The 72089-nt window shown below is 33.9% G+C and overlaps 3 protein-coding genes across 4 annotated transcripts; 2 read left to right on the plus strand and 1 right to left on the minus strand.

Annotated features, from left to right (window-relative positions):
* The first annotated feature begins 1709 nt into the window (after positions 1-1709).
* LOC136203652 (potassium transporter 7-like) lies at positions 1710-12088 on the plus strand. 2 transcript variants are annotated; one of them, XM_065994855.1, is made up of 10 exons: positions 1710-2133; positions 4749-4977; positions 5062-5310; positions 5477-5527; positions 6642-6902; positions 7744-7796; positions 7977-8097; positions 8264-8518; positions 9927-10449; positions 11230-12088. In XM_065994855.1, exons 1-10 carry the CDS (start codon positions 1840-1842, stop codon positions 11747-11749), a joined length of 2556 nt encoding a protein of 851 aa, XP_065850927.1. In that variant the 5' UTR covers positions 1710-1839; the 3' UTR covers positions 11750-12088. The 2 variants fall into 2 exon arrangements, with proteins under 2 accessions (XP_065850927.1, XP_065850928.1); XM_065994856.1 differs by having other exon boundaries at positions 1998-2133; positions 4686-4977.
* Positions 12089-13854: 1766 nt separating this feature from the next.
* Positions 13855-27949, minus strand: LOC136203654 (copper-transporting ATPase PAA1, chloroplastic). The gene is made up of 17 exons (XM_065994857.1): positions 27456-27949; positions 27306-27359; positions 26669-26822; positions 23507-23581; positions 23071-23348; positions 22267-22500; positions 21926-22024; positions 21685-21834; positions 20671-20817; positions 20063-20113; positions 19737-19909; positions 19127-19259; positions 18254-18351; positions 16797-17037; positions 15571-15774; positions 15157-15237; positions 13855-14392 (listed from the first exon to the last, which is right to left on the minus strand). Exons 1-17 carry the CDS (start codon positions 27867-27869, stop codon positions 14120-14122), a joined length of 2859 nt encoding a protein of 952 aa, XP_065850929.1. The 5' UTR covers positions 27870-27949; the 3' UTR covers positions 13855-14119.
* Positions 27950-33911: 5962 nt separating this feature from the next.
* On the plus strand, positions 33912-57338 carry LOC136204010 (terpene synthase 5-like). The gene is made up of 8 exons (XM_065995212.1): positions 33912-34004; positions 41575-41628; positions 48787-49063; positions 49241-49613; positions 49943-50161; positions 51250-51376; positions 53586-53834; positions 57114-57338. The coding sequence occupies exons 1-8, from the start codon at positions 33912-33914 to the stop codon at positions 57336-57338; spliced, it is 1617 nt and encodes a 538-aa protein (XP_065851284.1).
* The last annotated feature ends 14751 nt before the right edge of the window (positions 57339-72089 follow it).

Below are 72089 nucleotides of genomic sequence, written 5' to 3' on the forward strand. Positions count from 1 at the left end.
AATGTAAATGAGCTGAGCCGCTAATGATGTTTGACTCGATAAAAATTCGAATGTATTCGGCTCGATTTATAAATGAGTCGAACTTGAGCACAACGAAGCTCGGTTTAAAAGTTCACGACCAGACTCGATTATAAAAATTATGAACAAACTCATGAAAAAACTCGATTATAATGTTCATGAACACGCTTGTGAGCAAGCTTGGTTTGATTTCTTTTCAATAATAATATTTTCATGAAAGAGGAAAGCTAAAACAACGTAGTTTTGTGGAAACTTTAGTTTTTTTTTTTTTTTAGATAACAGACAGAACCGAAAAAAAGCAAGAACAAACAGCAATAGAACCGAAAAAAAAATCAAGAAGCCAGAAGTCTCAAACAGGGCATGCCTGCACGATCTTCATAAAGAAGAGGAGATAACAAGACAGGAGCTGTCGGAAGCTTTAGTTTTATACATTTAAAAACTATGTCATTTTGTGTTTCAAAAAAAAAACTATGTCATTTTGTGTTAAAAAAATTTCAAATCAATATAATTAATGAAAATAATTAATGAGTTTCTTGCGAGCAAAGTTCATGAACTGAATTAATGAACTGTTCACGAGCAAAACTCGTGAACGGACCCGTTAATAAGCTTATGAATAGCCCGTGATCAACTCACGAACAAAATATCGAGTTCAATCTCGTCAATTTTCTGACAAACCGAGTTTGAGCAAACCAAAACTCAATTCGGATTGACTCGATTATAGCGTAATGAAGATATTGATAGTTTAATGGAGTTTTTAATATTCAATATTTAAATTTGTTAAGTAAAATTAAAATGTGAAATGTTTGAAGTTATTGATTTTTTTTTAAATTGGAATTGGAAGTTTTTGACTTAATAGAACAATTTGCATACAAGGGATTTGAAACTCAGAAAATTCAAGACAATCGGATGTTATTAAGAGCGTTTTGGGATAAAAAGAGCGGTTTTGATCAATTTTAGAGGTTTGACCACCGAAACCGCTGATTGAAGTGTTTGATGGAGAGATGTTTGAGAGAGAGTTTTGGGATGAAAACGCTAATTTAAGGAGCTTTTTCAATTAGGCGTTTTGCAATATTAAAATTAATGGACTTCAAAAAAAACATACATTGTTTTACATTTTTTCTTTGGAAAAATATTACTATTAAAATAATCGGACCAATCTTACTTCTGAGTGTGTTCATAATGTTACAATCGAGCTTGCTTATGAGTTGTTCATGAACCGATAATCGAGTATGCTCGCAAACTTTCAAGTTGAACTTTGCCGTGCTCAAGCTCGACTCGTTTATAAATCGAGATTCAAGCTTTTATCGAGCCGAATACCGAGCCGCTCGACTCATTTACAATAAAATAAATTTAAAATCAATTTCTTTTTTTTTTTATGAATTTAGCCTTTATTCCTACAATTTTTTTGATAATTACCTTTATTCCTACAAAAAGAATTTAAATATTGTCAAAGAAACTTTTTTTTAATTGTCACTCCAAATGTAATTTGAGATTATTCTATTGCTTAATTAACTAATATTTTTTTTTTTGAAGAAATTAACTAATATTTTTTTTTTGGTGAACATTAACTAATATTTTTACTTAAAAAAAAACTAATATTTTGGTTTAAAAAAATAAAATAAAATAATTAATGAACTAATTACAGTTGTTAAGCTTTGTTTATGTTCATCAAAGCACGTGATATACACAAAGGCGCTGCTTTTTCTGTTACATCCTCTTGAGAGCCAAATCTCTCTTACTTTTCATTTCCAATTCAAAGAAAATTCATCAAACCCTAACGAATTATTCCCCTAATCCAATTCATTTCTGTTTCCCTTCACCATGGCGGAGGAGTATGGTAGTGGTAGTGTTGGTGGAGGATCGGAGACAACCGGCAGATTGGCTTCTATGGACTCTTTGGAGTCCCGGTGGGTCTTTCAAGATGACGATGATTCTGTGATTGACGATGAGGACGATGACGACTACGACGGAAGCGGTCATCTCCACCGTGCTGGTGTTGATTCCGAAGACGAAGACGATAATGCCGAGCAACGTCTGATCCGTACTGGTCCTCGCATTGATTCCTTTGATGTTGAAGCCCTTGAGGTCCCTGGTGCTCATCGTAATGACTATGAGGTGTGTAGCTCGAGCTCTCTTTCTGCATTCCATATGTGTTTTCTGTTTTTTTTTTTTTTTTTTTTTTGAGCTATTGTTATGCTTCCTCGGCATCCTTTCAGTTGACGCGAGTATTGTTGATATTTTAATTTCAATTTGATCGCTGTCTGGATTTTAGAGTTTGATACATACAACTGTTAACTGCTTAGTGAGTATGGCATGAGTTAGTTCGGGTTACCATCGTTATTTAATGAGCTAGAGCCAGGTTTGGGTCCTCAAGTTGGAAATTGTCCTTCTAAGCTATTTAAAATATGACAAAACTTTAATCACTTATCTATTGTGGATTCAATGGACTTTAGATAGCTTTTATAGAGTAAAAGAGCGGTGTAAATGTGCTTAAAAATGAGTTAGTTCGGGTTATCATCGTTATTCTATGTTGCATGGAAACTCTTCTTCACTAGCGTTTCGTGTCCATTTCTTTTCCGTTTCTGTTTCTTTAAACCATTTCCTAGCTAAATTTTCTTAGAGATAAAGTTTCATGGTTTCCGTTTCCATTTCCTTGCAACATAGTCGTTATTTAATGAGCTAGAGCCTGGTTTGGGTCCTTAAGTTGGCAGTTGTCCTTTTAAGGTATTTAAAATATGACAAAGCTTTAATCAGTTATCTATTGGTGGATTCAATGGACTTTAGATAGCTTTTATAGAGTAAAAGAGCCATGTAAATGCGCTTAAAAATGAGTGAGTGCGGGTTATCATAGTTATTTAATGAGCTTGAGCCCGGTTTGGGTCCTCAAGTTGGCAGTTGTCCTTCTAAGCTATTTAAAATATGACAAAGCTTTAATCACTTATCTATTGGTGGATTCAATGGACTTTAGATAGCTTTTATAGAGTAAAAGAGCGGTGTAAATGTGCTTAAAAATGTCCAAATCTGGTTTAATGGTTCAATTTTACGATTACTTCTCTTCTTTTGGGCAACACATTATGGGAAACCATTCTAAATTCCATTAGACCTTATCTTGGTGTATCTAAGTTGGAATCTGAAGTTTTTTTAGCCATTTTCTCGGAGATACTGTTTTCCTTAAAAGTAAAGTCACTTTGGTTATGGATTATTACGCAATGGAGGAGGATTTGGTGTGACACATTCGTGGATTGTATTCTTACGAATTCTTAAGTAAAGCTTTTCATAATTTTAGATGGAAGATAGGCTGCAATACAACTACATCATAATGTAGTTTCCCTTTATTGGATGTTAGGTTATAAGATAGATGGCACCATTGGAGTCTTAGCTGATGATCAAAGTAACTGATGTATTGGAACTCTGTATATGATGATTTTGATGTCTGCAATCAGAATTGGCATTTTGATTATTATGTGGATGTAAAGCCCATACAAAACTTCCTCACTAGTATGGATAGTTGTCAAATCGCGATTCGACTCGTGAATCGAAAGTCTCAATTTATGAATCGTGACTTGTGAATCGAATCGAATCGTAAGATTCGGTTCTAATCTTAATATTACAAAAAATAAAATATTAGTCTAGAAAATGCAATTTTAATTTAAAAAAGTCATGTAAACTAATTACTTAAAATTCAAATTCAAATCTAATGCAATCTTAAATAAAATTTATTTACAAATCATTCATCATCATCAAGGGATGTAAGTGTACTTTGTAAGTCCTTGACATCCACCATGGAAAAGAAAGAAGAAAGTTCGGAAAGAAAAGAAAGAAAGGTGGAAAAGGGTCATATTTGTGTATGTAAATGGAATCTTATATTTAATGGAACTGTACAGATTCCAAAAGACTTGATTGCTGCCATTTTTTTCTTCACATTCGAGAGAATTGTTAGAATTGGATGACTCGGACGATTTGGCCGATTCACCACCGATTCGTCCGATTCACCACCGATTCTGGACATTTCCGATTCTACCTATAGAGTCGACTCGAAATGGAGCCAACTCGACTCGAATCGTACGATTCGAATAGTGAATCATAGGATTCTAACAACTATTGTACATATGAACAAAAAGATGAATACCTAATTGCTTATTGTAACTACAAATTACATGCAGAACGATTCTTTTTTCTGTAACAATTACTTTTCATTCCAATTAATTGAAATAAATACTAGCTGAGTTTTATGGATATTTGATAGAGAAGTCCTATACTTCATTTACTGGAGCTTGTACCTGGTGGGAGCCTGAAAAACACTTGGTTTGCCAATAGTTTAATTAGGATAGTCTTGGAAAAACATGCTCCAGTGACTGGTAGGCTATCATTTAGCTTGCCTATAGTCAATTGTTATATTTTTCTGACCTGATTTTTTCTTTCTTATTATATGTGGGTTTCCCCTTGAACTTTTTCATGTAGTCTTTGGTGGGACATGTGGATTCTTTCTATGACTTATGATATTGTTGTTTAACATGTGTCTTTTGTCTCATACGTACTTTCTTATTATAAGTTTCCATGTTTTTATTGAGTGATATATATTTATTTGATACTTGTTCTAAGATTTCTAAAGGAAGCTTTATTTAATAACATGCATACATGGACTGTAAAACTGGTATTGCATGCAGGTTGCGAATGGAAAATAAGCTGTAATTTCAAGCTGTAATGGTTGTAAATACCTTTCACTGCAGGACTTCACTCTGGGGAGGAGAATTATACTTACTTTCCAGACACTTGGTATTGTCTTTGGTGATGTTGGAACAAGTCCATTGTATACCTTTGATGTAATGTTTACTAAAGCACCCATTAATGGAAAAGAAGATGTCCTTGGTGCATTATCGTTGGTGCTCTATACCCTAATCTTGATTCCCTTAATAAAATATGTCCTTGTTGTTCTTTGGGCCAATGATGATGGTGAAGGTATGCATTATCTTGTAAACCAACAATTTCTCTTACAGATAGTGCTACATTCATACTCTTTATCAATTTCTTTAATTATTGTAGGTGGGACGTTTGCTTTGTACTCACTGATTTGTAGGCATGCTAAGGTCAGTCTTCTCCCAAATCAACTTCCTTCAGATGCTCGTATATCAAGTTTCAGGCTCAAGGTTCCATCTCCCGAACTTGAAAGATCATTAAAAATCAAGGAAAGGCTTGAATCCTCGCCGACTTTGAAAAAGCTTCTTCTGATATTAGTGCTTGCTGGTACAGCAATGGTCATAGCTGTTGGGGCTGTTACTCCAGCAATGTCAGGTTTTTGTGCCTGCTTTTCTAAACCTTTTTTTCCTGCTTCAGATTGATTTAATTAATTGTGATTCAACAAGAGTTCCTTTTGCTCTATAGTTTAGAATATGTTTATATTATTATCTTTTTGTTCTGGATGTTCCTTGATGAGTTGGCTATATTGATCTTGATGCAGTAATGTCCGCTGTCGGTGGTCTAACAGTTGGTGTGTCTGCAATTGAAGAAGGTAGTTCTGTTAGTAGTTAATTAATTGAAACTCATGTGTTTCTTCTGTTATATAATTATATTACTTTCCTGCTTTAATCAGAATTCTTTTCTTAACTTCTGAGTTAGGGATTTCTTTAAAGGTCTGATGTTTGGACATTGTAAACTATCACTGATGGCAGGATCAGATCCCAATTCATGTTTCTTTCATATCACTAAGCATTTGTTTGTTTTTGTGTATGTTCTGTCTTTTCTAAGGGGTTGGGGGGAGCATCTCCTAGTCCTAATTAACTTGAGTTACGGAAACTTTGATAAGATGCATTTTGATTTACTTAAGATTCTAAGTAGAAACGATTTGCAGCTTTCCTCCATGTTGCTCTTCTATCTACCATAGTAACAACTTAACAAGATAAGATGAATAAAACAAAAAGTTGAAAGAAGGGAAGGCCTGATTTAACCAAGAAACACCTGTGACAATGGTAAAAGATGCTATAGATTATGCAATTCTTAAACTACATCTGAATCCTGTTTATGTTACCCTAACTGAACTAGTTATATTCCTGCAGAACATAGGGCCTAGTATTTAGAAGTATCCTGAATTTGTTTTTGCAGTCATTTTCACGTGTTAATGAGTGGAGTACCATGTTCAGCATGAAAGGGAATCTGATCCTGGTATGCTATTTTTAATGGATAATTTTAACATGAATGAACAATTTTTTAGGTATTAATTTCTGTGTATTTTAAGTTTTTGTTCTTGTATTTACTTAGTATTTGGAATGTTTAGTGTTGAAAGAAACTAGACAAATTCTTTTTTTTTTTTTTTTTTTTTGTTGTATGATCCACAAGTACAACGTGCTGCTTAAATACGCCAGATTAGGTGCAACCTCAGTAATTTATTTGTTGTATGTTCGTTTTGTTTATTGGGTGGCCATTTGGATTAGTTGCTGCAAATAGTGCCAGGTATGATTATATATGGCCAATAACTCCATGTGAGAAATCATATTAGCTAAATATTGCATTTCTTCAGTTATTTGTATTTATCGGAAACTGAATATAGCTATTTGAAAGTTTCAATTGCGGTAAGTCAAGTGTATTGTGAAATTAATTAGTGTTACAATCTTTTTCTTTTGGTGCAGAGCAAGTGATGATGATTTCAGTTGCCTTTCTTGTAATTTTGTTCAGTGTACAGAAGTTTGGAACGAGTAAAGTGGGGCTTGGTGTGGGTCCTGCTTTATTCATATGGTTTTGTTCTCTTGCGGGTATAGGCATTTATAACCTTGTTAAATATGACACCAGTGTCTTGAAGGCATTTAATCCTATTCACATCTATTTCTTCTTCAAGCGGAACTCTAGTAAGGCTTGGCATGCACTTGGCGGTTGTCTTCTATGTGTGGCAGGTAATAGACTAATAGGACCAGTACTTTTTTGGGAATACAATTATTATTATTTTTTTTTAGTATGGTGGAAATGGAATGTACTTGTGCAGCTTGCTATTGGAGCTATCTTTCTAATTGATTTTACCAAGCACATATAAACATTAGTCTCTGTTGATAGACCAAATTTTCTGGTGCGGAGAACTGCTATAATTCAAACCTAGTTAACCTTACAACTATATTAAGCATTCTAGAACAGTTAGTCATGATGTTGAATGAGTTTTGGTAGCGTTGGACCAATGGCTGGTGGAGAATAAATGATGTCCATGAAAGGATGAATTGGAACTTGGGGTGGGGTGGTGGGGGTGGTAGTATAAAATCAGAGAATTGAAATTTTGCTTTTGGTATTACCAGTCTAACCAGCCCGATATTTTAATTTAGAGGACACAAATTTCAAATTTATTATAACCATCCATCTACAGTTCAGTTGCATGGTTGTCAACTGTCAGATTTAAGGTGCTAAAGTAATGAAATAAGGGATGTGAAAGGCTTCTGTTCATCTGTTGGTTATTGGGGACTGAACCTGATCTAAATATTGGGTTCCAGGTAGGATGCTGCTTGACATTCCAATGTGTGGTTTTCATAAAGCTTGACTCTCTCACTGTGGAAGCATTGTTTCTGCAATAGTGATAAAAATATTCATCATGATAGAATTGGATATGCAGCATACAATACTAATGTGTTGTGGATAATAGTTTTGCTGCTGATGGTTTTGTTGTTGTTAGATATTAGTATTTTTGTGTCGCACTTTCTGTTTCGGTTGTTGCTGATTTCTCTTTTTTTTTTTTTTTTTTTTTTTTGCAAGGTTCTGAGGCAATGTTTGCAGATCTTTGCTACTTCTCTGTTAGATCAATCCAGGTAAGGAAGCAAGACACCACAATTTTCCTATAATGAATTTGCTACTCTCTCCCTCTTTCTCTCATGTGCTTGTTTCTTATAAAATTTTCATTTAATGTCAGAATCAGATAGCATACTGAGCTTTTATTCTCATTTGTTCATTTCTAGATTTCTGATTTATTTAATAGTGGTCATTTGCAGCTCACATTTGTATTTCTCGTATTACCTTGCCTTTTGTTGGGGTATTTGGGTCAAGCTGCATACTTGATGGACCACCATACAGGAGATTTGGCTGAGCAAGCATTTTTTTCATCAATTCCAAGTAAGATGCGTTCTTTACTGCTTAAAATGATAATTTGTACCAATATTATGCTTGTCATTATTCTATCACGCAGTCTTTTTTTCCAGAGAGAAAATTTCAACATTCATTTTTATGGTTTGAATCATCTTATGTGTTGATTCTGTTGAAATTTGGTCTGTGTCTGCAGGTGGTGCCTTCTGGCCTGTCTTTCTCATTGCTAATGTAGCTGCATTAATTGCCAGTCGTGCGATGACTACAGCCACTTTTTCTTGTATAAAACAATCAACAGCTCTTGGTTGTTTTCCCCGACTTAAAATCATTCATACTTCTCGAAAATTCATGGGTCAGATTTATATTCCTGTTATAAACTGGTTTTTGCTAGTTGTCTGCCTGCTGTTCGTCTGCTCTATCTCAAGCACTACTGAGATGGGAAATGCATATGGTAACTCTTGTTTCCTTGATGTAGTTGAATAATTGAGCTTCCAAATTGATCAATATTGTTTTCTTGTTGAATCTTTATAGAACCCTCTATTTGAGGTATGGTTGGTAGGTTCAAAGTTTGACTAAACAAATGACGAACTTACCTTTTAGAAAGTAGCAAAGACAAAAAATTGAGAAAGAGGAAAACAACTTAATGCTTCTTAAGCCATAGGCCATTTTAATTGATCATCTTGTAGTTGGAACATTTCTCGCATCTGTTTTCTTTTTCCATCCATCAATGGAGCTATGCTTTCAAGATATGTAACCTTCTTCGTGAATTTAGAAGGCCAAGGGAAAGGTCAACCAGGTAGTGTGTAAAGAACATGTCATTCATAGAAGCAAAGATGCTATTTTGCTGTCTAGTATCCAATGAACACTTAAGAGCTACAGTTTAATTTGACTTTGTGTTCATATGCATCCATGAGAACAAATTGAATGAGATGTTAATGGGTAAATTACCTTGTTAACCTCCGTATATATTCCAGGTTTTTCGCCTTAAATAGATTTTTCTTTGCCTTATACTTTGAGAAACGAATTTCACAAACCTAGTGTTAGTTTTACTAAGAGTATTTTTTTTTATCCTTTTGAATTTTAAAATTTTAAATGATATCATAAAGTTCTGTTCTTACTAGTGCCCAAGATTAGCGATTGCTATGATTTGAATCCAATATTTTTGGCAACCAATTGCTTTCTCATTCTTGAGTACAAATCAATGCCCATTTTTCACTGTTGCCCGTTGTCTTAGTTCTGATCGGAAGCATGGTTTCATCCACTAATTTCAGAGTTCTGTGTTGAAGTATATAAGAGACTGAAATTATATTTTCCTCACATTACCCTGGGGTAGTTTTTGTCCTTAATTTGTCAAGTATTCATGACTTTTTTTTTTCAATGAAACCTTAGCTTCATGATGGTCAAGGAGAGTTACGCAACTTTGGAAAACTAGAGTATAAGGTTTAAGAAAAATGATCATATCAATTTCTTGGACTGGTTCATAATTTAACTATGTTACACGATGATACATTTTCTTTTGTATCGAAGTCAACAATGTTTGTTGTAGACCTTTTGCAACAGTTGTGGGCGAGGATGCATTTTGCCCTACTTGGCATTGAACTTATATATGGGAATTGCTTTGGTTTTATATTATTATTTAATTTCTTGGGCTGTATCTGGTTTTCATTGAAGTGATGGTTTTTCTTGTTTCTTATGTGGTAAACAATGTATAAATTAGTAACAATCTGCTCTATCATGTGAATGGAAATGGCTGACTTACTATTCTTAGTTGAGAAATTACGTCTCATGAATTTTTTAGAGCAACTTTACTTGACTATCTTGTAACAATTGACAGTTCTGATTTTGATTTGTTTTCACAGGTATTGCTGAGATTGGGGTGATGATGATGACAACAATTTTAGTAACTCTCGTTATGCTTCTTATATGGCAGATTAACATCATTATCGTCCTGAGTTTTGTGGTTATTTTCCTAGGGATAGAATTGGCTTTTCTATCTTCAGTTTTAGCTGCTGTGGTAGACGGAAGTTGGATTATATTGGTTTTCGCTGCAATAATGTTTTTTATAATGTACATCTGGAACTATGGGAGCAAGCTGAAGTACGAAACTGAAGTTAAGCAAAAGCTTTCAATGGATTTAATGCGGGAATTAGGCCCCAATCTCGGGACAATCAGAGCCCCAGGCATTGGTTTGCTTTATAATGAACTAGCAAAGGGAGTACCAGCAATTTTTGGCCATTTTCTGACCACTCTCCCCGCAATCCACTCAATGATAATATTTGTTTGTATTAAGTATGTTCCAGTTCCGCTTGTACCTCAAAGTGAAAGGTTTCTTTTCCGGCGTGTTTGTCCTAAAGGCTACCACATATTTCGGTGTATTGCCAGGTAACTTGCTTGATCTGTAAATTGGAACTGTTAAGTGCTTAATATGTTTTCCTTGACAGTCATTGCTTTGCTCCATATGAGATTTGGAACCAACATTCCTTGTGTCCAAACATACTTAACACGATTTAACCAATTCTTGAAAGCAAAAACCTGTATTTAGGTGCAAAGCAGATGTGATTCTAGATGTTATGATAATGTCAAACTAAGGGTGACAATTCGGGTTATCGTGTCAAAATCGTGTCATGTTTCCTATATGTTCCATATGATTATATGTGATATAAAATACAAGAAAAATGATACTCCTGTCAATCGTTTTCGTGTCAGTCGGGTTGCCTCTGTAGTACATCGTGTTGTCGTGTCAGAAATTGCCACCTCTATAGTCAAACTGATGATTTCAGAATGACCTTAGCAAATTGACGCTTAAAATATTAGGTTGATTATCATTTATATGTTAGTTATTGATGGTGACATTTAATGTATGGCTTTATTTCACAAGATCGTAGTTGAAAATAGAGGTACTAAATAAACCGAATAGGAGAACTTATGAAAAGAGAGACCTCTCGCTTTCCACTGCTTGGCAACATTTTTATTTCAAGTAGACGTATAAATGAGGACTAGGTGTGGTATTTGTATATATTAATGTTGTTTTGTTAATTTATATAGGCCTAATACGTCCCTAGCCCCCCAAATTTGTCCAGAAAAGTCTAATGACCTCTCCAAGCTTAAAAACGACCAATTAACCGCTTGAAATTGCTTAAAGTGATGTGATTAACGTGACAGGTATGGCTACAAGGATGTTCGGAAAGAGAATCACCAAACATTTGAACAGCTGCTAATTGAGAGCCTCGAGAAGTACATTCGTCGAGAAGCCCAAGAACGGTCATTAGAGAGTGATGGGGATGATGACATAGATACTGAGGATGAGTCGTCCAATACAAGACTTCTAATAGCTCCGAATGGAAGTGTTTACTCACTTGGTGTGCCTCTTCTATCTGATTTCAGAGACACGAGTAATCCCATTTCTGAAGCAAGCACTTCAGGGGAGGTTAAGCCGGAGACATTTGATGCAGAGCAAAGCCTCGAGAGAGAGCTATCCTTTATTCGTAAGGCTAAAGAATCCGGTGTGGTTTATCTTCTCGGTCATGGAGATATCAGAGCAAGGAAAGATTCCTGGTTTATAAAGAAGTTAATTATAAACTACTTCTATGCTTTTTTGAGAAAAAACTGCAGAAGAGGGATTGCAAATTTGAGTGTTCCCCACTCGCATCTCATGCAGGTCGGCATGACATACATGGTTTGACAGGTAAATTTTTCGACCAAAATAAGGCGAGTTAAATCGGTTTTCACACTCGTTTTGATGCATGCAACTGCTGTTAAATTGGAAATTGCATCGATGAGTTCGATACAATTGACACGAGTTGCACCATTTCTTGAAGCCTTGGCATTTGTACGAGCCGACTCGTCTAACAGTTCACACTTGAAAACCAGAAAGTTTTGTAGTAGCGTTTTGATCGTTGGGTTGCCTTTTGATGATATAAACTTTGATTTTTTTTACAGATGCATACTAAATCAACCCTTGTAATTAACATTTGATTTGAATGTGATTCTTGTCGTAAAGAAAACTCATACTTTTTAAATTGTTTTTGATCTTGAAAAGGAAATTTTTAATGTTTTGGTCAAGTTATTTATCATGTGGATTCACTTTGAATGTGTGTCAAAGTGAATGGATTTCAAAACTCTTAGTGCACATCCATTAAATAATATTTAAGTACTAGTAGCATTCTCGGTAAAAATTCGATCTACTCTGTTTATAAACGAATCGAGTTTGAGCATGATGAAACTCGGCTCGGTTCGAAAACTCACGAGTAGATTCAGATAGGCTTGAACAAGCTTACCAATAAACTTATGAATAATTATAATCTTTATGAACAGACTCGATTCAATTTTTATTATAGTATAATTATTATTTTTTAAATGGGGAAAATATAAAACTACAATGATTTTATATGAAATTTTAGTTTTATATGTTTTAAAACTATGTAATATTGCTACTCCCTCCATTTCAAAATAATTGTCACTTTTGATCAAATTTTTCCATTTCATATTATTTGTCAGGTTTAGTTTCCAATGCAACTTTTTCCTATTTTACCCCTATTAATGAGCTTAATATTAATTACACTTTTTGCTATTTTAAGTTTTCAATGTATGGAGAGAGGTTCAATTTAATGAGATACACAAAAAATGATAATTATTAATGAAAAGAGAGAGGGTATTCTAGTCCATGTTGCATAAATTTAATGCAAATCAATCATTTACTTAATGTGTGCTTTGGTCAAATGTGACAATTATTTTGAAATGGAGGGAGTATTATTCTATTAGGTGAGCTTGTTCACAAACACAATGGACGAGCAATAAGTGAATTGTTTGTTTATTTATTCACGAGCTTTGTCTATAAATATAATTAATGAATTGTTAAAGAGTAAATTTTCTTAGCTGAAATGATTGATCGGCTTGAGCTTTGATTGTTATTACGTGAATGTCTTAATTATAATGTTATTGAAAAATGAATCACTTCGTTGGTTATAGTGTAATCCACATTAAATGCAGAAATAGACTTGCAAAAAATTAAGGGTAAAGTTCAAATAAAACTCCTGTGGTTTCACTAATTTTCATATAAAGGACTGTGGTTTACTTTTTGTCAAAACAAGGATTGAGGTTTCAAACTTGGTTTAATGCTATTAAAACCATCTTTAACGACTGGAAAATGAAAATTTTCAAGAATTAAAGTTGTTCAATGTCATATTTTCTATGGAACTGTATTTTCGATTTTTAAAAATCATCTTTTTTGGAACTTTCTCTCTCTAAACATTAACTTTCTCTCTCTTTACCAAACATCACCTAAACAATCTCAAAATAAAAAAGTTGAAGAATTAAAGTTGCTTAAAATATTAGTAATTCTTAAAATATGTCATTTTTGAAGTCGTCCAAGGTGATTTTAATAGTATCAATCGAAAAAATCCTTATTTTGTTAAAGTTAAAAACCTCAATCCTCGTTTTGACAAAAAGTAAACCACAGTCCTTTATCTGAAAATTAGTGAAATCACAGGGGGTTTTATTTGAATTTACCCAAAAATTAATAAACCTTTTCTAATTTTTTTTAAAGACGAGTATTTGTAAACGAAGGGAGTAACTTTAATGTGACATCAATTATGTCAAGTAGGAAATTATTATTGAGAAAATTACATTACCTTTGCTATTGTCACTTTCTTCGGATGAACTATCAAATTAGCCCTTCAATTTGGTTTTAAAATTGCATAGATAATCATTAAATTTGAGAAAAAGACCACTGAACTTTATTAAATCATTGAACTTTTTCCTTCTATTGTAATCATATGACAGCAAAAAAAACTAAAAATTATATTATACTTTATTTATTTAATTTAAGTGCTCGAAACTGTCAAATGATAGCTAAAAAATGTACCCTTTAAAATAGCAGGGGTATTCAATTTCGAAAACCACCTCTACTTTGAAGCGCAAGGAAAGCAACCTTAACAATCTATTCACTGTAACAAAATCTCTAACACAGGTAAGTTAGGCTTTTCTTCTACCTACCTCAGCTGTTGATCCGATCAATCATTTCGGCTAAGGACATTTTTCGTGTCAAATACGTTTATCGTGCTTCTTTCCATTTACCATCATAATATGATCGCTTCAGTTTCTCTGTTGTCGGATCTACTAAATGATCAGAACCTGAAAAGAAGTTGGTGCTCGGAGATGATGCTCCGTAAGTATGGTTCAACTTCGAGGCGAATTTGAGTCTCAGAAGCAATGAATTAGTCATAACTCCAATAGAACTTAAACCCATGAGAGCTCCCGCGATTGATGGGGTCAACATAGTCCCGGTTACTGGCAGTAACATGCCAGCTGCAATTGGAATGCCGATCTGCAGATACATACAAAGCTGGGTTAAGATCAAAATGATAATGTGGAATAAAGCAGCTATGTTGCATGGAAATTGATACGGAAATGGAAACGGACATCAGAAAATCATATTTGTTAAAATATAGGGGTATAGACAAAGCAGCTATGTTGCATGGAATCATATTTGTTATTCAGGTGAACAATATGCCACTTTAAGCAAGTTTCAAGAGTCAACGAGACACTCTGTAAGTTTAAAGGCTCAATAAGTTCTTTTAGCCAAGTTTATGTATTAAGCCTAATAACAACGAAGAATTGATGAGGAAAGAATTGCATCACAAATTCAAGGCTCAGCCGGTAATTTACCTCCTATGAATTATTTTACATAATTTCAGAATTAGTATCTCAGCATTTTAATGAAGCCAAGCATCTCCAACTTTCAAAATATACAGTCTTTTGTCATACGAGGATACAACTTTTGTGCGCAATATACTTCAGGAAACTACATAGGGCAGGGTGCACTAGTTCAAGTTTTACACAACACGTCATCTGTGCATGCACTAAGTTAATAATTTGATGTCACGTAGCCAATAATTTAATGCAGTAAAAAGGATTTACTTAATCAATTATAATGTAATATTTTATTGGTTAAAGTGTAACTTGAAAGTGATATTAAATTATTAGCTTGGTGCAAGGATGACATGGTGCGCCGGACTTATAATAAAATCCAGAGGCTTTTAGTACTAAATACACATAACTTTGTCTGTAATGCAGATGCACAAAACTTACAATGTTGTATGCGAATGCCCACCAGAGGTTTTGCTTCACTGTCTTCATGGTCAGCCTGCTTAGTTCCAATGCATCAAGCAACTAGATACAAGTAATAAAGTAAATCTGTCAAGAAACCGTTTGACCCAAATGTTGAATCTTATAGATAAGACCTAAAAATAACTTTTATTACTATTATTATTATCTCTGACACACTCTGACACCCGAATGTCTCTCGGGCTTGAAGCCTATACAATACAACGATATAGGTGGTATTTACCATGAAGTACAGATTTGTTTGCTTTTTTTTTTTTGGATGTAGGTTAAAATGACACTAATAATTGATATTAAAAGGAAGCGAATGACACAAACGTACCGAAGTTTTCATGAGTTGTATGAAAGCAAGGCTCAAAACTATGAATGTTATTCAAATACCTGTGAAAGCCTATTGCCAGTCAGCACAATGGAGGACACCTCACTAGCAGCTCCAACACCTTCACCCATTGCCACTCCAACATGTGACGATGCCAAGGCAGCAGCATCATTGATTCCGTCACCAACCATGGCTACAATGTTCTGATCCTTCTGAAGTTCAGTAATGAACTTTTTCTTTTCGTCTGGTTTAACTCCAGCTAACACCTATCATTAACAGCACATAAAGAATATAAAATATCAATTGAAAACTATTAAATGTGCAATATGTTCAAATATCAAGCAAGATCAATTTTGAAAGAACAGTTTTGTGGAGCAACTTCTATAGTTTGAATCCTTAACAAACCAACTGGATTTAAGTGTCAATGAACCAATTGACCTAGAAGCTTAAGATAAGGCCCAAGAATAGTTTTTATTATTATTATCTTCGACAGGCTCCCGCACAAGAATGCCTCCTGGGCTTGAAGTGTGCACAGCACATGTCCATTTTGCTATGTGTTGAAATGGGAGTTGTCAGGATTTGGACCCTCGACCACTTGGTCTAAGAGGCTTTGATACCATACAAGCATGGACCTAACTCACCCCAAAAGGAACCTCAAAAGTAGGAGGATTGTCTGACATATGTAAGAAGCCATATAGCTCATCAACTAAGCATGTGGGGTATTTAACATGTCAAACAACCATTTGACCCAAAAGCTTAAGCTGATAGGTAAGGTCCAAAAATATGTTTTTTTAATATCTCTGACACATCCCTACACTACACCCGAATGTTCCCTCGGTTTGAAGCGTGTACAAGTACAACACGTGTCCAGCTTGCCATGTGTTGAAATTCCATGTAATAAATGGGAGTTGCTAGGATTTGAATCCTCTACCACTTGGCCTAAAAGGTTTTGATACCATGTCAAAGAACCATTTCACCCAAAAGTTTAAGCTGATAATAGTTAAGGCCCAAGGATAGCTATAATTATTGCCTCCGACATTAATCATTGCCAATAAATTATGCTTCCCATCTAATTCTTTTTAAAAAAAATATTATGCACTTCTGAAGTTGAAGACACTCATCGTGATCTCACTTTCAAATGCAAGGATAAGTGTCTTATCATACTCTACCAATCATAAAACAAGAAGTTATCTTTTTCATATGATTAATTTCTATCTATTTACTATAAACTTCTAAAGTTGAACAGAGTTCACAACCGCACTTTCTAATGCAAGGATAAGAGTCTTACCTTCTCTTTAGGAATACCAACAATAGATGCAACATACTCCGCAGTACTCCTTTTGTCACCAGACAGCATGTACACATTAATTCCTTGTTTACGCAAAGATTCTACAACATGTCCAGCATCTTCTCTGACCTGATCTTCCAAGTATATAAGGCCAGCAAGGGTGTTGTCTACACCAACATAAACAACTGACTGATCCATAGCATCTTTCAGTTCGTGAAATGGATTTTCATCAACTCCATTCCTGCACCAAGGACCCAACGAAATAAAATATAAGACTTTCTATTTTATTTTACTCCTGCTCCTCATTCAGCTTTGAAGTGTTTACTTCAATAAAATGCTTAACGAATTCACTATGTAGAAGATGTACTATGGTAGAAATACCATGATTTAGGCAAGATAGTTTCACTTAGAAAAATTGTAGTCACACTGATTTTTTGCAATAAACATTTTTAATTAACTTCCTTTTGGTTAAAAGGCAGCTGTATTTATGCATGCTAGCATGAAAGTTCTTACCAAATTATAAATATATATACAGTTGCTCATCTTAGCTGGCTTGTAAGTTCACCAACCACAGTTTCACCTAGAGTAACCAGTGAATGCAATAATTCCTCATCTTTTCTATCCTAAAGATAGATCCAAATTGAGTTTAATCTCAGGGCAGGTTTCATTTAAATGCTTTGTAGGTGCTTCTAATCTGTTTACTTTGCTCCTGTTAAATAACATGGAAGACATTTATTGTCTCTATGTCTATTTGTTACATTAAGAAAATCAACATCCTAGATCCAAATACCAAATAAGAAACTTGATGTGTAAGTCTGTTTTCTGATTGCAGAGTTGGTAGATTTAATGCTTGTTTTAAGCCTGGCATGGCATGCATGAAAACTATATACTGTTTGATTAGTGTCTGACCAAAGGCTGTTAATATTCAGAAAAAAAGCATTCTAACAGTAGCAGATGACTCCTGTGATTGGTGAACTGAAGGATAGGCATTAGAAAACAAACTCAAACTCCATAGCAATGACTTCAACTGTATGTGTCAGATATTAATATGCATTGGGCCTTTAACTATCAACTTAAGCTTTTAGTTCAATTGGTTCCATGACATTCAGGAACTCAATACTTTGACCAAAATGACATAACCAGACATTCACAGAGGGGAACTACAAAACATTTTTTTTTTTAAAATACAAATACTCCGTTACTACTAAACAAAAATTATTCTTCCAGTTGGGAACTGCAAAACAACCCAAGTCAGAGGGGAAATAATACGATAATCAAAGACTTACAAAGCATAAAGTAGAACAATATGATATTATGTTGCTAGGCATTTCAAAAGCAGCACAGGAAATCTTAGGTGTTGCAAGAGCAATCAGGTGTTTGCCAACAAATTTGAATTCCTCCAAGATACAGTTACATGGAACATGCATATGTGTGCATGAAGAGAATATGTAAAATACCTCTGGACCCAATCTAATGTTCCAACAGACACTCTCTTGTTCTCAATTAAGGCTACTGCACCAGACCCTGGTTCCTCCAAGAATGTTCCATCTGCCACCTGAAGTATCAAGATAAAAAAGAAAACGCGGATTCAAGCTGCAAGTAAAAGAACTTCCATCATACCTAACAGTCTTGATCTTTGATCCTCTTTAAACTTATTCAACATCAGTTCGAATCATTCTTTTATTGACAGCAGGCTATAGAATAGCAATTATTTATGGATGATGTCTTAGAACATGGTTTCACAGGCCAAATGTGGAAAACTAGAGTAAATCTTCGACATGTTCATGAATATTACTTATTAACATCTCCAAACGGTCTCATATCCTGCATTTCCCATATAGCCACAGAGATGTAGTTGTTTCATTTCATACCTGTAGCTCTACCGTTCTTTTAATTACATTACTAATATGATACTAATACACTAGCAAATCAAACCCAGGCAAATTTTTGTAGCAACAAGATATCTTATTAACAACATGATTGACATAGGAAGCAGGAAAAATGAGAGACAGACCAGTGCACCACCATTAGCAATAAAATTCTTAATATCTTGTTAAAAAAATAGTGATCTTTTTATTTCCATTTAACATCCAATGACACATGCTTCCATTCAATCTTCTGATTCTTACAAATACCATGGAAGTTGGAGCTGCAAATTTCATGCCTTTAAGTAAAAATCAAAACAACCAAAGCAGGTCTAGTTACTCTCAATAATCAACAATATAATGGAAACTAGAGGCTGATTGAGGGGCCATGAACATCTGGCATTTGAGTAGAAATGAGTATGAAATCGATGGTATGTAAGCAGATTCTTTAAGCTTTTAAAGTACCTCTGGACTTTGCAGATTGACAGCCTGAGCAGCTTTTACTATAGCTTTTCCAACAGGATGAATGGTATTGGATTCCACACCAGCAGCTAAAGTTAGAATATCAGCTTCCGACCATCTCTCATTAGAAGTTAGTCTGCATCAAAGCACATTATTCCCAACTCAGTATACAATATGCAGGCATATTTATCAGAATATGTATCTTCTGAGAATTAGGGTGACTCCAAATGTCTCATCTTTCAGTGTTTCCGAAATAGACACTCATCCAATACACCTACTATGTCTTTATATGTTCTGCAATTGTTTCTACAAGAACTTGGACCATCAACTTAATATTTTAAGATATGTGCAGGTTATAATGGTCATTTCATAAGAAGAAATCCCACTTGCTACAATCATAGGTCCAACATGTGAGTTATTTAAGCCAAAAGAAATGATTATGCCCTCAAACACAATGTCCATAGAATTTTTTTGAACAGACGAACATAACATCAATATAGCATAACACAGGAACACATGTATATTTTTAGTAGAAGTTAAAATTACAAACATATAATTCAAATACAGCAACTGGATATTCTCATAGTAAAAAGAACTTCTGCCAACACTCAACTCTGTATCCGTGGTTTTCACACCTCCAGTAGTGACAATTTTTGTAACAACAGGTCTGCCGATTGTCAGGGTTCCTGTTTTGTCAAACACAATGGTTCTAACCATTGAAAACTTCTCTAGAACATGTCCACCGCGCAAAAGTAATCCTCTTGTTGCACCCAATGATGTTCCAACCTTTTAAGATGAAGTTTTAGAGAAACAATTAAAAACCACAAAAGGAGGGAAGGAAAATGGGCAGAAATGAAGGCTATGATCGACCAAAATCTGTAAATATATACAAAAATGTAATTATCCCTCCTGAAATGGGGTAGCGTGGAGAGTATATACCAGTACAGCAGTAGGTGTAGCTAGTCCCAGAGCACATGGACAAGCAATAACCTGCAACAATATTCATCAGTGTCAAACGGATTAGATAATGACATGACCAACAATGTTCCAATTTCAAGATCTCAACACAATTTGAGCAGTAATGTTATGATGGTTAACTTCCAAAGCAACCATCAGATGACAAATCCCAACTAATGTGCGTGATGTATAATCTTCATACAAAAGGGAATTTAAACCATAACTGTATTACACTAGTGATAGAAACATTTTATGACTATAACTTCCCAACCAACCAACAAATACTAGTTTCATCAAATATCAAAGAAAATGTCAAGGTGAGTAGCAAGGTTCTGTAATCCTCATGATTGAACCTTCTAGTCCACCTGTTTCAATGTCCCCACCAGCAAAAAAAGGAGGCAAATACTAATCTCATTAAAGTTTCTACTTCTACATAAGAATGCAAATTGAGGCCCGAGTAAGTTGAGGCTCAAATATGAGTCTGTCTATAATAACAATGAACAAATATCAACAAAAAGAAAATGAGGAGCTTTCTGCAGAAGCAACATCACAAGATGACTAGAAGAATTAGATATTACTGAGTGCCATACCAAAACGCTGCAAGAGAGCTGCAGAGCCAGTGAAACGGGATTCCCATGGTGAAAAGCAGCGGGGGCAATACCAGTCCCAAACAAATTCCAGAACATAAATGTAGCAGCTGAGAGTGCCATTACTCCATATGTAAAATGCCCAGATACCTGGTAATGCATTAGGAGAACCAAGCAGAGTAAATTCCATGAATACATCACAACTAATAACATGAGTACTTTGCATGTAAAGACTCTTCTCCTTCATTTGCACTTTGGGTACCAAATCAAAGAATTTAAATGGAAAAATAATAGTAAAAAAATAATCAAAAGAAGATGAAAGTGGGAAATATTAAGAAAACAAGCCGATAATCGAATAACACTGCCAAAATGAACACAAATGATCTATACATAAAAACCTAAAATGTCAAAGACATTAATATCTATACAGCCATTAAAAACTTCAAAAACAAAGTGTTTCAGATAATTGTTTTACTGACAGTGACAATCTACATAATTAGATATACCAGTTCAGGTTGGGAAACTATCATTGCCTAAGAGAAAAGCATCCTAATCTCTGGAAAAGGCAAAGAAAACACAGCCCAACCCAATCGGTTCAACTTAAACTAAACTCCCGAATCTGTTTCCCTGTCAAGATCTGTCACAGTTGGAATTGATTCTCTCCCCATTGATCATACAAAGCAAGATGAAGCCAGAAACTTAGGCCTGCTTTTGTCATTTAATCCCTTGTAAGATTTTTATGATAATTTCTTGCTCAAAGGAACTCTCTTTTTAGATAATCTTCAATATTATTAAGTCATTAAATTCTCAGAACCATGTTCTAGAAAAGACGCAACTCCGCACCAATGATCCAAAGTAAAATAATGTCAATTATTGTACCTATGCATCATAGCAACTAGAAGATAGAAATGTGGAAATAATGTTAGCAAAATCCATAAAATGATACAAAAAATCTACCACCCTAGAAACTTTGATAGTGCCAACGGAAAAATAATACCAGAACTATGGAAAAGAGACCTTGTCTGCTAGCCGTTGCACAGGAGCTTCTCTGCTTTGTGCTTCTTCTACCAAACGAACAATGTCTCCGATGGCCGTCTCGCCACCCGGTCTCTGCACTTCAACTGTTAGAGTTCCATTAAGGTTTATGCTTCCAGCTGCTACTTGACTCTAGCACAAGAATAATTCAAGCATGATTAGAAAATTTGCGGAACAGTATGCAGTGGAGTGAAAATTAGTTGTATGTGACTGGAGAAGATACCCCGGGTAGTTTTGTCACTGGCAACGGCTCCCCTGTGAAACTTGATTCATCAATGGTGCTTCGACCGCCTGTAACAATCCCATCTGCTGGGACACGGTCCTAAATCAAGAGAATAATCAATACACATGCCAAGCTTCAACTTGACAAAATTCACCATGGAAGCAATGCATGATAAACTGGGAAGAGGAAAATAATGTAGTATAGTAACAAGTAAAACATTCAGCATTGATGTTAGAATTGAAAGAGAAAATCTAAGAAAAAAGAAGCTTGTTAATCAGATAACTGAATAAATGCAAGATGCACAAAGGCTATATAGGAAGAAACTGAAGTCTTTTACTTACTCCAGGTAGTACGACAATTTGGTCTCCAACAGAGAGACTACTACTAGGAACTTCAACACTGGTGCCTGCATGTGTTGCATCACTATGAACCAAAAGACGAGCTTTTGAAGGTAAAATACTTAGGAGTCCTGTCATGTCACTGGTTGCTTTAATTTTAGCTCTTTGTTCAAGATTCCTTCCCAGCAACACAAAAGCTATTAACATAATTGGCTCCTCAAAGAAGGCCTTCCAACCCTGTTCATACAGCATCCATTCAACAATTGAGAATTAGCTGATTACATAACTTGCAAGCTTAACCTAATAACGCATTTAAAACAACCGTGCCATTTCTAGAAAGTAACATGAAATATTTTTTTAAGAAAAACTGCATAGAAATATTTAACTGGATTGCTTAGAGAAAGAAGCACTAATGAATCAATATCAAAACTTTAATTGCAACAACAATGTATATAGCAAGTCTTCAGTTTAATCACTAAAATTCATGCCACAAAGTAATGGCATATATAGTAACATTACCCAGCAAGTAAAGCTCCTGCATTACAATTTATAAATGCACATAGAATATCATGATAATTTGAACAGATCATATCAGAATCACATGCCAACTTAGAAATAGCATATTGCCAAGAAAAATTGAACTTAAAGATTGTAGTTGTTATTTCTGACAAGACCACAATAAACAAAAATAAATAATCATATGCACACAAAACAAGGCCATAAATCATTTTGTCAATATTTCGTGGATTTATAATTAAAGAATCCAAACAAAACTAGTCATATGAGGAAGAGGCAAATATTACTTACCAGCTTCGGGATTAAGGTAGCTAATGTACTAACAGAAAATGAAGATAACGCCCCAAGACCAACTAATGTGTTCATATTTGGGGCCCCCTTAAAAAGGCTTTTCACACCATCAAGTATAAGTTGACGTCCAGGACCAAGCAATGTAAACAAAGATAAGGAAAGATGGAATCCTGTGGAATGAAAAAAATGGACCCATGGAACTTTAAGAGCAAATATATGTGAAAGATGACCAAAGAGGCAGACAGCACATAGAGCCCATGAGACAACAAGCTCACGACCTGCAAAGAAACATGGAACTTACATCAGGGTAGAAAGGTTAACGATTAGGTAATTTATAACTAAATTATCCTACTTGAATCTAATGAGAAATTGAAAAAGCGTACTACATAAACTGAACTAAACTACTTTAACCTAAAAAGTCTAAGAAGCTATTTACCACTTTCTTTTAAGCGAACATGCTTTTCCTCCATTTTCTTCTCAAAAATGTTGAAAAAGTTTTCACCTCCTGCATCTATACACAAAGCATGGGATCAGATCATCAAGATGCTTGTATATAAAAATGCTATCCAAATTATTGAAACTAAGTTAAAAAAAAACTTTGTAGTCTAGGGTACAGAAAACCAAGATAGAAATAAATTTTATTCATCACTTCACTAAGAACTTGTGCACTTGAGTCATTGCTGTAATATATGAAGTTATCACATCCATCATCTTGAGATGCAAAAGAAAACTAGTTGTAGTTTTAGACTTCAATGCTTCTACCAATTGTGACTCTACACCCACCAAGAATTATGTGACATTTTGCCTCCAATATGGATAACGTTGTTCATAATAAACTCTTTCCTGTTGAATAAAATTTCACATATGACATTATGCGATACACCATACAAAACACTCAGGTAAAAACTATTAAAAGTTCATCAGTGATTTTGTCTCCAACAGCAAATTTCTTCATCATCATTTGCACTACTTCTCTTCTCTCACTAAATATCTACATATCCATCTTTCTTAACTAGGACACCATTAGCTTTCTAGATTTATCCTTGAAGTTGTTTCTTATGGTATCCCTACCCTAGATTTTTCCTATTGGCTCTTGTAACCAACTCCAAGTTACTGCACATACCCAACTATGCTGTCAGAGTACCATTTGATTACGAGAGAGAAAAAAAACTATGAGATTATTAGTATCCTCATTGAGTTAAAAGGTTAATTTGTTTGCAGAAATTAATGATCTAACTATTCTAGAAACCCATATAAAATAAAATGCAGTATCTGGCTAAAACAAGGATCAAACTTGCATGCAAGGTTGGAGCTACCATGCTTAGCCAACAAAAAGTAATATGCAAGCAAATTTCATATTTGGTAATATTTGCAACAGAAAGTATACACAATCATTTGGAATATGTCAATGAACTACTTGAACTAAAAGCGTAAGCTTAAGGCCCAATTCATATTAATATCTGACGCACTCCCGCACGCGAATGCCCGCAGTGCTTGAAGCATATACAATACATGCCCATCTTACCATGTGTTAAAATTAAATCAACAATTGTGGTTGCCAGGATTCGAACAGTTATTTCCATGAAATTCACCATAATTGTAATATAACGTTCATGGAACCCAATATGACTAAACCCTACTCTATCAAACTTGGTGGGACTTCAAAATACTGTTAGAAAAGCAACAGAGCTTTATGTACAAACAATACCCATTTTCTCCAGCTACAAACACTACACATATGAAAACCACTTCAAATAAGTAACAGCCCCACATAGGACACTCCATCCCAGCACACATGGTCAACAAAGCCAAACCTGAAGCTGAAAGCTTTCTTTGAGCAAATTCAGTACCTGCCAAACCATTCTTGAACATTAATACTCTCCAACCGTCCCATTTAGTAAAAGTTTGGAACCAGGACCAAGCTAACTCAATAGTTGATTCACAGGCTAATATCTGAAATGTAGAATTTGTTTATTTATATGAGGGGCATCTTTTTTTTGTTTCTAAAAAGATTTTCTCTTCTATAGCATCCTAGACCGAGCACGTTCCTATTGTTTCCTCACAAATATGCAACAATAGCATCCCAAACAATTCCACAGGGAAAAGGCACCATTTCCATGATTTTAGAACAATAAAGAAAATTATAAAGAACAGTTGGGCCTCGCATTTCGGAAACACCGTTTACGGGAACAGACAAATGAGGAAGAAATTGACTACAACCAAGATATCAATACACTAATGAGACTTTTAAAAGATGTAGCTACATAATTAGAAGATTAACAATTATATTCATTGGAAAGACAATAGGGCCTTCTTGCTTAAGGGAACAACCCTAGAGAGAATAAAGGCTACCCAAAGTTTTCCCTAAATTCCAGGATATGTAAGATTAATTTTTCCCAAAATAATACAAGAGCAATGTAAGTCTCTTACACTTCGTCTAGTTGATGAGACAGATGAACATCCTAAATCTCTTTATAATAACTAAAAAACATGGTAAATTCAAATCATACAACAGAAGATTCTCCAAAACGAATGGACTCCTCAGCCTCAGAAACCTCTCTCCATCCAATTCACCTCAAGTAGTTGCTGATACTCAACAATTACTGCTACACTTGTCATTTGGATCTAATACAAAGAAGGTTGTTGTAAGATATGGCCATGCTAACAAGATCATGAAAACTCAATGAATTAGGAACATACCACAAAGAATTACAGTTGCTCCTTATAAGAATCTTTTGCATTTCTACATGGAAATATCTCCATCAATAGCTTCCTGACCTGCGGCTGCCACTAATTCACCAAGGTTTGAATGAATATGGGAACCCTGAGAGGTAATGTCTACTCTGATTTACATACAGAGATCCTAACAGACAGGTAGTTATTGATGATGAATAAAAAAAATAGTTAAGTAATAAATTCTGTCTATGTTTATGGACAAAATGACATTAGCAGCCCTATGCGCAAGAAATGCCAGCTCATTTCCAGAGAAGTAATATTTCTGAATTCCAACTTCTGAAGTGGATTCTAGATAGATTACACTGTGTTAGACCTTAGTCAATGATTTATAACTTCCTATAAATGACCAAATGAAGCTTCCTACAAATTGAAATTCTGATCAGATATTCAGAATGCATCTGACGGACGAATAAAAAAACTGATGGGAAATAAACAAGCCGTAGACTGTCACTGAACCTTTCAGGGGTCAAGTGAATCATCAAAAACTAAGTGGCAATGACTGAATGACTTTTGTGCACAAAACAATAGTAGGATGCCAATCAGCTCATCTAGACACGTAAAGCATGCCAAAAGTATTTCTGTATCACCAATGTCACTAGGTACCTCACCAACTAAATTAAAAAAATAAATAAATAAATAAAAGATTAAGTGCAAAGAAGCAAGATTGTAAAAGGTACAACTCTTCATGCATTAAAACCATATAAAAAAGAGAATAAGTTCAACAACAATGGCAAACTGGAAATGACAAAGTTATACTACCATGTACTAAAACTTGTTTATGCTTGTCATCTACATAGGAAACATGCATATATTAACAATGGCATAATGATGCTAGCGTTGATAACAAGGGTGAAGTGCTTACCTCGAGGGTTAGACTTGAAACCACAACTAGTCAGTTGCTTTGCAAGCTCCTCTCCCAATTGTTTTTGCCAGTTTGGCACAACCTTTGCTTCAGAGACAGGCCACACTATTGCAGTCTCTGTTGTGAGATTAACACTAGCAGATGAAACTTGTGCCTGCACGTGAGATAATAAACAACAAAATTACATCAAGATTACAGAAACACCTCATAAAATAAAAACACATGACTCACACTATGTTACAAAAAGAATCATAAATCAGAATAAATTCCCAATACTACTTTTTACAAAAGAAAGGACTAATAAAACCTACCAAGCAAGAACTCTGAATGAAAATAAATTCATCACACAACCAAATGCAGCATTTCACCAATAGTTGCATTTTCTAATTTTTAATTAACTAAGCAAAAGACTTCCCAGGGACTATATTTCAGACATATTAGTGGATGACCAAAATGCTTTAAAAGCATTTACTATACTATTATATTAACTAAAAAAAAGTTCAAAATAGATAATTACAAGAGAAACAGAGAACATTTACTTTCTTCTTGCATTTAGCTCCTTGCTCTAAACACATTGTAGAATAGCAAATGAATGAACCAAACAATGACTTGAAATTCATAAAATAATATCACTTACTTGATTTTCCAGTATTCTCTTTACACTAGCTGCACATCCACCGCAAGTCATTCCCTTCCATAGAGCGCGAACTAAATTTAGCACATAGCGCAAGAGAGAACAAAAACAAACAAAAATACACATCAAAGAAGAGGAATATCAAATTCTTACTCCAACATCGAGTATAATAACCTCCGGAGACAGCTCCGATACTCCCTCAGAAGCTCCCGCAGCCAAATTTGACTTACTATCACCGCTTTCCGATCCATCACGACCTCCACCGCCGCCATCCCCACCGAACGGGCCACCAGCGCCAATTCCACCACCACTAGAGGTAGAAAAAGAAGCAGCGGAGTTCGATACGCATTCCAAACGGCGGCGGACAATCGGCAATACTACGGACAAGGCTCTCAAAGAAGAAGCATGAGAAGGAAAAGAGGGATTAGTGCGAGAATAAAAGGAAGTGAGCCGGCGAGTGAATAGGTGGCGAGTTGGAGGATTGCAGGAGGGGAGGTGACGATTGAGAAGTTTGGAAAAGGTGAAGACAGTGAGAGAAGTTGTTGAGAGAGAAAATGCGGAGTCCATTGAAGAAGATGAAGAAGAAAGAAAGAAGAGGGAGAAGGAAATTGAAAGACGGCTTTGTTCTTTCAGTGTTATACGTATGTAAAAAATAAACGTGAACGCTATCCAGTTTTTTCAATTCATCGGCTTACCTTTGTTAACTTGACACGTCAGTACGTGCTGATGTGTCAAGTTCTCATTAGCCAAGTTCATGAGATGACCTGTAAAGTTTATTGGTAAAAATATTGTAAATTAAAGTATTTTTGGATTTTCTATGATCAACTTTAAAAAAAATTCAAGTTTTATGATCAGTTTGTGGGAGAGTAATCAAAATTAGATTTCAATGGAGCACAAAATTGGAAATTCTCACAAAACGCTGGAGCAATCCGACGTTGTAATGAACCTGTAAAATAGAACGTAGGTTAAATGGGATCGAAGTACGATAAATACACACCGATGTCTAAGTCAGTTTATGATTGGATCAGATGTAAAGCATGAACTAGTTGAGAGATAGTAGTTAAAGTACCGGATCTTATGTCAATACATGTTTATTTATAGTGTTGTTTTAGGTTTAAGGTTTGTCACTTCTTCTGGAATCTTTATGGAATTAGGATTCTTTATCTCTCAAGGAGTCTGAATCATGAAAGGAGTCCTTTATCTCATAGGATTCCGAAAGGTTCCTTTATATTAGGAGGTTACATCTCTGCTAGCCGTATTTGGGCTGCCATCATTGGACTTGGCTGTCATATAAGTGGGCTGCTATTGTTGGATTTGGGCTGCTAATTCCACACGTGCTTTTGGGCTTTGAGGAGGGTAGAGCTGATGTCATGTTTGTGTTGTCATTTTGCATGATATCAGATGTCCCCATCTTTTAGCCTTTAGACATTCTTTCAGGATATATTTGACAAAAATAGCTTTGCAGTAGGACCTCTTTGAAGTTTTGATCCTCGTGATTTTAAAATCGTGATTTACCGCCTATCTTAGGCTTTCGTTAAGCTAGTGTGCCTGATTAAGGACAAGCCTAGAATCTCGTGCTTGCGGCTCATTTATGAGAACATCCGTTTAATGATGAGAAACTCTTTATTTGCCTTTTGGGTCTTTTCGTTTTCTCAATCTCTTTTATCTTCATTTTCATGTTCACTACATTTCTTACTTCTTACTTATTTCTTCTCACCATTTCTCTTATTCTTTGGAGTTTCAAGTTCTTGTATGTTTTCTTCTGGTTTTGATTTTAGAAAGTCGATTCTTCTCCAAAGTAAGTTATTTTTCCTTTTATTTTTCATTTCCTCCTTTTCATCATCCAATGGTTCGAGTGGCCTCATCTCTTGGTAAGGGTAAGAACCTCAGACAAGCAAGAAGAGCAAGTCACGAAGCAACAAGAAGGAAGAGGTTGAAGAGCCTAAAAAACTGAGGGTTCCCCATTTGAGGAATTATGAGCAACCATCAACCTCCGATGACCTTACGTTGGCTACATTGGTGTCCAGGTTCCTTGAATTCGCTTATCTAGAAGCTAGGGTTCCCACCTCTGACCAAGTGATAACTGAGGTGCCTGAGGGTTATTTGGGCTTTTATGAGATATTTTTTGAAAACGAGGTTCATCTCCCATTCTCCGATAGTATTCTGAACATCTTGAGGGAGTTGGAGATATGTCCTGTCCAACTATCTCCAAATGCTTGGATACACACCAGCTGCCAAAGGTTTAACATTAAGTCCAAAAGCTCCAACAACTGAAGTCATTGCTTCTGTACACATGAAGCAAGTATTAACCACTTATACAAAAAATGTTAAAAGAAAGAGGTTGCAAAAACTTACTAGAAGGCGATGCATCCTTAGTAGACCTTAAAGAGATACTGTACCTCATATCGGAGGGTGAATAAGGTAGACAATGAGGAAGACAAGCAGACATAACATGAGCTGCTGCCCTAGCTCCTCCTCAGCAAGTCTCACCGCAGCCTCGGCCTCCTCCTCAACACGTCTCTGCGCAGCCAATTAGTGAGCTAGCAATTTGAGCCACACATTACTCATGTTAGAACATGCACACATATGAATCAAAAAATCAAAACAACTAAAAAAGGAAGTGTTCACTTCTAACCTGCAAAAATACGATTATATGTGGGCACTCCCTCTAGATGAACTCTTTTATCCTCATCCACTATAAAAAAGGGCATTTCCTCATCTAAATGGCTAAATAGTTGATCCCTTATGAAAGTAAGACGTAAATTGGTCAGACAATCATAAATGCCTTGCTCATCATCGGTAAGAGGAGCCAAGTGACGAAAGTCGTCATTTTCCATTACGGCCCAATTCCAAGAGTAGGGAAATCCGAGAGGATAGAGTGGATCTCCCGAAATTTCACCACTCTTGTCTTTAGGAAGACAAATCTAAACCAACGAGGTTTAAAATTCTTGTTGTTAGAAGGCTTATCATTCATAAAGGATGGAAGACTGGTTAGAAGCTTGGAAATCCATCAAGAATAATCAGTTTTCCTTCGGTAGGGATTCCAGATGTGCCAAAGGAGAGGCCCCATCAGCACAAACTCCAGATCTTTGCAAACCTTAATTAAGCCTAAAAGGTCGAACTAGCAAGTGTACTAGGTCAGATGTAGTGTTGGTAAGACCAAGTGTCGTATTCCACAAGGATTGAGATGGAAATTATGTGAAAGATTACCTTGAATAGCTGTTCGAATATGCAAAATATATTTGATGTTGTTTTTGTGAGATTTTTATACTAAAAACAGTAAATGAATACATAAATAAAAATAACAAGATTAGCACAAACTCAGAATAGGTAACTGCTTGGACAACCATTCCATTAACATAAGCATACATAAAGTTCATGGTTCGAGTATCTTTCTCTTTTATCACTAAGGTCCGGTGTCCGATTTCCAAAGATTCTAAGTGCAGAGCCTAACCAAGTGTCCTTGTGCTAAGACTATTCCATCATTAAACAATAGAAAGCATTCAAAAATGAAACCCCGATAGGTGGTCGATTTCGTGTTCGTCCTCAACAACCTATACCAAAGAGTATTTCCACAACACTAGAGCACCGTCGTGTCATCTATTGTTGCTATTATAGAGATTTGATCTTAATCTAAGCATTTAAGTAACTCTTTAATAACAATTCAGAGATAAACATACTTCATTAATAAAACAGTGTACTTACAATCACCATTAAAGGCTAGCTAAGCTTGCTAAGATGGTTGTTCCCTCATTTTCATGAGGGAACAACCTCAAACACCATAAAAAAGAGCTCCTTAAGGAGAGGCTGGAGATAGATGATGATAAGATCCTTAAAAAGCAGAAATATGAATCTATTTATACTAAAAAAGTTAATCTAGGTTAAAAGGGTAAAACTGTCAAATGACTGTTTGAACAGTAAAAACAACTAATCCTAGCCATTAGATTACATAGATGTGTTGGGATGGTGAAATATGGTTGACCACATCTGTATATCACTTCTTATCTCTCTCACCCTTTATAGATCCACATGTAAACCCGTTAACCCACTTTTTGACCCGAATCTGGATGAGAACAAGCTGTTCGATCCTTTCGCACAACTGTTCGCTTGAATTTGGATGTTTTGTTATGTGCAGATGTTGGATCCACGTGTAAATCCGTTTACCCACTTTTTGACCCGAATCTGGATGGAAACAGGTTGTTCGATCCTTTTGCACAACTGTTTGCTTGAGTTTGACTGTTTTTTTTTATCAGAATAGCTAATTGCAGCTTGGATTTGGCTACAAACTTGGTCTTTTATGCTCTTCTCCATTAATGGTCTAGCCAATAAATCTTGTCCAATATGCTTATATCAGCAGCCGTCCCCATTTCTTGGTCATGTTCATTTGGGTGAGATTCCAAGTGAATCGCCCTCTGTTGTTATGTTAGATGAGGATGAAATGTTGGGTACCTCTGAAGGGATTTCTTCCGAAGATGGGATCAAAGCTCAAACTGATATGCAAGTCGAGGTAGAAGCTTCTGTTGCGGTTGAATCTGTGAATGCTTCGAAAGAGAAGAAGCACAATTTCACATAAACAATTGAGCTATAGATTGAGGCTGAGAACTATAATCCATAAAAGGACAAGTGTTCCAGTGGCTCTGTGAAAATGCCACACATCCCTCGGCATAAGTGAAGATTTGCATGTTGGGAGATGCTCAACATGTTGAGGAGGCTAAAGTTGGAACCTTATCAATGGTTCCTTTTGATAATGTAGAAGGGAACATTGCAGAGGCTAATCAAGAAGAGAGGATTAATAAATCCTTAAGAAAATCCATCATTACCACAGTGGCTAAAAAAAAAAGATCCTTCGAAGAAGCAGCATTCTCAAGGTGGGGCCCAATCTTCAAAAGCTGGCACCTCGCTAACTACTAGTATACGAAGTGGGGCTAAGCGAAGTGCCCCTTCTGCTTCTTTGCTTTCGTAAAAAAGGACCAGGGTAGCTTCAGGAGGAAGGGATCCTCTACCTCCTACAGCCCCACTTACCCCCGTACTATACTCCTCTCCTTTATATTCCAATGCCTTATTATAGACACTAGAGCCGGAGGGCACAAGATGAAAATTTACGACAAACAGTAAAAAATGATAAACGATTGGAAAACGACTGATTCGAACAAAAAATAAAAAAATCTAAAAGAAACGATCAACGAACCAATAACAGGGTCACGAAAGCAGAACTGACGGTGCAGGCTCGTGCAAATGGCCCTCGAATGAGTGGACTCATCGGGGGTTTTGACTTGTACTAAAAAAAATTGCCTTGACTTTCACTTGTACTAAAGAAAAGGCATTGACTTTCACTTGTACTAAAAAAAATTGCCTTGACTTGTACTCAAAACTTGAGTGGCCTCGGGATTGGCACGCTTATAAATAGGCACAAACCCCGAGGCACTCTGTAGGACCCCCCGAACCCCGAAACACTATCAAAATATTTTGAAAGACACCAAACACATTGAAACTTATCCGAAACTAAGGAAATCAGTCGTATTTTCATCGATTTTGACCGAATACCGATCAAAAGGTATTATTTTGAGGAACTAGCTCGTGTTTACATTATTTTAATTTATTTTATACACTTTTCTATATTTTTATTATTTATTTTTAAATTGTTAAATTTTGATTTAAAACGATAAATATCATTTCTATAACCTCGTTACACGAGTTCGGGGTTGAAACAATATTTTTAGATTAGATCCGAAGTTTTTGAACAAATCTGAAATTTTTAAAGGATCTTTTAGCATGTTTTACATGTTTCTTTCACTAACAATGGTTTAACGACGGATCAAATTCTTAGTTTAATGACGAATTAAACCCGTTATAATACATAATAAATTGAACCAAAACAAAATATAGTTTACTTGAACGAATAATGTTACAGATGTGGAACAAAGCTATCTTAAGGAACATGGTCTTGTTTTAAACGATTCATTCCTTATCTGAACCCGAGATACATTAAAAGGGGTCACACGCAAAATATAATTCGTCTCGTGGATCGATAAAAAATGACGCATTTAAGTAAGTACCTCTTTCGGTCGATATAAAAAGTCACAAAGCATCGAAACATGAAATGGGTCATAATTGTTTGATGATTGGTTTAATTCTTGCAATAAACAATGACATCACGCATTTCATGTTAATGCAATGTGAGCCCGAGCGAAAAATCCTAGGGAAAGGACTCGAACCACATGTGGATAGAGGAATAAGGTTGGAAGAGAGCGATCTAATTGCGTGCTATGTGTGATTTTCTCTAACCAATATGTGGGTGGTGGGACTGGGATGTGTTCTGGGCTGATTCTGTCACCGTGCTAATTGAACCTGATATTCTCCTCTCAAGCTTGTAGAGGGATATATCTTTCTTCGGCACCTGAGGTCGGTATTCCTTTTCCACTGTCTCTTGGTCCTTGGGAGTTTGAATTTTGGAGAAAAAACTCTGCACATTTCTCTGAGATTTTACTGACCTCTCCCGTAAGGTCGACGATCCTCTCTTCTAGCTCTGGCACTTTACTCTTTTTAATGGCATCATTGGTGGCTCGTAGTGCATTCATGACCATCTGCATATACATGTTTATGTTCCGCATGGCCGTTTCAAAGTCCATTGAAGGTGGTTCCTTAGGTGGTGTCTGGTTTGCACCTTCGATATTTCTTATAGTTCACCCACGAAGCCTTCAGGTACATCGGGTTCATTGTTCTGATCTCAGTTTTGATTTTGACTTTCTCCCGAGTTGGATGGAACTGGATCTTTCCCAGTGCTTTTCTTTTCCAGTGTTCTTCATTGAATTAGTAATTGAAATTAAGCAAGAAAATAACTAAATAAGTACTTGTTAAAGCAATGACGAAGTAAAAAATGAATACAAAGCTTAATTAAAAATGCTAAAGTTAAGGGTTTGATTTTTTTGGCAAAGCTTAAAAAGAAAAGGTCCTACTAGTATGTAATTATAAACGTAAAAATGAATCTATATGCAATTTTTGGTAGCCTATTTTTTTAAGTGTTTGAGGTTCTACTGGGCGTACCAAAAATTGTTAGCGATATTTTCCGAATATGCTAATTTTCAACCTTGACACGTGCGGTTAGGTTGCGGATGTGCCAGAGAAATTATTTCTCAAGTAAAATAGTTAAGTTTATGGAATTTGTGCGCCAAAAACTTGAAATCTAATGAAACGATTGACGAGAGACGCAATGATTGAAAAAGTCCCTCTTGGTTCTCTAGCGCCATTATAGAAACTCTGCTAGATAGTTAATTTTATTTAAACTAGTGCGAATAAGTTAAAGACGAGTAAAATAAAGGAAATAAAAATACGAGATTGATACGAGATTTGGAACAATGGGTATTTATTGATATAAATGTAGGTTGGAGTACATATGTTCAAAGTAAATAATAAAATGATTACAATTGAAATAATTCTACATTAACATATAGTTAAATCAATTGAATTGAGAAAATACATGTGAATTGAAATGTAATACAAGAAAATAATGAAAATTCAACGAAAAACTCCGAGTCACAATTGGCTATCTCGACGAGGCATTGAATTTGATGTTAGCTTGAGCTTCACGAACACCACGATTGGTTGGCAAGGGACAAGGTTGATTCCGTTAGCAAATTTCTGGTTATTGGGGCATATTTGGACCAACTTTGAAGGACCTGTGTGAGAGCTTATGAAAACGAAATTAAGTAAAGTAAAAAGCTAAAATCAAGTTCATGGAGTTAAAATGAGTTCATGTATAAATCTGGGACATAAATGGGCATTAGGTGCTTTGGAACGTGAAAACGAAAAATGGGACAGATTGTATGAAAAGCTGAAAACAGAAATTATAAAAAGATTTGAGGTGCAAAGATCAGCTTGTAAACCGAGTTTTCAGACACAGAATCAGGTAAAACAAAAGGCTAAATTTAACTTCAGGAAGTCAGGAACAAATGTTTAGAAGAGATAAAAAACAAAAACAGATTTTGAACGGTATGAAACCGACTTGGAAAAGTACTAGACAGATTATACTAAAAGCTGGAAAAAATAATTGAAATGTGATTCTAGCTAATTAATTAATGACTCTAGACTTAGGAATAATAAATTAGATGGAAAGAACCTGAAAAAGAACTCTAAAAAATTCAATTGAAGCTAAAATAAGCTAGAAAAATGAAATTGGAACTAGGAATCAGGAAGAACAAAACTAAGAACTGGAAGAGAGATTTGGGAGGCTTTTTGGTGTGTTGATTGAGTGATTTGAAATAAAGAATGGGGATGCTATTTATAGCATTTTGATGAGGGTAAATGTTAGGCGAATTCTGCAAGTGCACGGTTCCGCTTAAAAAGATATCATTCCCACGGAGAACGCTGATTAACTAGTATAACAGATTAACTTATAAATTCGTTTTCTTTTGGTTATAGAAAATAAATAATTAAGTTTGTAAAAATAGTTTTGTTTTAAAAATAATAATAAAACTTTAAGTTAGATTTCTTTAGTTTCTATTCCGTGCATAACTCGGGATATAAATAGGTTTTTGTAAATATAAACCTGTAAATACTTTTCAACCTTACTGCAGTTGTATCAGGTAAGAATATTTTATCCAATCTCTCAATCCAGGAGATGTTTTTAAATAAATAATCTCAATGCCTCGACCTATCGTAGTGAATTGGAATTAAGAATTAAAAACGAAACAAGTAGATGATGTGATACAATTATCCTTTTATAAACCGAATCTCTTCTAACTTCATAAAATGATAACTATTCCTATGTCTTGCTTATATGGATTTTCCTAGAATATTCATAAAAGCAGTAATGGAATCAAATGATGAACATAGAATAATTTGTATTGGATTGAATTGTGTTTTTGAAACAAGTATTTGACAAAGTTAATCATATGTCAAAAGTAAAGAATACAGAGAAGACTGTAACAGATGAGAGTATAGAGGTTGTGAATCCTTTTAATGTCTCTATAAGGATGTAAAGCGTTTGGACGTCTTCTTATTTTGTATCTTGTATCTTGTATCTTGTATCTCAAGGAAGTTTATCTCTCGATATTGTTTCCTTCAATGCTGGAATGTATTGTTTTATTTCTTCTATTATTGTATATATTGTCTTGTGTGTTGAACGGAGAGAGGAATATCCTTTTTATAGCGAATGAAGGATTGTGCCTTTTTAAGATGATAACTCTTCAAGTGTTGTTCTGGAGAGTTACATCCAATGGTGAAGAAGAAGGATGATTCAGATTGAAGGAGATGCCTTTATGCTGAAGAATCATGTCTTTTTTGCAGTAAAAACATCGGTCATGAACCAGACAGGGGTGTCACGTTCGTGATTTTGGTTTACCATGCAAAGTTGATGAAATTGTCTATCACGATCGCGACAGGGGTCACGATCGTGACATATGATTTTCTTTCAATAGGTAGAAATTCATCGGGACAGGTAGCCCGCGAACGTGACAAATGATTTTGCCCTATTTCTGGCTTCTTTCTTCTGTCTTTGGCTCGTTTCTTGCTGATATTCCTTCATATTGAGTTTTGCTTACTTTGTTTTTGATAAAGTAAGCTTTACTTTGTTTTTTCCCACTATTGGATGGTGATGAACTTTGACAAAGTAAGCTCATCCAATGGCAGAAAAAATAAAGTAAAGCTTACTTTGTTAAAAATAAAGTAAGCATAGAAGGCACCATCATTTAAGTGATAATTTATATAATAATTAATCTTTGAATTATTTAGCTACGCAGAAGTGATAATATATAAAATAATTAATCTTTGAATTATTTAGATTCGTTACAAGTGATAATTTATAAAATAATTAATCTTTGAATTATTTAAAAAAAATGATATATATATATATATATAGTAGGTTAAGTTTATGGATTTACGCGTCAAAACTTGAATTCTAATTTTCAACATTGTCATGTGTGGTTTGGGTACAGACGTGCCAGAAAAATATTTTCAATTAATATATATATATATATATATATAGCCGGCCAAGTTTATGGATTTACGCACCAAAACTTGAATTCTAACCAAAACGATTGACGTGGGACGCAAGGATTGAAAAAATTCATTTTTGAGTTTCTAGCGCCATTATGAACTTTGCTAGATAATTTAACGATTTCCGAGACTATAGCGGATAAATTAAAGACGAGTAAATACAGGAAATAAAGGTGCGAAATTGACATGATATTTGGTAAAAAATGGATATTTATTTTGATATAAATATGAGTCTAAATACACGTGTTTAAAGCAAATAATTACGTTGACTACAGATGAATTAATTCTATATTAATATATAACTAAAACAATTGAATTGAACATAAAACAAATCAATACTATGAATTGAAATGCAATAATTACAATAAAGGAAATTATATAGTAAAAATTTAACGACAAACTCGGAGTCACAGTTGGCTATCTCGGCGAGGCGTTGAACTGATGTTGACTTGGGATTCACGAATGCCATGGTCGGTTGGCAAGGAACAAAACTGACTCCATTAACGAATTTCTGATCCGAGTAGTATTGAATTGGAAACGAGACTAGTGTTTCAAGTCAGGGGCATATTTGGACCGAACTTTGGATAGTTCTTGTAAAAGCTTACGAATATGGAATTGAGTAAAATAAAATGCTAAAAACAAGTTTAGAGAACCAAGAATGAGTTTACGCAAAAATCTGGGACGGAAATGACGCTTAGATGTTCAGAATCATGCAAATGAAAAAGGGGGCAGATTGTATCATAAGTTGGAGACAGGATATGTAAAACGTTTTGAGGTGCAACAATTGGCTTGTGAACTAAGCTTTCGGACACGAAATCGTAAAAAACGAAAGACTAAATTAAACTCCAGGAAGTTAGGAACAACTATTTAGAAGGGATTGAGAACAAAAACGGACAACACAAGGTCGAAAATGGGAATGGAAATCACTAGAGAAAGACTAAGAAAAGCTGGAAAAAAAAGTGATTATAACGGGATTCTAGCTAATGAATTGATTAGAATTATGAATTGAATATGAAGAACTTGAAAATAAATTGCTAAAGGATTGAATTGAAACTAAAAACAAGCTTTAAAGTAAAATTGGAACTAGGAATTATGAAGAACAAAGCTAAGAATCTAAGAAATTGACATTTGAGTAGGTATTTTTGGGTTTGTTGGAATGAAAGTTGTTGTCCTAAAATGTGAACACTAGCAAGTGCACTAGATACAAGTAATAAAGTGATAAGTAAGATATCGTCTCCACGAGGATAGAACAAGTGAATATAATTACTTAAAAGGGGTAGCACAGTCAAGTTTAAAAGAGTAAACAATCGCTTAAGTTGAGTTGGTGTTTGATTTGACAAAATAAAACAATAAAGCAAGTTTGAAAAGAAGTTTGATTTCAGATTTGGAAAGAACATGTATACAACATGCATAGAAATGGTAATGAACAGGCGCTCCACTCCTTGTTCATTAAGTAGAAACAACTTTAGGTTAAGGTATCTTTCACGAAAATTGGTTGAGTCAGGTGTCCCTTGTTCCCAACGTTCTTTAAAAACAATTAAAATAAGTCTCATTGAGATTAATATATCTTTAAACCTTAAGAACATGAAAGCATTTAATTTGAACAATTAAAACCCTTAGCATATAATCAATTACGTCTCCGTTTCATGATTAAATGTGTTTAGTGAAAGTTCAGTTTTGCAAAGAGAGTCTCCTCGTAATTGCTCCACTAAGAAATAGGTTAGCTACTCCTATTTAACGTTAATTACGCACTGAACAACCAAGCTAAGTATACTTAATGAATTTAGAGGGAAGTAAATCTGCTCCTTTACCTATTCCTGAATAGTTGCATACATGTTAACTAAATTACTCACTCATAATTGAATGAGGCAAGACAAAAATAATAAGGAAGAACAAACAATGCATTAAAATAACTAGAAATAAAATTACACACTAAGGATTCAGATGTAAAATCTGAATACTCAAAACATAAAACAAAGGCTCTTTAAATAGCCTAAGGTTCAGCAGAAATCATTGTTCTAGATACATTAAAATATTCAAGATATAATCTGCCAGACTGTTCTGACAGACAAAGAGCAGTCTGCTGAATAGTTAGACAACCCATACTGTATTATTTTCTTCCACAATCATGACTGTTCTGCAGCAAATTCAATTTCTCCTTCAGGAAAGATCTCTAATAAATCAGGGAAGAGTGATAATCCATATTTTTGGGTTCATCTTTCATCCGACCAGTTGTTCTTACTCATTCCTGGTTGTTCTTCTCCTTTAAGCACTTGTTTCCTCTTGCGCACAACATGAGCTCTTCCACTGAACAGGCAGTGACCCTTGAACAAGCAGAATATGTTTTTCTCCAAATTTCTCTTTGATCCTTGGTTCTCCATTTTGATCTTTTTTCTCCTCCAAAATATCAATTTCACTCCAATTAAGCACAAGTAATCTACCAAGGTCATCTTCCTTCAATCTATTGAAAAATCAATTAAAACCCATTAATAGCTTAATTATCCAATTAAATCATGAGAATTAAGGGGTAAAAATAAGTATAATATACACCTATCAAAAGCTTAGGATTGTATTTATAGTTTTTTGAGAAGGTTTGTTGGTTGAATTAGTTGCTCACTATCCTTATTTTTCTCTTAAGATTTGCCCACTACCTTGCCACATCCGTCAACTAATGTTCATTCCTCAACTCCTTTCTACTTTTACACTATTACCTTGCCACGTCACCCCACTAACTCTTACTTTTGGTTTAAGAATGCTTTGTGCTTGTGCATAGATGTGAGTAAAGAGTCAGACTTCAAGTGCTAGCTCTTGATTCAGTTAGTTATCTGTTGATACGTATCGAACGTACCATATCGTTGAGCCAATATGCGAAACTTTTGCAGGAATTTCAAGTCACACGGTGCGTAGCTTATCTTTGTATATGTCTTGTGGTTGAACATTGTTTCACACGGTGTGTGGACTAGCTAGAATTAAGCATTTTTTGGGTAGAGACTCAACAAGATGTCCATACGCCGTGTAGCTATTCCACACACCGTGTGGATAGCTTGGTCTGTAGGGTGGGAGATATTTTGCTTCCACAAGGGGTGCGGAAGCTTATTAATTATTTTCTTTTCTTTTTCATACTTTTCTTTTTTATACTAAACTTTATTTGTCTTTTTCATTTGAAAAATAATATTTTATTATAAAAGCTAACAATCATAAGGGGGCGTTTGGTTTAAACTTTGGAAACGGAAACGGAATCGGAATCGGAATGTGGCAGAATCAGAATCGGAATGACTACTTATTTATTATGTTTGGTTTAATTCTTTAATGACCGGAATCGGAATGAGTACAATATTTATTAAAAATTATTTAGTAAATAATTTTTATTATTATAATATTAATTAAAAATAAATATAAAAATATTAAATTATTAGTATAAAATATTTAATACATTAAAATAAATTTAATGGTTTCTTATTGATAAATTTTTTTTATACTGTAAATAAAAAATACTGTAAACACTGTATTATATAGAATATAAAACAATATAATGGCATTGATATTGTATTCCTCAAAGAAGTGGTTGATCTGCTTACAAAAAAATAAATTAAAACTATGTTTTATTAATAATTAAAAATAAATCGTGGTGGATATACTTTACCAAAAAAAATCGTGGGTGTAAAATCAAAAGTGAGATAATTTTTTAATTAAATTAATAAATCAATAGGAATGAAATTTGATTGAGGTGAGGGAAAGATGGAATCATGGATTCCAAGAGGTCAAAAATGTAGTATTAAATACTATATTAGCCATTAGCCAAAACGAAAACTAGGTTTTGAAGGCTATAAGCCCAATAAGTACGCAGAAAAGATAGGTTTCGAACCGCGGGGAATGTGATTCCCATTTCTCAATTAAAATTACAAAAGCAAACACAAAGAAATGGAATCATCCATTCCCATTCCCATTCCCTCCTTTAATTTTACTAACCAAACACCCCCTAAAATTAATTTTAAATAGAAAAATAAAAAAGAAAAAAAGTTGAGTTGGTTACTAATCCATACATTACTAATTTGGTAAATGTACCCTACTAATGCAGGCTTTCTAAACTTTTATTTATTTATTTATCATCATGTGAAATTGCTGCTTTCGGAAATATGCCTGAACATTAATGTTATTTCTAAATTTCTATAAATGGCATGAGCTATAACATAATAAATTGCCTTCATCACAAAACTATAAGAAAAACCAGAGCAAATATGGCAGTTTCGACACCATCAATATCAAAGCACACATTTAGACTTCACGTACCGTTTGGGGTCAAAACTTTGCTTCCGTTACCCGGCACGATTCGGTATATATATAAGCTTTTCATCTCTATTTTCAATTTTAGCTATACATTTTCCTTTACGTACACAATAAAGTACAATACGTTTAGATTTTACGCGTGAAATTATGCAATTTTAGTAAGATAGAACAACTTCAGATACCATAATGTCAAATCAAATAAAACTCGGTAATTTGATTTTATATCTGACACCTCGACTAGCGTCTACCTATAACTAAAATTAGTGCTAATATACTACGTTTTTTATATGTGAAGTCTAAAGTTGCTCTGTCGTAATCATACTAAGGGCCTGTTTGGTTCAGATATTAACTGTTTGTGGTTGCAGTAAGCTGTTTATTGTTGCCGCTAGCTGTTTGTTATTAGCTGTTTTTATTAGTGTTTGGTAAAATTATATTGAACTATTGCTGTTAGTATTTAAAAGGTCTAATATGGACATGTTTTAAATTAATCAAAAAATAAATTATAAAATAAAAGTATATTACATGAATTAATAAAAATAAAAAATAAAAAAATAAAAAAATATATTTTTTTATTAAAAGCAACAAAACCTTGTCCTTTCGGTAATCATGTTATAGAAATAGAAATAATGTTCAAGAAGAAACATATTTTCAGAAAATAATAAAGATTATTTTATCAGTAACAAAAATAACTACAAACAGTTGCTCACAAAAAAATCCAAAAAGGAATTTTTCGCGAAAAGCTCTAAAACGCTACAGTTTCCAGAGAAAATGCTAAAATATTGCGATTATATAAATCTAATCAAACGTTATATTTCCCACGGTTTAAAATGAAATGCTAAAAGTTCATCCGAAAAGCTGAAACAAACACCCTCTAAATTTATAATTTAGATGACATAAATGGAACCAAATTAATAGAAAATTGATCTCTATTACACCTGTCATTACTGAAAAAAAATACTCTATCTACAAAACGTTAATATTAATTAATATTGCACCCTTTTACGTGGATTTAATTTTTTTTTTCTCAATAATCAATAACCATATATATATAGTTTATGCTTATTTATTGTTATAAGAACAATAAATCTATCGAAAAATATTATATTATTTCGAATATATCTTTGTTCCTTTATGTTTATGGAGCGGAAAATATCTGCAAAGTATTTGATCTGATAATTATATTAAGGTTTGTTTGATTCAACTATTAGTTAATAGTTTTTTTTGCTATTGGTGTTAGATGTAGTTACATGTTACTTTTAGTTATTTGTTTTAAGTTGATTAATTAGTAGTGTTTTCGTAAAATTGTGATCAGCATTTACTATTACTATATAAAATAATTAATATGGACATATTTTAAATTAATCAATAAATAAAAAGGCAAATTTCAATTATAACCCATTTGGTTTCCTGGATTTGCAAATTGGAGCCTATGTTTTTTTTGGGTTAATTACAAATAACTACCCAATGGTTTGGTCGATTTGCAATGTGGTACCTGTGGTATTTTTTTTTGTAAACACAACCCTGAGGTTGCTGCCGTTATACAAATCAAGGAGACGGCAGAAAATCTGTTAAAAAGCAGACGTGACACAGGGACAATTTAGGAAATTTGATTTTTTTAATTTTTTCTTTCTCTCTCCTTCATCGTTTGATTCTCTTCTTCTTCTTCTGCGTTTTCTTCTTTCTTCTTCTTCCTCCTCCTCCTCATCTCTTTTCTTCTTCTTCTTCTTCTTCTTCTTCCTCTCTTCTCTTCTTCTTCCTTTTTTTTTCTTTTTCTTCTAATTTTTTTTATTCTGGAAATTCCAGAAATCTGGATTTTCTAGAAATCTGAAAATTCCAGATTTCTGGAAATTCCAGAAATCTGAAAATTCCAGACGTACGTTCTTCACGTCTTCTGGAAATTCCAGAACGTCTGGACGTTCTTCACGTCTGGAATTTCCAGATTTTTGGAAATTCCAGAAATATGGAATTTCCAGAGTTAAAAAAAGAAAAAAAAGGGAAGATGAAGAGAAGAAATAAGGAAGAAAAAGAAGAAGAAAAGAAAGGAAGAAGAGGAGAAAATGGAAGAAGAAGAATTAAAGAAAGGAAGAAGAAGAAGAGGAAATGGAGGAGGAAGAAGAAGAACGAAGAAGGAGAAGAGAAGAAGATGAAGTCAACTCAAAAAGTAAAAAAAAAGTCAATTTTTTTTTTCCAAATTCCCTCCTTGATTTGTATAACGACGACAATCTCAGGTTGTGTTTGCAAAAAAAAAAAAATATCACAGGTACCACATCGCAAATCGGTCAAACCATATGGTAGTTATTTGTAATCAACCCTTTTTTTTTGCAAAAAGAGCATTGAGGTCTTCGTTGTTAGCAAAACGATGGGTTTTTAGGTTGACACTCTCAGTTTTGATTGTTGATGAACTTTTTAGTTTTGAGATCACAGTAAGTGCACATTTAAAGAGAGAAAATTTCAAAAAATATGATTTTTGGAAAATCGAAATGTAGTTCCATAGTAAATGTAGTATAAACAATTTAATTCTTGGAATTTTCTAATTTGAGTTTATCAATGGTCAAAACCGATAATGTCAACCTAAAATTCTTAGTTTTCTAACGGCGAGACCTGAGTCCTCTTTTAGCAACAAAAAAACCACAAACACTCATTTGTGAATCGGTGAAACTATAGAGTTACATTTGAAAATTTTTCAATAAAAAATACAATCTAAATTAATAAAACTATCTAAATAACTAATAATAATTTTATTGAATGAGGCAAAATCTAATAAATTATTTACCTTTGGTAATATAAAACGTTATACTTAAACTTATTATTGACTTAAACTGGTCGATTTGAACCTCCGACTCCCTTATTTGATGACATGACACACAATATGTTTAGATCAAAGTTTGACACATTGGTAGCATCTCAGCTTTGAAATCTGTCAAATAAACAAAGGTGCTAGAGGTTCAAAATTGACAAATTTAGGTGTATGATAGATCAAAGTATAAATACAACGTGTCAAACAGCAAAACATGACAAATTTAGGTGTGTAATTATGTATAACCATTTTTATTGTTACATACCCCGCACAAGGATGCTTGTGCAGGGTTTGAAGTGTGCACAACACATGCATATCTTATTATGTGTTGAAATTCCCTTATTAAATTGAGATTGTCATGATTTGAACCTTTTATCACTTGGTCTAAGAGACTTTAATACCATGTTAAGGAACCATTTGAACTAAAAGTTTAAGCTGATAGTTAAAACCTACTAATAGTTTTTAGGCCTAATACATCACCAGCTTCCTGAACTAGTCCATAATAGTAGATTGGCTCCCTGAACTTTACAAGTGTATCATCAACTCCCTAAACTTGCTTATTTCGTATCACTAGCTCCCTAAACTTGTCCATAAAAACTTATTAGCTCTCTGAACTTTGCAAGTGTTTCACCAGCTATCTAAATTTGCTTATTCTGTAACAACTAAATACAAAAACCATAATACTAACTAAGGATAAGGTGCAAAAATACCCCTAACATCTAAAGTGGTGCAATTTTACCCCTAATGTTGGAAGTCAAGAGCAATTTTACCCATAACATTGATAAATTGAGTTAATTTGAGAAATAATTTATCAAACTGTCTTCTCGGTTATGAATCTTGTCATCTACACTTCACACGCACGTCATTTTATTAGTAACAAATCACAAACATATGTTGGGATGTGAAAAAAATAAATAAAAAATATACTATCTTTTGTACGAATTGGACAAAAAAATTCAAAAAATTCACCAAATTTATAAATATCAATCTCCAATTCTATTATTAAATTATAAAAAACATGAATTTTTTTTAGAACGAATCGATATACAATTGGTGCAAAATAAAGAACAAAAATATTTGTGTTTTATAATAGTATATGAAATTGACCCAAATTATCAACGTTATGGTTAAATTTGCTCTTGGCTACTAACATTAGGGGTAAAAGGTAGGGAAAGAGAAAAAATTACCTCACAAATAGATGAATATGCATTTTTAGAATTTAGGTTTAATGAGTTTTTGTATTTAGTTGTTACGGAATAAGCAAGTTTAAGGAGCTGGTGAGAATTTGCGAAGTTAAGAGAGCTAATAAATTTTTATGGACAAGTTTAGGGAGCTGATGATACGGAATAAACAAGTTTAGTGAGCTGGTGAGACACTTGCAAAATTCAGAGAGCCAATCTACTATTATAGACAAGTTCCTGGTGATATATTAGGCCTAATTTTTATTTTAATCTCTGATGACATACATGTCCATTCTACTATGTTGAAATTATCAGGATTCCAACCATCCACAACTTGATTTAGAAGAATTTACATGTCAAGGGACTATTTTAACCAAAAAAAATTTAAGTTGATAATTACGGCATTATAATTTTTTTTTTTTTTATTATGATCTCTTACAGTAAAAATTTGAAAAAAAAAAATTAAAATCTTGGATGACAGATTACCCAATAAATTACATTCTTACCATTCTCAAAAGTTGAAGAAAACCAGAGCAAATATGGCAGATGTTCATACATCAACAAAACAAGAGGAAGACAATTTGCACAGCGTTTGGGGTGAAACCTTTGCTTCACTTGCCCCACAAGATTCGGTAATATCTATATACTAAAGCTGCTTACATCTTGATGATGTGGCACTCTCATAATTTTTTTGAGTTTTTTTTTTTTTTTTTTTACAAATATCTTTATTTTACTTACTTTTCTCTTAAACTGCTTATCCACTCACCTGTTGGGCTTACGGAGACTAATATATATAGGCCAAACTGAAGTGATGGGTCCAACTGCAGCGATCCAACTCATTCATTATAGTAAATATCCTGCCTTGGTAGTGCCCCAGACGTAGTCATTCATATTGAGTGGCGAACTGGGTAACCAATTCTTGTGTGTTTTGCTTATTTTCGTTTATCGTAATTTCAATTATTCCTAACATCCCCTCTCTCTGAATCTCTGCCTCTTTTCCCATAACTGCTTCCATGATCTCCAGTAGAATTCTTTCCATGATCTTTCTAATAATCTCTACTATTTTTTTTTTTTGCTTTATCTATCACATGGGCATTCAATTTCAACTTTTATGATTGAAGCTCCTAATCAGATACGAAGAATCACAACGCATTATGGTTCTCATATGAAATTTTGTTCTTCTACATTTTTTGTTGCTTGATTCTCTACTGAAAATGATGGAGAAGTTAACAATGTTTATGTTTAGGGGTTTTGTTGGTTTGGTGTTATTCTTCTTTCTATTACTTCACCATGGTTTTGAGTGCATGCACGCATTGCTAATTTTATGGTTCTTGCTAATTTCAGTTTTAACGTGAAACTATTCTTTTGGCACAATTGTGAGTTCTCTATAATTTTATACTATATACTGCATGTAGGCATACATTTTATAACGTTCAGCTAACAAATAAACAATGTTTTAGTAAAAAATATCATACTTTTTTAACTGTTTTTTCTAAAAAAAAATTATTATTTCATTTACGTAATTAATAAAAAAATTATATATCCCGTGCATTGCACGGGGTTTCATACTAGTATATATGTATATAAAAGCTTTGCCTCATTGTGTTCCATTAATTATTATTATTTTTTTTAGGGTAATTAATTTATTAGTTCCTATATTTTGACAAAACACACTATTCAGTCCTGTATTTTCAAAAACACATGGTAAGGTCCCTAACCTTTTTTCTCAGTGAACTGTTTAGTCATTCCATCTGTTTGTTAGATTTTTTACCGTTTATGACTTCGGAAATGACTAAATTACCTTTTACTATTTACCTTCAAACTTCAGAAGAGAAAATCCAATTTAGAAGAAGAAGCTATTTGTATAGAGAACAAGAAAATGAACAGACCCAATACTTACGAATTTGAACGATTAAGAAGAAAATTAAGAAGAAGAACACTCAAAGTTGATTTCAGATGCATTAGAGTTTAAAGGAAAGGAAAATAAAGGAAAAGAAGAACGCAAATCCAAATTGACTAACATAATCTTCATGAGAGTCTAACAACAGAGACTAAACAGTTAACCGAGAAAAACGTTAGGGACTTTACCATGTGTTTTTAAAAATACAGGGACTAAACAACGTGTTTTGTCAAAATATAGAGACTAATAAATTAATTACCCTTTTTTTTATAATAACATGTTCCATTAATTATAACTCTACCGTTTGAATATGTTTGTCACTCAATAACGATAAATTTAAATTTAAATTTGAACGCAACTTAGGATCTGCTTGTTTTGGAGTTAGAAAAGGTTATAAAGGGAGTTCTTCTCTAACTAAACTAAAATGAGTTAATCCCGGGTTTTACGGACTAAATCCGTAGGAAATGGAAATTCCTCATTATTGAAGGTATGAAAACCTTAACACGTTTCAAAGAAAAAGACAATATTTTTAATTCATCAAAGTTAATTAAGTTGATTACAAAGAAAAAGATGAATTTATATCATCTCAAAACCTAATTGGCAAATTAAATAAAAAGGCAAATTACATATAACTAATTAAAATGGTAAAAATAAGGGTAAAATGGGTTAAGGGTAAAGAGGCGACAAGCTTGTAAATAGGGTAGTGACATGAGTTGGAAATAAGGGGTGGTAAAGTTGTAATTAAAGTGGAACTGGAGTGAGGGGCAAGGCTGATTTTGTAAGGCTTTTTAAAGAGCCCACTCGGTGAGTGAGATTCATTTCGAAATTCCACACGGCAAGTGAGATTCCACACGTCGAGTGAGATGCACACTGAAACTTTCAATCCCATTTTAATGATCCACACGGCGAGTGGGAATAACCACACGCCAAGTGTGATCTATTTCTCACCCAAATGACTCATATTTGGCTCCGGTGTGTTACCCCTTTGATCCGGCTTCTTCCACCACTCGTCTCCTCTCGTCTAATCGACTAGATGCCCGCATCACTAACCTTGATTGAAAAGGAGTTTAAATGAAGGTGAGGGTTAAATTGGAGTTAAATGAAGTTTAGAAAACCTTGAAATAACCCTAATTTCAGTCCTACCAAATTGGTGGGATTTGAAAGTTAACTAAATAAACTCCCATCTTCTCCCTTTAATGAACTTTGTCAAACTTTCATCCAAGCAGAGCCTTAGTGTAAGAAAACCTAATATATCTAAACCCTAATAGATAAAGGTTTAGAATATCTTTTATAATCTCTCTTACATATATTATATTAATTTTACAGGAATTGGAAACACATTCCAAAAAGGTGGAGGCAGTAAAAGTAAAAGTGAAGAATATGTTACTTGAGTACTCTACAAGAGAGTTGACGGAAAATATTCAATTTATAAATTTATTATGTCGTCTTGGTGTATCTTATCATTTCGAAGATGAAATCAATGAACAACTCCACCGTATTTTCATTATGCTTCCTAAACTCTTGGAAGATAATGACTATGAACTTTGTACTCTCGCAAATTTATTTCGAATTTTAAGACAATATGGATACAAAATGACATGCGGTAAGTATTTTTCAGCAAAACATAAACATACGGACATATATACACACCCCTTTAAGCTGTCAAATAAGATTCAATAGTAATATTTATATATTATTTCTGTTATATCTCCACACGCATGTAGACAGTGATAAATATACAATCAATACATTTTGAATTAACTATGATGTATGAACACAGACGTGTTTGAAAAGTTCAAAAGTGGAGACGGAGAATTCAAGAAAGACATCACTAATGATGTCGAAGGTCTCATTTGCTTGTATGAAGCATGTTTTCTAGCAGTTCCTGGTGAAGATATATTAGATGAAGCCCTTGCTTTTACAAGAAAATATTTGGAAATTTTAGCAGAAAATTCAAGCCCTCATCTTGAGAAACATATAAGGAATACTTTGATAAACCCATCCCACCGCACCACTGAAAGACTTAATGCTTTTCATTATATATCATTTTACGAGAAAGACGAATCTGCAAATGAAACACTTCTCAAATTTGCCAAGTTGGATTACAATGCACTACAATTACTCTATAAAAAAGAGTTAGCTATACTCTCGAGGTAAGTAAATATCCTATTGGAAGAGATTTACTATACGCGCAACGTACAACTTTATCATACACATGCTAATAATTTGATGTCACGGTACATTTAAACAAAAAAATAGTAACACTTTGTATGTAATTAGTTATAAAATACTTTATTCTAAATTTTAAATCCTAAATCCTAAAATATACGATGTGACATCAAATTAGTAGTCTGATGCATTGATGACATGGTACACCAGACGTATAGTAAAATTTCTCATCTTATCGAATGTTTTTCTTTCAGCCTTTGGTTAAGTCTAAGAGTCTTTGAGATTAAAATATGTATATATTTTACTTCTTTAGGTGGTGGAAAAATTCAAATGCTGTGGAAAACCTTCCATATGCAAGAGATAGACATATAGAAGCATATATGTGGTCACTTGGAGCCGTTTTTGAGCCACAATACAGTATGTCTCGAATGCTTTTATCCAAATATGTGGCAGTGGCAACACCATTGGATGATTTTTACGATACATACGGTACCGTTGATGAAATCAAACTTCTCACAACTCAACTTCAAAGGTAATATAGTTACATCGGTTTTGATCACATGGACCTTAATGACCATATAGTATTTGGTCATTCACCGTTAGATCTAGGCTTATTAGAATCATATAGTGGAGGTTCAAAGCATCCTAAAGTTTAGAAATAAGTCTAGATCTAATGATGAATGACCAAATTAACTTGGTCATTAAGGTCCATGTGAACGTTCCTGATAGCTACATAGATGAAGAGAGTAGCAAGGAGGTGAAAGCGATCTTTGTACGTGGTATCTTAGACTAAGTTTACCGTTATTTCACAATACATTTTTTATCTCCACCTCACACATCACAGAGCCGTTAGAGGAAAAAATTTAGAATATTCTTGGAGAATGATACTCCTTGAAGCTATATGGGCAAAGATGCGAGAGATGGTAATAAAAGTTTAACCCTTTTTTTATCAAATGGTTTTCTAATATAGTATTAGAGTCTCTTAGATCAAAAGGTTGAGAGATCCAATCCTGATAACTCCATTGTTAATGAAATTTCAACATATGGTAAGATATGTCTATATTGGGCACACATGGTAAGTGGCATTCAACTGCAGGGACTGCGAGACGGTAAAACTTATTCACTTGGATATTACTATTAGTTTAAATTTTGGTTAAATGATTCTTTGTCAACTACTTCAGACTTTTAGGGTATAACAAAACAATATCTATATTTCCTTTTTTTTAAGTAAGGGAATACATATTGTAGGAGTATTAAAAAATATCTCCGTTAAAAGGTGCCATATTTCGGTGAAAATAAATTTCAATAGTAAAAAGTCCCATATTGACTTTAGCGGTAAAGGTTTCATTTTGCTTAAATTAGAGATCTCGAGTTCAATGTCCTACTTTAGGCAGTAAGTTTTAATTGGGAAAGAAGTCATCTAAAAAATGTTTGAACAACTTCAAACCGATTAATCAGACTTATTGACCAAAAAGGGATTAATTTTAACATATTCATAAGTAAATGAGCTATTTTTCCTATTTTTCAATTTTGAGTTTGCTTTTTTTTTTTCAAGTAAAAACAAAGTGCTAATAGATCATCGATTTATAATTTACACGTTTTTCTTTTATGAAAATCCAGGTTCACTGTGGATGATAGTGATGAACTACCAGAATATATAAAATCACTTTGCAAGCTTGTCTTTGAATTAGCGGAGAATGTTAATGATGAAGGATGCTCTTGTAAAGCCACTTTTGCCAAGGAAATGGTATATATATACGTATGAATATACTGTTAATTGCCTATCATATGTATAGGTTAATTGCATATATGATCTTCTTATAATCGAATATGGAACAAAATTGTCATAACACGTTAATTTTTAATTAAAAAAACTCATAATTGTTTGTCTCGAATTCAGCAAACTTCTTGGCTGGAGGCATACAGACACTTTTCTATCACGTGGGGGGCAAATTATTAGAAGCACCCGGTTCTCCATGTCATTCGGAGGACCTTCCATACATATTTTGACGCGTGTACTATAGACTCACACATATTATAAGAGGTCTTACTATTTTAATTAGGGTAATTAATTTATTAGTTCCTATATTTTGACAAAACACACTGTTTAGTCCCTGTATTTTCAAAAACACACACTAAAGCCCCTAACGTTTTTCTCGGTGAACTGTTTAGTCCCTAATGTTTTTCTTGGTGAACTGTTTAGTCCCTGCCATTAGACTCTCATGAAGATTCTGTTAGTCAATTTGGATTTGTGTTCTTCTTTTCCTTTATTTTGCTTTCCTTTAAACTCTAATGCATCTGAAATCAACTTTGAGTGTTCTTGTTCTTAATTTTCTTCTTAATCGTTCAAATTCGTAAGCGTTGAGTCTGTTCTTTTTATTGTTCTCCATGCAAATAGCTTCTTCTTCTAAATTGGATTACTCTTCTGAAGTTTGAAGGTAAATAGTAAAGGGTAATTTAGTCATTTCCGAAGTCATAAACGGTAAAAAATGTAACAAACAGACGGAAGGACTAAACAGTTCACTGAGAAAAAGGTTAGGGACCTTACCATGTGTTTTTGAAAATACAGGGACTAAACAGTGTGTTTTGTCAAAATATAGGGACTAATAAATTAATTACCCTTTTAATTATCACGTGTGGTCATAATACACGTGGAGACACGTGAGGTTTAAATATTGAGCTCGTAGAAAATTTACCTGTTAAAAAAGTGTGTACTAATCGCTCATGTGGTATCTCCGGCCAAAACGTTTACAGAATTCAGGTCAAAAAGATAATAAAAGAGACAAAAATAATTTATGGAAGTTTATTGTTAAGAATTAAAGTGTTGTGACAATTATATTTTATTTCCAATATTTGAAAGATCATGGATGAAATTGACACACTTAATACTCGGTTTAGATTCATGGTTTTTATTTAAAACAAAGAATTTGAATGATTTCTCCTTATCAACTCAATAATATAATTTTTTTTTTCTTTACATCTTCAAATAAATGGTTATTATCAATGTTTTAAAAAACCGGGCATGACATTAAACTGGTGTGATCATTAGATTAATGATTTATTGGTTCAACCGGTTAAATTGGAATAGTTCAACCAAATAGTGTCATAAAAATATTATATTTATATATATATAAATTAATAAATAAAACTAATCCATGTTAAAAAAATCAATGCATAATCTTCCTATTTAATTTCCTTTCTATTTGAATGTCAACTCAATTCACCTTTTATTTTTAAAGAGCAGCTTGATATTAGAAAAATAAATATAAATGATAAATGATACGTTATATAGCTTTTTTAAAAGATAAATTATATAGTTTTATTAAATTATTTAATTGTGGTTTAGAAAGTCCTACTTTAAAAATACATTATAAGATCCTTATATTTTATTCAACAATTTAATCCCTTAAACATTTAAATTATTAAATAGTTTAATCTTTTATAACCGTGGAATAGAACAAAAAATAAATGACTTTACGAGAACTAAATAATGTATAAAATAAAAATATAGAAACTAATAAATTGTTTACCCTAATTTTTATAGAATTGAAATAAAATATAGGTATGTTAATTGTTTCTTTTCTTAAATATATATAAGTATATTCTGCCCAACATATAAAGGGAGTTTTAAATTTATATATATATATATATATATATATATATATATATATATATATATATATATATAGTACCTCAAAATGGCTAATTACGGCTTTAAAATGAAAACAATTTAACTATTAAAGTTGTTTAGAACTATATTTTCATGGAATCTCCATTTTTATTTTTAAAATCGCCATTTACAAGTTTTCTCTCAGCATGTCAAATAACACAAGAATAATTTCAAAACTAGAAAAATTCAAGAATTAAAGTTTAAGTTTTAACATATTATTTTCATCAACTCTATAATAATTTATTAATAAGTTATATATTATTAATATATTGGTATATTACCATAGCTAAAAGAGCTATCGATAGGCCTCCATAATGAGGCAATTTGGCGAAAAGAAAAGAAAGCACCCTCATTCGATGAGTATTTGAGGAATGGTAAAGTGACATGCGGTTATGAGGCTTTTACATCCGCATTCCTTCTCGGAGCAGAAAATATGGGTATGGATGAAATATTATGGGTACGAAATGATCCAGAAATGGTTGTTGGTGCTAAATTGCATGCTCGTTTCCTAAACGACATTAGTGGAGTACGAAAGGTAAGTTTCATTAATTAATTAATATGATCAAATTTTTTAAATTAATTTTCTGAATTTCAGCAGAATTTATATTTCCTCATGTTTCTCATAGTTGTCGTTCTCGAATTATTAATTTGTTTTTTTATATAATGTTTTAGATATATTATCAATTCATGTTTGATAAATTAACTCAAATTTTTCCTTATTTATGATAATAGAGAGGGTTAGTATTGATAGAAATTATTCTAATAATGTATTATATTTAAGAAAAAGGGAATTTTTGCATAGAGAGTTGAGTTTTAGGAGAAATGTATAAAAAGTAAATTAGAAATTTTGATAGTCTACTCGATTAACGGTTTAAACTTTTAGCTCAAATGCTTCATTCATATGATATTAGAGTCTCTTAACCAAGTGACCGGGGTTTAAAATCCGGATAACTCCACTTGTTCATGAAATTATAACACATAGTAATTAAGATAAGTATGTGTTCTACGTGTTTAGAATCTATAAGATATTAGCATATGAGAGAATATATCAGAGATGATAATAAAAATTTATTTTTGGATCTCACTCATCAATTTAAACTTTCTAGTCAATTATTTCGTTGATATGAATAAATCACAATATTTTTTTGTTCATGCATGTTTGAATAAGAAAAAAATAGTGCTTTAATAAATTTGTTAATTTTGTTTAATTAAGATTAAAAATCTATATTTGAAGGGTGAGTCAAGAGGAGAGTTTCCGAAAGCTGTTGATTGTTATATGATATAATATGGAGTGTCAGAAGATGAGGTCGTTGAAGCCATCATAAAATTGCTTGAAAATAAATGGAAGTTAATGAATGAAGGTTTGCTACAACCAACTACGGTGTCGAGGAGTTTGCTCAAGTACACTTTCAACTATACTCGTAGCAGTATTTTTCTCTACCAAGGCACCGATTTGTTTACTTATGGAAACGACATGATGCCAACGGTCACATCATTGATTATTAACCCACTTCGAATGTAATATCAACATTTTTTTCTTGTTAAGTTTGTATGGAAGTTCCAAAAAATAATTGTTGTCGTCCAAGTGGCACTTTATTGTGGTAGTAAGATATGGTGGTCCTCGACCACCGTAGAATTTTCAGTTTGTAAGAAACTTTTATTCTCTAACTTTCAGATGATTGGTCTAATTTGTAATCCTTATTATGGATCTTCAATCATTTCTATGGAATTTCTCTTCATGGTTTTGTATCGTCTTTTCAATAAATGTAATTGTTTTAGAGCTATTTGGCAATATTGCTATAATCAACGGAACATGCGGTGATGGAAAGTCTCGTGGAGAAAAGTATTGTGAGGAAAAAATAAATGTTTGACAAATACATGATAAAAGTTCTAAAAGCCAATATATATATATATATATACTACAAAAAAGGTATATTGCGGTGCTAAAATTTATGATTTAACAATGCTTTTTTTTGGCGTCCCTACATACTTACTAGCGCTTTTCAAAACATCGTCACATGAATCGTTAAATCAAGTCTCATTAATTTTAATGCGTAGAAAACCTTATGCGGGTAAACTTCAATCCGGTAGCATATTTCATACAAGCATCGTCAATGCTAACAACACTTACATTTTTATTGTCCTACCATTTTTTCATATTTTTTTTTTATTTTTTACTTTTCAAAATTTATTTAATTTTAATTTCCAAAATTTTCACTATATTTTAAACGTCGCAAAGTTAACGACACATTAACTTAAAAACATTTCCAAATTTATGACATTTAATTACCAAAGTGTCTATATTTAGGTACATTAAAAATCTATTATGTATCAAATACAACATTGGTTAATTTTGTCAGCAATACCTTGAATAATAAATTTTACTAAAATTAAATTTATTATTATTCTTAATAATTTACCAAACTCCAAAAGAAATAAATCAGTACAATAATTAAAAAAAAAAAAAAACAAGGCCAAATGTTACTAGTTTAATACTATATGAACGTAACAAAAATTTTACATTTGTGATTTACCTTTAACAAATTATTTTAAAGGACAAAAAAAAAAAAAAAAAAAAAAACGATGGCTTGGAAAGTTTAACAAACACAATAAACAAAGCTAAAGGTTCTACAAATTGGCAGATCTTGATCAATGGTCAAGTCCGTACGTATGATATCTCCTGCAAATTTCAAAATACTAAGGCCGTGTTTGAGAATTAACTATTGTTAGCTGTTAGCTGTTAGCTGATTACATTAACTGATTTGACTAGATGTTTGTGTAGACATGTTTGGTAAAAATTAGCTGATTGATAATAGCGGTTTATGCAAAAAGACGAATAAGGGCATTTCTTTTTTAACACATAAAAATATACATAAAATAAGTAGGGTTAAAAAAGTCCATTAATTTTAATATTGCAAAACGCTAATTGAAAAAGCTCCTAAAATGAGATTTTTCTAAATTAGCGTTTTCATCCCAAAATTCTCTCCCAAACATCTCTCTACCAAACACGCCAATCAGCGGTCAAACCGCTAAAGTTGGTCAAAACCGTTCTTTTATCCCAAAACGCTCTTTACCAAACAAGGCCTAAACTTATAATTAAGCTTTTAAAGTTTCTGGGTCTGAACTCCTGCTCATTTATTTTTTCGAGATTAAGCCTTTGAACTTTAATACTTTTAAGGATGAAGTCCTTGATGTTTAATTTTTATACAAAGTGAGCCCTTCACTAATGGTTCCGTTAACTATATCGTTAGTGAGAGTGAAAATGAAAGATGTAATCTTTAAAATCTTAAAAGTTTCAGGGGTTTATATATATATATATATATATATATATATATATATATATATATATATATATATATATTTGCTTATAATAACCAAAAAGAGCATGAAGTAGAGACTTAATATATTTATTACTTTTTTCATATGTATTAGTTTGGAAGTGCAATTGTTAAATTAATTCAAATGTTATTGTTTAACGTTAGAAACAAAAAAGTTATCTTTATTGATATTTTATTTTTTATTTCAACTTCTTTAATTATTGGATATAAATATTCAAAAATATAATAAAAAGAATAGTTATTTATTATGGTTTAAAAAATATTAAATTAGCCAAAGGAACTATTGTGCGGAATTAATGAAAGATAAATAAGTAAATAATCGAAAAACACAGATTTACGTGGTTCACCAACGTTGTGTTGGCTAGTCCACGGGCAGAAGGAGAATAGTATTTATTAGGAGGGAGAAGAACAGATTACAATGATTAGATTTACATAATGGGGTATTTATAATACACAATCTAACCTAATTCCACTAGGAACCCATGATCCTAATCCCACTAGGAACCCATGATCCCAATCCAACTAGGAATCTGAAACCAAATATTACTCCGAATAGGAAACATGATATACTGATTCAAGGCATTACGACAAATCTTCATCTTGACTTGAATCCTCCTGAAAACATAACAGATGAATCCATGACAGTGCCAGATGAACAGACTTCTCCCTCTGCCTCAAAGTCGCCCCCACAGGGCAACTAATAATCTCTGACGTTTAGCAAGTTCAAACAATGTTGAAACTTGCTCTGTGGAACAGGCTTGGTAAACATGTCAGCCGGATTGTCAAAAGTGCCTACCTTCTTCACCTTGACCCTCTTCTCACTTCTCAGAAAATGATACCTCACATCTATATGCTTGGTCCTCTCATGATGAACCCGATCCTTGGCTAAACAGATTGCACTCAAGCTGTCACAATACATTGTAGCCTGATCATGATGTAGACCAAAATCACTAACCAGTTCTTTAAGCCAAATCCCCTCTTTAGCAGCTTCAGTCAGTGCCATATACTCTGCTTCCATAGTAGACAAAGTCACTACAGGCTGCAAAGTAGCTTTCCAACTGACAACTGAACTGCCAAGAGTGAAAACATAACCAGTCATAGATCTTATACTGTCAACATCTCCAGCATAATCAGAGTCTGAAAAACCTGTCACCAAACACTCTATATCACCTCCATAAATGAGACCAACGTCAGATGTACCTTTTAGGTACCGAAAGATCCTCTTCACAGCTTGCCAATGCTCCTTGCCAGGTTCACCTATAAACCTACTAACAACACTAACAGACTGTGCAAGATCAGGTCTTGTGCAGACCATTGCATACATCAAGCTTCCTACTGCACTAGCATAGGGAACTCGAGACATGTCTCTTCAGCAGACTTAGGTGCAAAAACAATAGACAGATGTGCACTTGCAGCACTAGGAGTATCTATGGGCTTTGCGGTAGACATGCTAAATCTTGACAAGATCTTCTGAATATAGCCCTTCTGTGACAGAAAAAGTTTCCTTTTGCTTATGTCCCTGTAAATCTCTATTCCCAGAATTTTCTGAGCTACACCCAAATCCTTCATCTCGAACTCTGCGCTGAGAAGACCCTTCAACTTCTGAATGTCGTGCTTCTTCTTTGCAGCTATCAACATGTCATCTACATATAACACCAGATAGATAAAGGACTCATCTTCTAGTTTATTGTAATAGACACAACAATCATATGGGCTCCTGGTGTAGCCCAGCTGCATCATAACTGTCAAACCTCTTATACCACTGCATGGGAGACTGCTTAAGTCCATACAAGGACTTCTTCAACTTGCAAACATAATTCTCCTTTCTAGAAATCTGGAAACCATCTGGTTGGGTCATGTAGATCTCTTCCTCCAAATCTCTATGTAGAAAGGTTGTCTTTACATCAAGTTGCTCAAGCTCCAAATCCTGATGTGTAACTATAGCTAGCAACACTTTAATAGAGGTGTGTCTGACTACTGGTGAGAATATCTCATTATAATCCACTCCCTCTCTCTGATTGAAACCTCTAGCAACAACTCTAGCCTTACACTTGACTCCCTCTACAGGTGATATCCCTTCCTTCATCTTGAGAACCCACTTGCAAGTAATAATCTTTCTCCCTAGAGGTGGTATGACTAAATCCCATGTTTGATTCTTATGAAGGGACTCCATCTCATCTCCCGTAGCAGCAAGCCATTTCTCAGAATCGGTGCCTGAAACAACTTCTTTGTAAGTTAATGGTTCGCGAGTGTCCACATCTTCAGCAACCTGTAGTGCATAGCCCACCATGTCCTCATACCTCATAGGTGGCCCAACTCCAACCCTCATTGGTCGATCTTGAGCTAAGCTACGATGTGTAGCTTCAGATGGTTGAGAAACTGATGGTGTAGATTATGGTAGCTCTATTTATGCTTCTAACTCTTGTTCCTTCAAGCCACTCTCACTCTGTATGACCTGAAACTCCACCTGTTTATCAATGCTATCAGTTTCTATTGCAGTTGTAGGCTTCGCAATGGGTCTAAGCATAGATTTTTCGTCAAAGACTACATTTCTGCTCAAAATGACCCTTTTCTCTTATGGAGACCAGATCCTGAAGCCTTTAACTCCATCTCCATAGCCTACGAACACTCCCTTTTTGGCTCTTGGCTCTAACTTACCCTCATTAACATGGTAGTAAATTGTGCACCCAAAAGCTTTCAAATTTGAGTAAACAACAACCTTTGCTGACCATATTTCTGTAGGCGTCTTGAGTTGTATGCCGGTGTGTGGTCCGCGGTTAATCAGATAACATACTGTGTTTACCATTTCAGCCCAGAATCTTCTATCTAACCCACGTTAGAGAGCATGCACCTCGCCCTCTCCAGTAATGTCTGGTTCATTCGTTCAACTACACCATTCTCTTGCGGTGTATTTCTGACTGTGTGATACCGAGCAATCCCTTCATCCTTACAGAACTGATCAAACTCAGACGAGCAGAATTCCAGACCATTATCAGTTCGCAGCCTCTTTATCTTCTTTCCTGTTTGGTTTTCCACTAATGCTTTCCACTGCTTGAAATTCTTGAAAGCTTCACTTTTATGCTTCATTATGATGACCCAAGTCACCCTTGAATAATCATCAATCAGAGACACAAAGTATCTGTGACCTCCCAAAGACTCAACTCGAGATGGACCCCAACAATCAGAGTGGATGTAGTCAAGTGTGTCTTTTGTTATGTGAATAGCCTTGGAAAACTTGCTGCGATGTAGTTTCCAAAGACACAGTGTTCGCAAAACTCCAGACTCTTGACCTTATGACCACCAAGAAGATCATCCTTTTATAGAATCTGCATCCCACTTTCGCCCATATGACCAAGTCTCATATGCCATATCTTTGTCATATCCTCCTGGTCAATCTCTGATGATGCAGCATTAGCTGAACCTGTAACAGTGGAACCTTACAGGAAATACAAAGTACCATGCTTTACACCTTTCAGAATCACATCAGAACCTTTATAGACATGTAGAACTCCATCTTTTCCTGACCAGCTGAGACCCATGCTGTCTAACAGACTCAGAGATATCAGATTCTTCGTCATCAACGGAACATGCCTGACTTCATTCAACGTGCAGAACTTACCATCATGTGTCCTTAACTTGATCGAGCCTATTCCAACTGCTTTGCAGACATGACTATTAACCATTGAAATGCTACCTCCATCTACCTTCTTATAAGTTGAAAACTACTATCTCCTTGGACAAATATGATAAGATGCTCCTGAACCAAGAACCCACATATCAAAGTGATGAGTGTGTCTATCAGCAACTAGAGCAATATCGTTTTCAGAGCTGGTGTCACCATCTGCTACAGCAGCAGAACCTAGTTGATTTTCTGATTTCTTCTTCTTCTTTGGACAATCAGTTTTCCAATGTCCTTTCTCCTTACAATAATTACAGGTGTCGTCTAGCTTGGGACCTTTTGAGAACGACTTCTTAGACTTCTTCTTTCCACTGTTTCCCTTTCCCTTACTGCCACTGGCAAACAGTCCAGAGGCCTGATTATCTGTACCTGTATTGCTCGCCTTATAGTGCAACTCCCTGCTATGAAGAGATGACCTAACTTCTTCCAGAGTCACAGAGTCTTTATCAACAATAAATGATTGAACAAAATTCTCATATGAAAGCGTTAAAGACACCAACAGAATCAAAGCAGCATCTTCATCTTCAATTTTCACATCAATATTACGTAATTCTAGTAATAATGTGTTCAATTGATCTAAATGACCCCTGAGTTGCGTACCTTCCTGCATTCGCGGGCCAAACAGACGTTGTTTCAGAAGAAGTTTGTTTGTTAGAGATTTTGTCATGTATAAGCTCTCTAACTTCATCCACAGACCAGCAACAATCTCTTCGTCTAAGTTGTGATGCACAACATAATTGTCGAATGTGCCTTTTCTTCCAGAATCGCCATCTCATCAGTGACTTCTCCAGTTACCTTCTTCAACGGCGTCCACAGACCTTGTTGTTTTAACAAAGCCCGCATCTTAATCTGCCATAGATTGAAACTATTTCTCCCAGTGAACTTTTCGATTTTCACGTTCATTGCAGACATCTTTCTCTCCAGAAAACATAACCCCGATCGGAAACCGAAAGCTCTGATACCAGTTTGTTGTGCGGAATTAATGAAAGATAAATAAGTAAATAATCGAAAAACACAGATTTACGTGGTTCACCAACGTTGTGTTGGCTAGTCCACGGGCAGAAGGAGAATAGTATTTATTAGGAGGGAGAAGAACAAATTACAATGATTAGTTTTACATAATGGGGTATTTATAATACCCAATCTAACCTAATCCCACTAGGAACCCATGATCCCAATCCAACTAAGAACCCATGATCCTAATCCAACTAGGAATCCGAAACCCAATACTACTCCGAATAGGAAACAAGATATACTAATTCAAGGCATTACAACAAGAACTGTCAATATTTTAAGGATTAGCCTTTAAACTTTTAAGATTTTACGAATTAAGTCATTCATCATTAATTTCACAAGTATTGAACCCTTTAATAACGGTTTAGTTATGATCGATAGCTCGACTTATCAAACATAGAACACCAATTTGATTAAGGTAGCGATCTGTTCCGAAGCCCGTTAATTGTATTAAATGATAAGTTATTACATATTCATAATCTAATCAAAGTTATAAGTTGCTTTCTTGCTTTATGCAAGCGAGTTTTAATTTCTTCTTATTCTTAACCTTAAGTTCTGTAATTGTAATTAAAATTGTTGACAGAATTGAATTCTAAGTCATTGCAACATATTCCATTCAAACCAAACAATAACGATTTTCTAACTAAACCTAAGAAAGTGAATTTAATCTGAATAAAATAAGTTTTTACAAAATAAACGTTCCCTGTGGGTTCGATATCTTTTATTACTACAAGCGTATACCGTGCACTTGCGAAAATCGCTCAACAATACCATGCATGGATCTCTGCTTGACAGGTTTGAGGTTCGATTCTCCACTCCGTCAAAATTAACTCTCATAGGTAGGTAATCTGTAAATTCCACTGTAAATCGAGGTCTATGGTTTACCTGACCTTGAGAGTGTGTAGACCTACCCTTATCTAAACTTTTTTTTTTTTTTTTTTTGTAACCAAAAAGAAAATATTCGTAGGACTTCATTTTGACCTGTAAATATGTAGTTTCAAATTATAATCATCATATCATTATCAAACTTATTTTTTACTTAAGATAAATGTTTCTCAAAAGTTCGACTTTTTGTAAAAACTTGTTCATTAATAAAAAAAAATTCCCTATGCCTTCAAGCTGAGTTTAGAAACCATTTTATTAGTTTAACGTCAAAACTTTCAAAAAAAAATTTCTCTCAACCCACTTTCGGAGCTATATAATTTTAATTAAGGTAATTAATTTATTAGTTCTTATATTTTAACGAAAGACATCGTTTAGGTCTTGTATTTTTAAAAATATATGATAAAATTTTTAACGTTTTTCTCGGTGAACTGTTTAGTCCCTAACATTTTTCTCGGTGAACTGTTTAGTCCCTGCCATTAGACTCTCATGAAGATTCCGTTAGTCAATTTGGATTTGCGTTTTTTTTTTCCTTTCCTTTAAACTCTAATGCGTCTGAAATCAACTTTGGGTGTTCTTCTTCTTGATTTTATTCTTAATCGTTCAAATTCGTAAACATTGGATCTGTTCTTTTTCTTGTTCTCCATACAAATAGCTTCTTCTTTTAAATTGGATTTCCTCTTCTGAAGTTTGAAGGTAAATAGTAAAGGGTAATTTAGTCATTTTCGAAATCATAAACGATAAAAAAATCTAACAAACAGATGAAAGGACTAAACATTTCATTGAGAAAAAAGTTAGGGGCCTTACCATGTGTTTTTGAAAATACAAAGACTAAACGGTGTGTTTTGTCAAAATATGGAGACTAATAAATTAATTACTCTTTAATTTATAATAATACAGCTATTAATTTAATTAGAGTTTCAAAATAACCAAATAATTAAGAATTTGATTGTCCATTGATCAGTTTAGATGTAGCCATTTCATATATTCTAATTTGTCAGCTATTTCTTTTTTTATTTCCCTCGTTAAGCATGATATGATTTTATTTATAATATTCAACTATATATTTTAAGAAAATAATTAATTATAAAATCGGTTCAATTACCTTAATGATACCATTAGGTCAGACAAATAATTAATTATAAATTCGGCTCAATTAAAATATAGTCCTATAAATTCCGCTCAATTAAAATAAGAAGGATAATTTTGTCAATAACAAATAACTAGAAACAGCTGTTTATGAAAAGCTCCAAATAGGAGCTTTTCGTGTAATGCTCCAAAACGCTGCAGATTCCAGAAAAAATGCTAAACGCTGCGGTTATATAAACCTAACCAAACGCTATATTTTATACGGTTTGGAGTGAAACGCTAAAAGCTCATCCGAAAAGCTAAAACAAACACCCTCTTAATGTCAAAACCTTCACATTTTTTTCTATCATCCTACTCTCGATCAATGGCGAATACAAAATTGGTTTATTGAGGGGCTAATTGTATTACGTACGTAATTTTTTTTGCTAAATCTTGCTCAATTTTTTTTTACATATATGTGTTATAATCTATGTTGTTTAGAATCAATTTTGACGTACCAATATAAAATTTTTCAAAATTAAGCTACATATGGACTAAAAAAGTAAGATTGATTCATTTTGAGCAAATTTTGAAAAATTTGTCATATATCCTATATTAATCGAGTTAGATTTTCTAATTAAATACAAACTCAATTAGTTAATAATGTCGGAAACATGAGGTCGAAACCATTCATAATAGGGGATAGTTCTAACGACCGAGAGGCTAGAAACCATGTTAATCTTCGGAACAATATAATTTTAATTTATAACACCACGTTTCCTATAGATATTACTTTAAATTGAGTGATGCGGGCATCTAGTCGACTAGACATAGGAGACGATTGGTGGAAGAAGGCGGATCAAAGGGGAAACACATCAGAGCAAAGATGAAGGTGATTTTGTGAAAAAAAAATACCCTATACGCCGTGTTGATGTTAAAAATCAACATAAGAAACTCAACGGCCAACCCACATGCCGTGTGGAATCTTTAATTACAACTTTAAATAAAGATTCCACACGGCATGTGGGTTGGCTGTTGAGTTTCTTATGTTGATTTCACTCTAATTACAACTTTGTCACCCCTTATTTACAACTTATGTCAGTCTTTATTTACAACCCATGCAACCACATTTACCCCTTTAAGCTTTATTTATTTAATTGTATGCATTTGCCCTTTATTGTAATTTCATTCTTAGGTTTTGAGATGATATAAATTATATCTCTTTCTTTATAATCAATTAACTTTTATGATTAAAAAATTATAGTCTTCTTTTTGAAGATTTGTTAAGGTTTCCAACCTTCAATAATGGGGGAAATTTTTATTTCCTACAGATTTAATCCGTGAAACTTGGGATTTATTTCTTCTAGTTTAGCTAGAGAAGAACCCCCTTTAGTGATTTAAGATTAAAATCAACTCGTTCAACATCGAGCCGTACCATTGAGCTTGAAAATAACCATATAATTATGAAAACTTGATTGTCAATTGATGAGTTTAGCTGGAGCCATCTCATATATTCTAATTCGTCTTTAATTCTTTTTGTATGTATGTATGTATCTTCACTGCGTAATGTCATGATTCATTTGTAAGGTGTAAGAGGCAATTCCGATAGTTGGTTATAGTGTGAGTACTAATTGTTCTTGTGGACGGTTGTCGACCTTTGATAGATGAATTTCTGTTGTAATTGAGACAGTTTGTAATATGGTTAAACTATATTTCCTGTATTTCCGCAGTGCATTGGGAATTCTTATTTTGGTGTTGAGTTGGAATAATCCTCATTGATCCACGTGCCTTGACTGTTTATTAATTCTAACATGGTTTGATCCGGAGACTTGCACCACACTTCCTTTTGTTTTTCGAATGACGACACATGTAAGCGTTTTTACATTCACATGATATCACAATCCTCTGTTGTCCTTGGAAAAATAGTGGGGATAAGGCAAAATTTAACCTTAACATTTTAATGGAACTGCAGATTAGGCCTAATATACGAAATGGTACAAATTTAACGAAAGTGTATAAATTTAACGCAAACTTTTCTAAATAAGATCAATTTTAGCCTTATATTAGAGAAAATTAGAAAAAAATAGTTTTACTATTATCTAACACACTTCAAATCTTCTAAACATCAATTATATATATTAAGTGTGTTATTACCACAATTGAAAAAAAACCCTTTCAAATGCTAACAATTAAGTTTTTTACATATAAGTTACACAATTTGTTTGTATCTAAAATATTTACTATGTTCTTAATAGATAAAAAATAACAAACAACAAATGTAAAGAAAATGCTTCAATTCATCAACAAAATTATTTGGAAAGTACAATATATCAGTTAAATAACAGTCAAATCAGACGTTTTAAAGAAGAGTAAAATTAATCTTATTTTAAAACGCTAAGGTTAAATTTGTAAAATTTTATATATTAAAATTATCTAAAATATTTAGTGTTACTAATAGATAAAAATAACTAACAACAAATATTGCATCCGTTTCATATTACATGTTTTTTTAGTGATTTTTTTTGTTTTGTTTCATATTACATGTCATTTTATATGATCAGTACATGTTAAGCCATCTTTTTTTCTGCTATAAAACGCGGGTTTATGGAAATTAATTAGAATAATTGACTTATTATAGAATAAATAAATATTGGAATCAATAAATAAAGGGTAACGATGTCTTTCTTGCAATATCTTTAATTTCTATACAACTTTCTAAAAAGACATGTAATATAACACGGAGGGAGTATAATATAAGAAAATGCTTCCATTTATCAACAAAGTTGTTTGCAAAGTACAATATGACAGTTAAATAACAGTTAAATCAGATGTTCTAAAGATGGCTAAAATTAATCTTATTTTAAAATGTTAAGATTAAATTTGTAAAATTTTATATATTAGAATTAAATATACTTTTTTTTTTTGAAAGAATGAAAGAACTTGTAGTAAGAATCTGCCCGAAGGCTGTCACACAAAAATGCGGGAGGTACATTCCACCATTCCCCACCCTCAGGCAAAGAATCAACAGCTCGTGCCAACACGTGAGTAACTTGATTCGCTGAGCGTTTTACAAAACTAATGCTGCAATCCGTAATCTCGTTCAACAGCCTTCTGCAATCTGCAATTATTCTACTAACCACAGAGGGGCCTTATCTTCACTACAGATTGCCAGAGTTAGCAGCTGGCAGTCCGACTCCACTGTAATACCAGAATTAAATATACTTTATCTTTAAAACATGACATTTATCCAAAAATGGAGGAGCCTTGTTAGTTTAATCAACACCATCATTTTGAAATTAAAGGTTCAGATTTTACATTCTAACCTTCCGTAATTAACTAATTTAACTCTAAAAGAATAAAAATAAAAAACCAATATATGATATAAATTTCAACGATGGTGTAGATTGAAATAATATGACTCTTCTGTTTTTCTAAAGGCTTGTGAGATCCCAATCTCAAAGTTTATTATTTTTTTTTATAAAAAAATAATAAATTAAGATTTGAAAAATAAATTATTAGGTGTAGAAATTATTAAACAGATTTGATCCATCATCATGAAGCATGTCCTTTTTTTTTTTGAATCATCATGAAGCATGTCCTGATTTATTTATAGTATTCAATGTTATATATATATAGATGAGATCAAGTGTGACACATTTCTTATGGTGTGACAAACTTTATTGTGTGACAATGACAAATTTTATAATTAACCAGAAGGAGTGACAAATTTATAAATAAAAGCAAAGAGAAAATTGTTTTATTTTTTTCTTTAAATTGCATTTTCCCAATTTTTCCAACCTCGTTTTTTAAAAAATTTTATACCGTTGGACTCGTCTTAATTAAACGGTCATTTTAAGATCCATGAAGCTCAAGTAAAAAAAATTCCGCTGAACGGAATCCGGGTGGGCGTTTTTCGGCAAGCAAAAAAATGTCCAGAAAATTCTAAACAAATTCCAGAAAATGTAAAACATTATTCTAAGAAACTTTAATTCTTGAGTCAAAGCAAGATTTCTTACGGTTTAGTCCCAATAAAATATTTTCCTTAATTTTATCCATTTTACATGCTTCAACAATTTGTTGGGCAAAAACTGTAAAGAATCTCGCTTTGAGCCAAGAATTAAAGTTTCTTAAAATAATGTTTTACATGTTTTGGAATTTTTTGATAATTCTTTGGATACGTTTTTCGTCCTACTTACATTGTTCCAAATCAATGTACAATTTTTTCCAACATAATACTTATATTGTTCCAACAGAAAATTGTTTTATTTCTTTTCTTTAAAATACATTTTTCTGACATTTCTAACCTCGTTTTTCGAAAAATTTTATACCATTAGCCTCGTCTAAATTAGATAGTTATTTTAAGATCCCTGAAACTCAAGTAAAAAAAATTCTGGTGAATGGAATCCGAGTTTGCGTTTTCTGGCAAGAAAAAAAGTGCCCAGAAAATTCTAAAAAAATTTCAAAAAATGTAAAACATTATTCTAAAAAACTTTAATTCTTGGGTCGAAGCAGGATTTCTTACGGTTTAGTCCCAATAGAACTTGTTCGTTAATTTTATCCATTTTACATGCTTCAACAATTTATTGGGTCAAAACTGTAAGGAATTTCGCTTTGGGCCAAGAATTAAAGTTTCTTAAAATGATGTTTTACATGTTTTCATATTTTTTGATAATTTTCTAGGCACGTTTTTTGTCCTACTTACATTGTTCCAAATCAGTGTATCATTTGTTCTAATATAATACTTGTATTGTTCCAACAGAAAAATGTTTTATTTATTTTCTTTAAAATACATTTTTCCGACATTTCTAACCTTGTTTTTCGAAAATTTTTATACTATTAGACTCGTCTAAATTAGACGGTCATTTTAAGATCCCTGAAGCTTAAGTAAAAAAAATTCCGGTGAACGGAATCCGGGTGGGCGTTTCCTGGCGAGAAATAAAATACCCAGAAAATTATCAAAAACTTCCAAAAAATGTAAAACATTATTCTAAGAAACTTTAATTCTTGGGTCGAAACGGGATTTCTTACGGTATAGTCCCAACAAATTGTTGAAACATGTAAAATGGATAAAATTAAGGAAAAAGTTTTATTGGGACTAAACCCTAAGAAATCATATTTCGACCCAAGAATTAAAGTTTCTTAGAATAATGTTTTACATTTTTTGGAATTTTTTGAGAATTTTCGGGGCACGTTTGTTCTCGCCGGAAAACGCCCACCCGAATTCCGTTCACCGGAATTTTTTTTACTTGAGCTTCATGGATCTTAAAATGACCGTCTAATTTAGACGAGTCTAATAGTATAAAAATTTTCGAAAAACGATGTAAGAGATGTTGAAAAAATGTATTTTAAAGAAAAGAAATAAAACAATTTTCTCTATCATCTCTTTCATTTTATTTACCAATTTGCCACCTTGCCTTTTTTAATTATCATCAAAACTACGTAGTTTTGTTATGTCACACAATAAACTCATTGTCACAACTTAAGCCATTGTCACACTGGATCTCACCTATATATATATATATATCCTATCCTACTGTTATTTAAAAAAAATCAATTCAATCCAATCCAAGAAAAATCGGTTGTGGTTTTTTTTTTCAAACTGTGGTGGTTGTGTAATTTTGATATTATAAAAATTAGTGTTAACCGTTTCTATAAAAAGTCTAAAAATAAAAGTTGTTTATTACCACATTTCACATTTTATATTTGTACTTGTTGCGTCTGAGATGTATCCTTACGGCTCGTGATTCAGATATCCGAGACATGCCTAGATGGGTTAATTCTTCTAATGGTAATTTTACTTGTAAGGATGCGTATTCTCTTTTGATTGCTGATTGTCGTGGTGCGGAGGTGGATGCTCGGTTTGATGCGGTTTGGATGATTAAAGTCCCTTATCCTATTCAGACTTTCCTTTGGCTATGTCTTCATGACAGGATTCTCACCAATTTGGAGCGGAAAAGAAGACATTTGAGTGAGGTGGATGTTTGTTCTATTTGCCACAAGGATCCTAAGTCTATTATTCATATGCTCAGGGACTGTCCTGTGAGCGTTCTTATTTGGCAAGGGCTTCTTCCACCAAGTTCGTGGGGGTGGTTCTTTGAGATGGCTAAAGAATCTTGGTTTATTGACTGTATGGTGGGTTCTGATAAAATGTTTGGGATTCGGAACTGGGTGAGTCTTTTTGCTGTGACGGTTCATAAACTTTGGACTTGGAGGAACTTAGAGATCTTTTGTAATGGTGAAGGTATCCCGGGTGATCTAATTGCTTTGAGCCATATAACTTTGGATGGTGTTACTGCGGCTTGGGAGGTCTGGCCGAAGTTGACTGTAGGGGGAGGCAGGCGGAAATTGCTTCAGTGGCAAAAACCGGATAGGGACAGGTTTAAACTCAATGTGGATGGCTCCTCTAATGTTTCGACGAGTCAGATTGCTTCAGGTGGCGTGATTAGGGATAGTTCGGGGAACTAGTATAGGGGGTTTACTCAAAATATTGGTTAAGGTGATATTTTAACTGCTGAACTGTGGGGGATACATGCTGGTCTTAAGTTAGCATTGGATTCTAATTGTCGGAGGTTGATTGCGGAGTCTGACTGTCTTCAGGCGGTTAGTTTGGTTAATTCAGATACGCCTCTTCATCACCCAGCTCGTGCTTTAATTCGGGATATTAAATCACTTATGTCTCGGTTCGAGAATAATGCGGTGTGCCACATCTACAAGGATTGTAATAAGTGTGCGGATTTCCTTGCCATTTCTGCTATCGGTCTGGCGACAGGTATTACGGTTTTACAGACAACTCCTACCTTGTTCTCTCATCTTCTTTATGAAGATCGTGTAGATAGGTCCTGTTTGAGGTTTCTGGCTTCTTGAATTTTTTTCGGTTCTTTTAATTTGCTGTTTTTTTCTTTCTAAACATTTATTTTTTCTCTCCTCACCACACAACATCTAAATGATTTCAAAATAATAAAGTTAGAAGAATTAAAATTGCTCAAAATATCAGCAAATCTTTGAATTTTTTAATTTTAAAATCGCAAACAGTTTTTTTTTTTTAAATTTTGAGATCTTTATTTTTAGTGAAGGGAAATACTTAATAACCCACGTAGTAAAAAAAGATATCACTCCTTGTTTGGAAAAAATAAATTCTAAAGTTTACCCTATTTTTTTATGAGTGTTGTTAAACCCAGCCCCAAATTTCCCCCCCTAGTCCCGTGAAAGGACGTAAATGCCCTTTCATGGGTTTTGGGGAGGGAAAAGCTATTTTTTTTTGCCAATCCGACACGCGGGCGTGTGGATATCACGCCTCACCGCGTGGTCGGGCGTTATAGCCACACGCCTCACCGCGTGGTCGGACGTGATAGCCAAACGTCCGACCTTGCGGTGAAGCGTTGGGCTATCACGTCCTACCACACGGTGAGGCGTGTGGCTATCACGCCCGACCACGTGGTGAGACGTGATATCCACACGCTCGCGTGTCGGATTGGTAAAAAAATAGCTTTTTACACCCGTAAATAGGCCGTTAAACTCGTAACTACAGAATTGTACTTAAAACCTAAAAATACCATATAATTTTAACTAAAATCAGTAACAATAATATAAGTTAATGAATAAATATTATTAATTACAACATATAAAACTAATATAATCTAGTCCAAGCCTCTCTCCTTTCAGCGTATAGATTGTCCAAGTGACGAACACTCGGATGATGAAATATACGCCATTGGGTGGCAATGGGAGGCACTGGAAATGTAGGATGCAAATAAACACGTATGTAGTGATGATAACTCCCCAAATGACAAATCATAATCTCTCGCTCTGGTGGTCTTCCATCGTCCGAACGCATCGGCAGTATAGTGCAACATCCTAACTATGATGTAGTAAAAAGGAATATTATTGCATTCAAAACAGATGCAGCAGCATATAAGTCATCCGGACTCACCATCCAGTGGGACTCACTACACCCCGCTCCTGCCCATTTAATACGTGTGAGGGCAGCATCAAATCTGTTCCCGTACACTGGCGCATACAGATCACGGTTTGCCCGCATCTCATTCTCTATGAGCACTCTCATCAGCTTCCACTCCTCCTGGTTATAGGTGATGGCATCAGCTAAAACACGGAATCCACAGTTACCATCTGCTACAACATCATGGAATCCAGTAATAAATGGTACGATGAGACCTTGACGATATACAACCAACTGATGATAGTGTTGTCCTCTATCTCCAGCAATCCCATTCACCACCCAACTGCCTAATTCAGCGATTTCCAGAACCTTTATCTGGAATTTGCAACTACAGTACTTTGTTTTTGTATCCCTCCGTAGTATAACATCCATATCCATATCCATTTTCCTTCTATAATTCTTAATACCACGAGCACATTTAACCAATAGCCACTTTGACTTGCCCCTTGTCTTGTGCGACGCTGTGGTTAACTCGAAGCCGATCCCAATTGCCGTCTGTTTTGCCCAGTTAACAGCTTCATGATATGTTTGAAACGTTTGTTTTGGAAAAAACTGTGAACTGTAATCAATGCCGTTTTCGCCAAATTCTTCTCACGAAACCTCCTGTAAATGATAAATAACGAACATTACATTCCAACACGTGGCATTTCTAAAGCGTTTCGGTGTCTAAATCCGAAAAGCAGTCACAAATATGCTCGGGCGTGTGAGCATCACGCCCCACCATGTGGTGGGACGTGTGAGCATCACGCTCCACCATGAGGTGGGACGTATGAACATCACGTCCCACCTCATGGTGGGGCGTATGAATATCACGTCCCACCTCATGGTGGGGCATGTGGCTATCACGCCCCA

Source organism: Euphorbia lathyris, chromosome 8 (assembly GCF_963576675.1).
Source record: "Euphorbia lathyris chromosome 8, ddEupLath1.1, whole genome shotgun sequence".
Classification (NCBI taxonomy): domain Eukaryota; kingdom Viridiplantae; phylum Streptophyta; class Magnoliopsida; order Malpighiales; family Euphorbiaceae; genus Euphorbia; species Euphorbia lathyris.

What these genes read in the sequence shown, in the direction of transcription:
- LOC136203654 (XM_065994857.1), bottom strand. Translation starts at nt 27,869, where the DNA reads ATGGACTCCGCATTTTCTCTCTCAACAACTTCTCTCACTGTCTTCACC. An exon ending in CTACCTTAATCCCGAAGCTG is followed by an intron (nt 22,501 to 23,070) that starts GTAAGTAATATT and finishes CTGTATGAACAG; the next exon opens with GGTTGGAAGGCCTTCTTTGA. An exon ending in AAATTGTCGTACTACCTGGA is followed by an intron (nt 22,025 to 22,266) that starts GTAAGTAAAAGA and finishes CTCTTGATTTAG; the next exon opens with GACCGTGTCCCAGCAGATGG.
- LOC136203652 (XM_065994855.1), top strand. Translation starts at nt 1,840, where the DNA reads ATGGCGGAGGAGTATGGTAGTGGTAGTGTTGGTGGAGGATCGGAGACA. An exon ending in TGTGTCTGCAATTGAAGAAG is followed by an intron (nt 5,528 to 6,641) that starts GTAGTTCTGTTA and finishes CTTTTGGTGCAG; the next exon opens with AGCAAGTGATGATGATTTCA. An exon ending in ATTTTTTTCATCAATTCCAA is followed by an intron (nt 8,098 to 8,263) that starts GTAAGATGCGTT and finishes CTGTGTCTGCAG; the next exon opens with GTGGTGCCTTCTGGCCTGTC.
- LOC136204010 (XM_065995212.1), top strand. Translation starts at nt 33,912, where the DNA reads ATGGCCGTTTCAAAGTCCATTGAAGGTGGTTCCTTAGGTGGTGTCTGG. An exon ending in TTCACCCACGAAGCCTTCAG is followed by an intron (nt 34,005 to 41,574) that starts GTACATCGGGTT and finishes GCACACATTTAG; the next exon opens with ACTTCACGTACCGTTTGGGG. An exon ending in TGGATACAAAATGACATGCG is followed by an intron (nt 49,064 to 49,240) that starts GTAAGTATTTTT and finishes GTATGAACACAG; the next exon opens with ACGTGTTTGAAAAGTTCAAA.